The following is a 69,856-nucleotide window of genomic DNA, read 5'->3' as shown; positions in this document are numbered from 1 at the left end:
CTCCTCCGAGCCCTGCCAGCATTGCACTGACTTCCACGCAGGCCCAGAACTGTGAAGGCTCGTTGGCATGCACGGATGTTGTGTGCCGAGCTCCTGGAAATGCAGACTCCTCAACTCTGGCAAGTGCCCTGAGTAGATTCTGGAGGGGCCAGGAGTGTATTTTCACAAGCTCTCACCGTGGTTAGGTGCTGTGGCTGAAGAGCCTGAGATGTGCTGTTTTAACCACCTGGATCTTGACCCCCTTACTGCAGTGAACTTTGTCCTGGCCCAACCACCTCTTTCACCTGCCACATGGAGGACTTTGCCACCTCCTCCAATGGCTCCACCTCCAGCATCTGCCTTAAAAATGCCTCTCATGCAGCGACCTGCCATCCTGCGGGTTCTCCCCTTGCTTACTGCCATGATCCCCACCTCATGGCCACATCCAGCCCCTGAGCCTTCGGTTTTTCCAGTTCAGCAAGAAGAGATCCTGGACCCCTCTGTGGGACCCCTACTCCTTTCTTAGGGGGGCATACCAGGCTTCTTGAAGCTTTGCTTCCTGAAGGGTGGTCCTGTGTTGTCTCCATCAGATCCAGCTGAAGAGCTTTGTTGGAAAGCCAGTCCTTAGTCAGTGTAGCCTCATGCCTGTAAGACCAGCGCTTTGGGGGCCGAGGTGGGAGGATCACTTGAGCTCAGGAGTTTGAGACCAGCCCTGGCATCATAGGGAGATCCCTATCTCTAGAAAAATAATAAAAAATAGTAGCCGGGCATGGTGGTGTGCCTCCGCAGTCCCACCTACTCAGGAGGCTGAGGCAGGAGGATCCCTTGAGCCCAATGCAAGGCTACAGTGAGCTATGATTGCACCACTGCACTCCAGCCTGGGTGACACAGCAAGACCCAATCTCAAAAAAAAAAAGGAAAGGCAGTCCTGTCACCTCCCAGACCAGACCACCTGTCCTATCTTGGTGGGGCCTGGGGCTGCTGTGTGCAGCAATGTTGGGTGTTCCTGCTCGGGCTGTCCCAGAAGCCTGACCTGAAAGAGCAGCCCGGGCTGGAGGGACGGCCCAGTATGAGCCTGGCCGATGCCGGCTGGAGAGGAGAGAGGCATTTCCAGGTCAGAGGGAGGCTCCTCTCGTCTTCCACATGGCCAGTTCCAGGCTCGTGTGGGCCGGTGGGGCTCCCAGCTCGTTTAGCTGTCTGGTGAGGAAAGCACAGCCCATAAGGAGAGGGTGCCCAGCTTGAACCTGCACCCAGGGTCAGCCAGTCAACATCTGAAGATAACCGGCTCCACGGGTGCCCACAAGCTCTCCAAAGTCCCAACGCCAGTCTGCCTTCACGGATGTCTGAAGCGCTTTATCACTGGTGAGCTCAGTGCTGTCGAGAGCTCTGTGGCCCCTGCTCTGCCTGAATAAGGGAGGAGCAGCAACCCCGCCCTGGAGACGCTGAAAGCCCTTGGGTCTGCGCCTGCCCCCACCACAAGGGAGCCGTCCCCTGAAGCCATGAGCTTGATGCTGGGCTGTCCGGGGAGTAAAGCTTCCGGTCTCGCCTCAAGCTCAGTGCCTGCAGAGTAAGGGAAGGGTGGGCGTTCTAGAACTTTCTGGAAGGGAGGAAGGAGGGCAGTCTGACTGGCTCCCTGCTCGTTGAGTTGTTTGTGGTTAGGGAAGTTGCCTGTGGGCTGATGAGGAAACTTGTTGTGGCCCTGCCGTGGGGCACCATGCCCAGCTCCTCCCGCCTCCAGAGATGAGCACCCTCTGAAGAGCCCGGAGGGGCTGACGCCAGCCCGCTGTGTCTGCCTCCTCTCCACAGAAGTCATTTCCTGTTTTTCCCTTAAGTTAGCTTGAGCGACTTCTGGTTCTTGACACTGAGGTGTGTTTCTGATGGAAACGCCACCGGCTTGTACTCCTGGTCCCCCATGCCAGGCAGGCTTTCCTGGGTGCAGCCATCCACCCTGCACTGTGGCATCTTCTGGCCCCTCCTCCTCCTCAGCACCCACCCACGCTGGCTTTCCTGAGAAGCCAGAAGCTGCCGGCAGGATTCCTTAGGCCTGAATGGTCGGGGGGGGGGGGGGGGGAAGGGGGGAGGGGGGTGGGGGGTTAGGGGGAGGGGGGTGGGGGGGAGGGGGGTGGGGGGGGGGGAGGGGGGAGGGGGGTGGGGGGAGGGGGGAGGGGGGTGGGGGGAGGGGGGAGGGGGGAGGGGGAGTGGGCCGGGAGCCGCAGCACAGCAGCCACTTTCCGCCACACCATGTCTTTCTCAACAGTCCACACTGGCCCCTACAACTGCATTTGTATCTCAGCCTCTCTCGGAGACAGAAAAAAGAGGAGGGTGCTAAAAGGACACAAAAAGTGGCAAAATGGTCGTGCTTTTAAAAAATCATTTTAACAGCTTCATCGAAATATAATTCACATGCCACAAAATCCATCCATTTAAAGGGCATAATTGAACAGTTTTGAGTATATTCACAGGGTTGTGCAACGTTCTTACGATCTAATTTTAGAACATTTTTGTCCCCCTACAAAGAAACCCGGACCTCCTAAGTCTCTCCCTCGTCCCTGCAGCCTCACCAACAGCAGTCAACGTTCTGTCTCTGTGGCCTGTTTCAACTCACCAGCACATGCACTTACCACACAGGGTCTTCACGCCTGGCCTCTGCCACCCAGCGTTGTCCCCAAGGCCCACCAGCTTCATAGCGTGCATCAGCGCCTCACTCTTTTGTGTGGCTGAGGAATATTCTATCACCTGCATCTTGTTACTCACTTACGGGGGGTGGACATTTGGGTGGTTTCCGCCTTTTGAGCATTACTGAGGCTGCAGTAGAATGGGTGCATTTGCGAGTCGTTTCTCTCGGTATATGCCTGGAGTGGGGCGGCTGGGCCCTGTGGAACCTGCTTCACTTTTGAGGACCCACCCACCTTTCTCCCAGCACTGCAGCCTTTCACAGCCCCACCAGCCGCGTGCGGGGCCACAATCCCCACACGCCTCTCTGACTTATGTTTGTCTCTGATTCTAGCCATGCTGGTGAGGTGCAGTGGGGTGGGGTGCAGTGGGGTGGGGTGCGGTGGGGTGGGGTGCGGTGGGGTGCGGTGAGGTGGGGTGCCGTGGGGTGGGGTGCGGTGGGGTGGGGTGCGGTGGGGTGGGGTGGGCCGTGGGGTGGGGTGCCGTGGGGTGGGGTGCCGTGGGGTGGGGTGCGGTGGGGTGGGGTGCAGTGGGGTGGGGTGCAGTGGGAGCACATTGTGGTTTTGGCCTGTGTTTTCCTGATGACCACTTGTAATGAGAAAAACCGAGAATCAATCACATTTAAAACCTTACCCCAAAGTAGGAGTTGCTGAGAGACCAAAGAATGACTGGGCGGAGTCCAGCTTGGTGAGTCGGCGAGTTTATCAGAACTCACATATGGGGCACTCGTGGGCAGCAGGACAGCTCCAGAGATGGGCGTGCTTCTGTCCCTAAGCTGCTTTTGAGCTAATTTCTTGCCTCTGCGCCGTGTGTGTGATGGGCCTGCTCTCTGCGGCGGTTCTCACATCCCCTCTGGGGTGTTTGGGTTTTCGGGGACACCTGCTCCTCGCTAGGCACCGTGGCCTGGACTCACCGCCTGGCCTTTGGGGTTCAGGCCGCGGACATCCGCCCTGAAGTAACCTGGCGGGACTGTCACTCCGCAGTGGTGATGCTGGGTGGCTGCGTTTTATTCATCCACACATTTAGACACCAGCGCTTCCAGGTGTGGTCACTGGGCTGGGCCCTGGGGATGCTGGGGTAACCCAGACACAGCCCTGCTCCCACAGCGCTGCACAGGGGCATAGACACCGCAACAAGACCGGTAACCCTAAAACACTGTCCGGGGAGGGGAGGTCACCCACAAGGTGACTCATGAGCCACAACTCAGGTGTGAAAGAGGCCAGGGAAGGCCGGGCGTGGTGGCCTGGGCCTGCGGTCCCAGCGCTTTGGGAGGCCGAGGCGGAAGGATCACTTGAGCCCAGGAATTCGAGACCAGCCTGGGCAACACAGTAAGACCCGGTCTTTACAAAAAATAAAAAAGATTAGCCGGATCCGGTGGCGCGCGCCCGTGGTCCCAGCTACTGGGCAGGCCGAGGCAGGAGGATCGCTTGGGCCCGAGAAGTCGAGGCTGTGGGGAGCCCTGGTCGCCACTGCACTCCAGCCTGGGCCACAGAGCGAACCCCGTCTCTGAAAAACGCAGCAGGGGTGACCGAGGCCCATGCATCGCCCGTGCGGAGCATTTTGGGGGTGCCCGTGGCGCCCACGGGCCCTCCTGAGTAACGCGGCTGGGTCCAGGCCGTCCCGGGGGCTCGGCTCAGCTCGGTTCGGCTCGGGAAGGCGCGGAGCCTGGGGGCGCGGACGAGTCCTCCAAGGCGGCCCCTCGAGTCCCTGCAGGTGCAGCGCCCGCCTCTCCGCTCCGCCTCCGCCTCCGCCTCCGCCTCCGCCCTGGAACGCAGCGCGCTCCGCCCGAGGCCTCCCGGCGGCCCACACAGCAATCGCGGAGCTTAGCTGCCGCCACCTCGCGCCGGGTCCGCGCGGCCCACGGAACCCCCCTGAAGCTCCCGGCCCACGATCCACATGGACGCGCGGGGCCCTGAAGCCCCCGGCGGGCGCGCGCTGCGGGATGCGGTGAGCCCCTCCCCACTCCTGCTCCTCCCTGGCTGGGGGCGCCCCTGCTGTTCTGGGGGGTTTTGAGGTCCTGGTAGGGGAGCCTGCGGTGCTGGGGGTGCCCTGCGGTCTTCTTGGGGACCTGAGGTCCTGGGCAGCCTGCGGTCCGGACCAGTCCTGTGGTCCTGAGGAGTCCTGAGTGCCTGGGAGGCCCGTGGTCCTGCGGGGGGAGCTGAAGACGTGGGGGACCCTGCGGTCTTGGGGGGGCCTGAGGTCCTGGGGGGAGCCCTGCAGTTCTGAGGGACCCTGCGGTCCTCGGGGTCCCTGAGGCCCTGGGGGGAGCCCTGCAGTTCTGGGGGGCATTGAGGTCGGGGTGGGCGGGGAAACAGCTGGGCCAAAGGGTGCCCGAAGGCCCCTTCAGAGGCGACCCACGAGTGTCGCCCTGCCCAGGGCTCCGGCCTCTTCCCGGAAATCCTCCCGCCCCCCGGGCTTTCCTACTTGCCAAGGGAGTTCCAGGCCCACAAGAAGACTGGCTATGAGGAAGAGAGCTGGAATCTGAAGGAATGTGTTGGGCGTTGTGCAAACCCTAACGTAAATTTCCTGACAAAGGTAGAAAGCCCTGGCATGGTTCAGAGGTGGGGCCTCTTCCTATGTCCACGGGATTCTAGATTCACACCATGGTACGTGGGGCTCCCTGGGATCTTGAACCCCCAGCTGGGAGAATTTTGTGCTTCTCAGCCTCACTGTTCTCATCTCACCCTGGACACAGTCGCAGGGTGTGAGGAGTAGATGACACCATGAATGGTGTGGGACACAGTCTGTAAACTACAAAGCAGTATATAAACAGGAAACGCTTTAAGTAGCAATGGTGATATTTCTGTATAACCTGGCAAGTAATTTTAGAAGAATTCTTGAGGAGCGCAGGGTCAGGAGATTTTCACCTGCGTCCTCCTCTGCATGCTTTATGGTCTGACTCTGGGCCAAGGTGTGATCCTCCTGCATTCATGGTGTGTGGTGTGAGGAGGGGGATGGGTCCCTGCCCTGTCTGCACCTGGCCCTCTCATGATTTCGGCGCTACTTGTTGAAAAGACTTTCCGGCCGGGCGCGGTGGCTCACGCCTGTAATCCCAGCACTTTGGGAGGCCGAGACGGGCGGATCATGAGGTCAGGAAATCGAGACCATCCTGGTTAACATGGTGAAACCCCGTCTCTACTAAAAATACAAAAAATTAGCCGGGCGTGGCGGCGTGCACCTGTAATCCCAGCTACTCGGGAGGCTGAGGCAGGAGAATGGCGGGAACCCGGGAGGTGGAGCTTGCAGTGAGCCGAGATCCGGCCACTGCACTCCAGCCTGGGCAAGGAGTGAGACTCCGTCTCAAAAAAAAAGACTTTCCCTCTGAATCCAAAGACCTTGGCACCTTTGTCTGAAGTCAACAGATTTATGGAAGGGTTTATCCCATGATATTTAAAATGTCATACGTGGGCTGGGTGTGGTGGCTCATGCCTGTGATCCCGGCACTTTGGGAGGTCAAGGTAGGCAGATCACCTGAGGTCATGAGTTCAAGAACAGCCTGGCCAACATGGTGAAACTCCATCTCTACGAAAAGTACAAAAATCAGCTGGGCATGGTGGCACACGCTTGTAATCCCAGCTACTAGGGAGGCTGAAGTGGGAGAATCACTTGAATCCAGGAGGCAGAGGTTGTAGTGAGCTGAGATTGCACCATTGCACTCCAATCTGGGAAACAAAGCAAGACCTCGTCTCAAAAAAAAAAAAGTCATATGCCAATAGTAAATATTTATTCAATTGTCTTATGGTTTATTTTTCAGGCAGAAAATCTATTTCAGGAACTTCAGGAACATTTTCAAGCTCTGACTGCAACATTAAACCTCAGAAATATCCTTTTCTACCTTTAACAAATGCCTTGACTCTTTCGGACTGGTAGACTGTCATGGAATATCTTTTTGTTGTCTGCTAGTAGTAGGTAATAGTTTACTTATAGGATTTCCCAGTATTTACTTCTGTGCTTTTATGGTGGCTTCCTGATGTGTTAATTACCCCTCACCTGTAGCCAAAGCTCTACCTCCGGCCCCGGTGGCTCACGCCTGCAATCCCAGCACTTGGGGAGGCCGAGGCGGGCGGATCACGAGGTCAGGAGATCGAGACCATCCTGGCCAACATGGTGAAACCCCCGTCTGTACTAAAAATACAAAAACATTAGCCGGGCGTGGTGGCGGCGCCTGTAGTCCTAGCTACTCGGGAGGCTGAGGCAGGAGAATGGCGGGAACCCGGGAGGCAGAGCTTGCAGTGAGCCGAGATCACGCCACTGCGCTCCAGCCTGGGCGACAGAGTGAGAGTCCCTCCAAAAAAAAAGCTTTCCCTCCTGCTTGACTGGCAACACAGGATGTCTTGTGCGGCAAGTATAAAGGACAGGAACCCAAACATGCAACACTTCCCAGTGGGGCTTCCATCAGTCCCCAACCAGACAGTGCACCCTAGACCACAGGCCCTCAGACGGAATCAGACCCCACAGGAGGGTAACACTGAAGGCTCCAGGCAGGATCCGAGATACGGCTCACCCAAGCTTAGTTTCGTTTAGTTTAACTTCATCAACTCACTGTTTTGTCTTAGAAACATGAAATCAAACAGAATGAGAATAGAATGTTTTTTTGGAGTTGGAGCAAATCTAGATAAGGGTAACAACTGCCCCAAGACTCGCCCAATTTGAGCTCATGCTACACAGTTAAATGTATTCCTTAAATATTGTGTGCTTGCGACTTTTGATTTTGTAAATGGGTTCCCACAGAACAAAAATGAGTCTTAAACATAAAATTAAACCATATGAATGTTAGTTTTTTCAAGAGTTAATTTCAGCTGGGTGGTAGTCTATAGTCCCAGCTACTCAAGAGGCTGAGGTGGAAGGATCGCTTGAGCCCAGGAGTTCAGGGCTGCAGTGAGCTGTGATCACACCACTGCACTCCAGCCTAGGGACAGGGCAAGACCCTAGGAACAAACAAAAAGAGTTAATTTCCATTATATTTATTTTTACACACCCAGAGTTTGACTAAAACATACCGATCTCCTGTCCCCAAATCCATGTCCAAGCAAGGCGAGCCACGTTTTCTAAGCTCACGGTTTAAAGGTTAAAGGGACACACTGAGGAACACTCAGGGAAAGAAGCTGATTTGCAGACACTAGGCCTGTCGTTAATTCCCTCGTTTTAAAAGTTGCATCTGCCATGGCTTTGCCATGAGCACGGTGACGGCAGGTGCCATGGGAGGCGGGGTCTCTGAGGACATCCTGGCTGTGCCTCCACCACTCTACACAGAGCTCCTTAACACTGCACTGGAAGAAATGGGAAATCGCATTGAGGACTTACAGAAGAATGTCAGTGACTTAATGGTGCAAGCTGGCATTGAAAATTCTATTAAACAACAAATGGTAAGGTTATTAGGAAACTATGTCAACCTTTTGCGTATCTTTTGATTGCTTTCATCTTGAAACATACAATCCCATATTTGTTCACCATGGGAATTGCTGCCTCTGTGCTGCATGAAAACTGCCAGGAATAAATTTCCAAATGCTCTTTTCTTTTTTTGAGGTGGAGTCTTGCTCTGTCGCCCAGGCTGGAGTGCAATGGCATGACTTTGGCTCACTGCAACCTCCACCTCCCGGGTTCAAGCCATTCTCCTGCCTCAGCCTCCCAGGTAGCTGGACTACAGACATGCGCCACCACACCCAGCTAATTTTTGTATTTTTAGTACAGACGGGGTTTCACTATGTTGGCCAGGCTGATCTCAAACTCCCAACCTCGGGTGATTACCCGCCTTGGCCTCCCAGTGCTGGGATTACAGGTGTGAGCCACCATGCCAGGCCACACCCAGCTAATTTTTGTATTTTTAGTAGAACGGAGTTTTACCACGTTGGCCAGGCTGGTCTTGAACTCCTGATCTCAGGTGATCCACCCGCCTCGGCCTCCCAAAGTGCCTCCTCTGCAGGGCATCTCAGGGCACTCAGTGCAACCCGAACCTATGAGAGCACTGCAGACATTCTCACAGCTTCTGAGGCTGAATGGAAACATGCCACAGAAGGCGGCTAGGATCAGAGGCATGTTTAAAACCATCAGTAAAAACGACATAGAAAAAACGACTCAGAATAGCACCCACGTAGAACAGGTCCTCCCACCTGTGCCCACGCGGATCTTCCCCAGGGACCCTCTGAACCTCCAGGTCAGAAAGCTGGTGAGCCATGACTTCACCCTGCATTGTAATTTTTGGGTGTGGTCTGTTCAGGCGGGCAGAGATGGCAGTGCTCTGATTCTGCTGGTGGACTGAAGTCCTCATTCCTTCTCTGAGCTCAGAGCAGAGGCAGTCTTCCCCCAGACACCTAACCGAGTTTCCTGCAGACACACTGGCATCTTAGCCTTCAGACGTTTATTCTGAAAGTCTTAAAGCAGTGTGTCCGCGGCCCCATACTCTGCAGCCTTCTGCCCCTTGCTTTTTTGTTCAGTACTGAGGTTCATGTCGACACGTGTGGCTCTAGGCCAGTCGCTAACTGCTGCTAATAGTCCTCTTATGATTTACTTTGTATTTGACTAGTATTGTTTCCAAACAATGCTGCACTACTCGTCTACTTCTTTGTGTACACACTGCCAGTTTCTCTAGGGGACTTGGTTATTCTGTACCTAGGGGCTTGTCGCCTACATTAGCTGCCACAAGTAATTTCTGGACTTCGCCTAGAAGCCATCCTGGGAAGATGGGACATAGAATTCACTAGGTACCCAGAGAGGCACGAGTTAATCCAACTTGATTAAAGCACCACAGTGCCACAGAGGAGGCAGTTAATCCAACCTGACTAAAGCATCACAGTGCCACAGACAAAGCAAAGCTTGGCAGCCATGCAGGCCTAGGTTTCAAATTCTTAGCCTCTGTTGCTGGCTGTAACCTGGGGAAATCTAAGCTTTGGTCTTCTTCTCTGCAAAATATCTACCTGGTAGGTGGTTGTAAGGATTTAAGAAAACTGCTTGCAAAGCACTTAGGTCAGGGCAAGGCAGACAGTAGGTACATAATGAGACAAACTTGAAATACAGAGTCCAAATCATGATTTCAACTGCACTGTAGCCACAAAGCACCAATGAGAATGTTATTAAAATCAAGGGTGAACATACTTACTACACCTGATAGGAGTTACGGACTGAACATTTATGTCTCCCTAAACAGCTGAAGACCTAACTGCAGCATGACTGTGTTTGGAGATGGGGCCTCTACAGAAGTCATTAAGGTTACAGGGGTCCTGAGGGTGGGGCCCTCATCCAACAGGATTCGTCTTTCTGAGAAGACACGCCAGGGGCTCACCTGCTCTCCCCCTGTGCCTGCACCAGAGAAGGCGGCCATCGGCAAGCCAAGGAGAGCCCTCCCCAGAAATCACACGGACCGGCACCCTGATCTGGGACTTCCAGAAAACAGAACTGTGAAAAGACGAGTTTCTGTTGTTTAAACCAACCAATCTGAAGTCTTGTTACGGCAGTCCTGGGCAGACTAATACAATATGCAACACATTTACAATAAATACACAATAAACACACAATAAACTTACAAATGTGGGATGTAATTGTTTTATCTTTTTCTAGTAACAGCCAATAAAACTGTTATCAACAAGAGACATAACTCACACATCATCCACCAATTACGCCATTGACAGAACTGTACCATTACCACCATCTTAGGGCATTTTTTCTGCCTGCTCTGCTGATGTAAGTACGTTTTCGTTATGTCAAAACTGAAACTGCCCATTAGCTGTCCCCTCCTATTTCCCCCTCCCTCCCAGTCTTAAGCAACCACTCAACTGTCTCTATGGATTTGCCTATTCTAGAAATTCCATATAAATGGAATTGCACAATATATAGTAACTGGCTTTTCACTTAACCGAATGATTTCAACGTTCACCCACGTTGTAGCATGTGTCAGTACTTCATTCTGTTTATGACCAAATAATATTCCGTTCTACGGATGGACATTTTGTTTAACCATCCATCTGTTGAGGGACACTTGGTTTCCACATTTTGGCTTCTGTGTACGAGTTTCTGTGTGGACACGCGCGTTCAATTCTCCTGGGTATGAAACTGCTGGGTCAAACAGTAACACCATGTTTATCTTTTCTTTTTTTTGAGACAGGGTCTTGCTCAGTTGCCCAGACTGGAGTGCAGTGGCACAACCATGGCTCACTGCAGCCTTGACCTCCTGGGTTTAAGTGATCCTCCTGCCTCAGCCTCCCAAGTAGCTAGGACCACAGGCAGGTACCACCATGCCCAGCTAATTTTTTGTAGTTTTTGTAGAGACAGGATCTCACCAGGTTGCCCAGGCTGGTCGTGAACTCCTGGGCTCAAGCAATCTGTCTGCCTCAGCCTTCCAAAGTGCTGGGATTACAGGCTTGAGACACCTGCACCCAGTCTGTTTAACTTTTTGACAACCGACCTGCCTGTGTTACCACTTTCCCACCAGCAGTGTGAGGGCTCCAATTTCTCCACATCCTTGCAAACGCTTATTGTGATCTACTTTTTGTATCTAGTCCAACTTGTGGGTGTGAAGTGGCGTCTCACTGTGGTTTTGGCTTGCACTTCCTTAACAGGCAGTGATGCTGTCTTTCTGTGTGCTTCCTGGCCGTCTGTTTCACCTGCTCTGGAGAAATATCCGGAGTGTAATACTGAGTGTCTGTTACATGCCAGGTACTCGAGGTCACATACATGTTCTCCCTAGCCCCTCACTCTAATATGGTGTTAACACTCTCCTACTTTATACATGGAAAAATCAGCACGTGGGAGATTAAACTAGAGATATGCATTTGAATTTTAAATCCATTTAAAAAGCACACCCTCATTTGTAGTGTATGGAAAAAATGTGCTTCATTCTGTAAGTAACCTCCTGTTTTCACAACAGCAATCAACCTCCTGACAGCAGTGAGCTCTGTGCACCACTCCTGTGCCCCGCAGGCACCATGTGCTTCCGTGTTCACATCTGTGTGCAGGGCACACACTATTATCCGCCTTTATCAAGGAGAAAATGGAAGCTCAGAGGAGGTGCCCAAGGTCACCTGGTGGGGCAGAGCCTGGGTCTGAGGTCAGAGGGCCCAGGGTGTGCTCAGGTGCCCCCATCCCCGCCCTTCCTCACTTCCACTTCAGAGCGTGAGTGTGCTGAGAAGGGACATGAAGCTCCCAACCAACCATCCACACTGCTAGGAGAGAGGGCAAGAGAAACCTGAGACTGGAACAAGGACATTTTCTCTTTTCTTTTGTGAGACGGGGTCTTGCTCTGTTGCCCAGGCTGGAGTGCAGTGGCGTGATCTCGGCTCACTGCAACCTCCACTTCCCGGGTTCAAACAATTCTCCTGCCTCAGTCTTCCAAGTAGCTGGGATTGCAGGCGTGAGCCACCGTGCCCGGCCAATAAGGCAATTTTCTAACTATATGAACTGAAGAACCATGGCTTCTATAGAATACGTTTACATCAAATACAATCTTGCGAAGAATAAAAGTAGCTCTTCTATTCCTTGCAGGGAAGGCTCTAAACAGTATTTTATTGTACTGTTCTTATAAGCACAGTAACAGTAAGCCTTTGGGTTCTGCCATGGACTGAACTGTGGAACCCAAAATTTATATATTGAAGTCCTAACCCTCAGCACCTCAGACTGTGACTTTTGTAGACATAAGATCCTTGCAAATGTAATCAGTTAAGATAAGGCCACGCTGGAGCAGGGTGGGCCCCAATCCAACACAGATGGTGTCACTACGAAAAGGGGAAATTTTGGAGACCAGCACCCACACAGGGAGGACACGGTGAAGGCAGAGATGGGCAGTATCCACACACCAAGGAACTGACAAGACCACCAACAGCCCCCAGAACCAGGGGGAGGCCTGAGCAGATTCCCCTCACGGCCCCAGTAGTAACCCACCCTGCCACGCCCGATCTCGGACCCAGCCCTGCAAAGCTGCGACGCCCGATCTCGGACCCAGCCCTGCAAAGCTGCGACGCCCGATCTCGGACCCAGCCCTGCAAAGCTGCGACGCCCGATCTCGGACCCAGCCCTGCAAAGCTGCGACGCCCGATCTCGGACCCAGCCCTGCAAAGCTGTGACGCCCGATCTCGGACCCAGCCCTGCAAAGCTGCGACGCCCGATCTCGGACCCAGCCCTGCAAAGCTGTGACGCCCGATCTCGGACCCAGCCCTGCAAAGCTGTGAGAGCTTCTCTGTTAAGGCCCAGCTCCGGGCACGCTGTCACCGCAGCCCCAGCAAACTAATCAAGTATGCAAAATGCACAACCTCATAGGATAAACACCTTCGTTTTACTCCAAGGATAAGAATTAACTTTGACTAGGAAAAATCAGTCATCTATTCATCAAGTTTCCTGAGAACAAACAAGTAGGCCTGCTCCTCTCACCACGTGCTTGTTTATTTTGGTGAGTGAAGACCATGTAATCAATTCCATCTCAGAGGTCCTCCAGCCCTGGAGCTTCCTGTATTTTCCAAAGCTATAAATAGCTTAAAACATTTCCGCACAAAAAGGGCTCCAGGACATTTATCCGCGCAGACTGAGGTGCCTCAGTAGCGGTACTTGGTGGAGTAGTCCTTGGGGGACACCACCAGGCCGCGGCCTTTGCGGGCCCCACGGTACACAGTCTCTATGATGTCGACCATCTCCTGCTTGTCCTCCATGGCCCAGTTAATCTTGTTGTTGTTGCCAGTCCCCAAGTCAATCATGATGTGCTTGTTCCTGCAAAGAGAAACAAGGGCATCCATTCTCATAAAAATCCCTTTAAAAAGAATTCCTTGAAAACAATGCTGTATTTTTCCCACTGTTACAAGTTCTTGTTAACATCACTGAAGAACGTGTAAAATCGAGTGTCTGCCATGATGCAGGAGAACACAGGAAGCACCTAAAAGTGCTTTTTAAAAATGCTATGCATCGTCCACCATGCTTTTCCCTGCATTTTTCTGTATTTATTTAGGACAAATATTCTAAGGGGAAATTAAAAGGTCAAAGGAGGGCAGGCGCAGTGGCTCACGCCTGTAATCCCTAAATTTTGGGAGGCTGAGGCAGGAGGATCACTTGAGGCCCGGAGTCTGAGACCAACATGGCTAACAAAACGAGACCCCCATCTAATTTGTGCTGATTTACCTGATAAAAGCAATGTGTAAGTTTTTCATGGTGCTTTTCTGAGCACTGACATAAATTGTATTAAAAGCCCTTCAACTATGAAATGAAGATGACATTTTGCATGTTTACGGTGAGGGAAGCAGATGATTCTTACCTTTCAAGAGCCTAGTTCTTTTTCTTATGAATACTTATGTGCACTTTACAAGGTAATGATATTAGCCCTTTGTTGTACTGGCATAAATTTATCCTGGTTTGTTGAAGTTTCTTTCTGAGATGGGGTCTCACTGTCGTCTAGGTTAGGGCACGGCAGCAAAATCAACCTTCCGGCCCAAATCATCCTTCCACCTCAGTCCTCTACGTAACAGGGACCACAGGCATGAGCCACCACACCCAGCTAATTTCTAGTTTTTTGTAGAGATGGGGTATCCCTATGTTGCCCAAGCTGGTCTCAAATTCACGGCCTCAAGTGATCCTCCCACCTTGGCCTCCCAAAGTGCTGGGATTTCAGGTGTGAGCCACTGCGCCTGACCTGATTATTTTTCTTAGAGATGAGGTCTATGTGGCTAAGGCCGGACTCGAACCCCGGCCTGCAGAGTGGCTGGGCAGCAGGCATGCCCCACCTGAAGACTGTTTTTTAACGTTCACTTCCACAAGATCATGCATTTGGCTTCCACCTACTATTCCATGGAAAGCGTTCCCAGTGACGTCTCTGGTTCAGGAAAGGCAAATCTGATCAGGGTCTGGAGCCCACCTCTGGCCGCCCTCTCATTCTCCATGCTGCAGGACGGCGCTCCACGCAGCATGCACCAAGATCCTTCTACACTGACTAGGGGCTGCCCGTAGCACCCTCCCTGTAGCCCTATCTGACTTGGGTGTACTTCTTCAGCATTTACATCTCATAAACACCTGCCTCCTTTCACTTCTTCAGTACTCCCTGCTCATTTACTCAGCTGTTTCTTCTATCAGACAAAGTCCTATGAGAGTGGGAATCCTGTCGTATCTGACATTAGGCCCCACCACTAGACCACAAACCTGGTGGGGGCTCAAGATACATGTTTAGTGCATAAGGTAACTAAAGTACCGTCTGTCTTAATATTCTGAATCACAGAAACCACAGAAGGAAGTTTCATCTCCTTTTCTGAGCACAGCATCAGTCCTAAGAATATCAAACTACACTAAGTAGGCTACAGCCTCCATCCAAGGCTGTTCCCTGCAGCCTCCTTGCCCCTCACAGCATCTCCAGCCCCAGGCTGGCCTCCGCTGCACGCTGTGGGGGACAGAGACCTAAGACGGCCCTCCCTGTTCTCACCTGAAGAATTTTGAGGGACAAAATAGAAAAGGCCTCTATTGCCTCAAACAGGCTGTTAACAGAAATATGGACTTTAAGAATGCCTGGTGTGGGCTCGGAAGGAAGTGAGGAGTGCGTTACTGGGAAACGGAGAAAAGGGGACCCGTTACAGAGTGGCCGAGGAACAGGGACACGGGGTCCGCAGTTATGGGAGATCAGAGCTCAAAAGCAACACACTTGGGATATTTAGCTGCGGAAACTTCCAAGCAAAGTCTCGGAGGTGCTGCCTTCAAGAGAGGAAACAGGCAAATTCGTGTAAGAACTGTTAACAAAAGGAATAAATTCTTGAGCCTCTCCGGATGGCCAAAGGTGCTGAAATTCAGAAATGGCTGCTGAACGCACAGTAGAGGAAAGGATGAGGGTCGGCCACGCAACCTCTGCTGAAACCTATGAAAGATCAAAGTTCACAAGAAATGCAGGTGCACCTCACAGACCTTCTCAACCAAACAGGAGGCGCCTAGGAAGCCTAAGGGCATGTCCAGGGGGGCGTAACCCGATGCCCAGAACCGCGACAGTGCCTCCCACCTTGGCAGCCTGAGGCGGGAGGATGGCTTGAAGCCAGGAGTTCAAGGATGCTGTGATGGCACCACTGCCCTCCCCCCGGGTGACAGAGTGAGACTCCATCTCAATAAATCAATAAAACAAGGTGATTATCCTGGATTATTTGGGCAAGTCTAATCTAATCACAGTCCTCTAAAACCAGAGCATTTTCCCCAGGCAGAACTTTTCAGGAAATCAGAGAACTTGTGTGAAAATACCTCAACGTGCGGCGTGCCGGTGCTGGCTTTGAGGGTGATGAGGTCTCTAGCAGCAGAGTGGCCTCAGGTAACAGAAGCAAGGAAGCAGATCTCAGACTCTCCACCACGAAGAGCTGGATTCGGCCCACAACCCAAACAAGCCCCTCAGACACTCCAGATAAGCACCTGGCCCATGGTTCAGACCTTGGGAGACGCTGAGCAGGAATCCAGCGGGCCCTGCCTGGATGTCTGACTTACAGAGCTGTGAGCTCTGAAAAGGGGGGTGATTTAAGCTGCTCAATGTGTGCTAATTTGTTACAAAGACTATGAAACTAATACATACCCTGTACAACCCACCTGACCTTCCTGATCAAGCAGGAGGCTCCACTTTTGGAGAACGGTTAATGCTCATGTAGCTAATTCACCAACCTCTATGGTAACTAAACAAGCAAAAACAGCATCAGATGGGGATTTTCTTCCCCATTAAATTTCCATAATGAAATTTTTGAGCTGATAAAATAATCTTGTATTTATAAGCAAAATAATTCAGTTCAGGTGTTCCTCTTAGATATAAAAAAGGACACTAAAGTCGATAGCATATTTAATAAATTAGGTTTTTTTGTTTTTTTCTTTTGAGACGGAGTTTTGCTCGTTGCCTAGGCGGAGTGCAATGGCGCGATCTCGGCTCACTGCAACCTCCACCTCCCACATTCAAGCGATTCTCCTGCCTCAGCCTTCCAGTAGCTGAAATTACAGGCATGCGCCACCACGCCTGGCTAATTTTGTATTTTTAGTAGAGACGAGGTTTCACCATCTTAGCCTGGTTGGTCTTGACTCCTGACCTTGTGATCCACCCACCTCGGCCTCCCAAAGTGCTGGGATTGTAGGCGTGAGCCACTGCGCCTGGCCTAAATTCGTGATTTTACAACACATTTTTGATGAACAGATTAGTTCAAGGTATCTAAAATGTCAGTAAGAATGTCTTTCATTGAATTACACTTCACCTAGTTTCCCACCGAAGTTATTTCAAAAGGATAATTTGTTATTGAGTAAATGCTAAAACTAGAATTGTTACTTTGAAAATTATTTAAAAGATTCACACTGATTGCCTGGTGATACAGATGATATTGGGATATGACTGCAGAACCAACTTCCTTCAAAATAAAATAAAGAGATCTTGGTTACATTAAACTTCCAAACTGACAATATTCAATTTCAATAACGACTTTAAGATAACATACCTGAAGAAAAACATGACAGTACATGGATCGTATAACTCATACATTTTGTTGAAGTCAGGTACTTCTGTAATATCCACAAGATAAATAACTGCAAAATTTTTAACCTAAAAGGAGATTAAAAAAAAAAAACTGAAATAACAGAACACTTTGGCTTTCACTTTATAAAAGCACATTTATAAAAACAAAACCAAGAATTTGTGTGGATCAGGGCAACTTTTGTTTTGTTTTTTTGAGACAGGGTCTCACTCTGTCGTCCACAGAGCGCAGTGGTGCAATCATAGCCGGGACCTTGGCCACCGGCTCCTTCCACCTCACGCCACCGTTTCCCAGAACACTTCAGGAACTGGCCACTGGGTCCTTCTGCCTCATGCCACCATTTCCCAGAATTGCCTAGGAATTAAATTTCACTCAGGTAACAAGTTATGAAAGTCCTGCAGAAAATGTCCACAGATACATCATTTATGCTGATCTAGTAAATCGTCTATACGAAACTTTACATAGTTTCATGCATCTCACAGCTGCTCTAAAATATGCCTGTAGAATCCTGCCATCATTTTCCCGCAGTTAGGTTTGAACACTTGCAAATACTAATAGTACCCCAATAAAACACATTTCCTGTTATTTTTTCTTTAATTGCAAGTTTATCAGAGATTTAGAAAAGCCAGAAAAATAAAAAGAAAATAAAATCACCTCCAATCCCAACACCCAGGGGTGACTGCTGTTATCTTTTTTTCGGAGACAGGGTCTGGCTCTGCTGCCCAGGCTGGAGTGCAGTGGCAAGATCCTGGCTCACTGCAACCTCTGCCTCCTGGGCTCAAGCGATCCTCCCATCTCAGCCTCCCAAGTAGCTGGGACTAAAGGCACGTACCATCACACCTGGCTAATTTTTGTATTTTTTGTAGAGACAGGGTTTTGCCATGTTGCCCAGAGTAGTCTTGAACTCCTGGACTCACGTGATACGCCTGCCTTGGCTTCCCAAAGTGCTGCGATTACAGGCGTGAGCCACTATGCCTTGCACTATTTTTACTATATTCTTTCCCCTCTTTCTTATGGATATATTTTAATTTGTTTATACTATTTCTGTTCCGACATAGCAAAATGTGGTCATATTGTGATCGTACAACAATATTTTGTATCCTGCTTTAATTATGAGCTTTCTTTTTTTTTGAGACAGTCTCGATCTGTCACCCAGTCTGAAGTGCAGTGGCACGATCTTGGCTCACTGCAACCTCCACCTCCCGGGTTCAAGCTATTCTCCAGCCTCAGCCTCCCGCGTAGCTGGGATTACAGGTGTGTGCTAGTACATCTGGCTAATTTTTGTATTTTTAGTAGAATGAGGTTTCACCATATTGCCCAGGCTGATCTCAAACTCCTGACAGGTGATCTACCCACCTCAGCCTCTCAAAGTGCTGGAATTACAGGTGTGAGCCACCCCGCCGGCCAATTATGAGCATTCTTTTCCATACATTACCTACTTTCCAAAAACGGAACACTTTTGTGGCTGCATGATTCATCAAATGGCTATGCCATTACTTTACCATTTGATATAGTTGGATATTTGTCCCTACCCAAATCTCAGGTTGAAACCTAACTCCCAGGGTTGCAGGTGGGGCCTGGTGGGAGGGGACTGGATCATGGGATGGATTTCTCATCAATGGTTGAACGTCATCCTCTTGGTGATGTCCTCGGGGTAATGAGCTGAGGTTGTTTAAGTGCGTGACATTCCGCCCCAGCTTTCACCGTGCGACGTACCTGTTCCCCTTTGCCTTCTGCCATGATTGGAAGGTCCTGAGGCCTCCCGAGAAGCAAATGCCGGTACCATACTTACTGTACAGCCTGCAGAACTGTGAGCCAATTAAACCTCTTTTCTCATAAGTTACCCGGTCTCATGTATTTCTTTATAGCAATGCGAGAAGAGCCTCCTACACCATTCTTCTGTTACTCTCTGATTTTTCATTAATATCAATTATTCACCTGTGAATATTTTCCCCCTTAAATTTGTATACATACTTCATTATTTCCTAAGGACAAATTCCTAAAATTCTGGAACAAAGGATATGACATTTTAAAGGCTCTTTATAAATACTAACTCAATGCCCTTTAGAAGCTTGTAGTCACTTATATGTGTTATGAGTTAAACTACGTCCCCAAAACAGTTGAAGTCCTAAACCCAGTACTGACAGCATGGCTAATTTGGAAACGGTACTGCGATGAGGTCATACTGGAGTAGGTGGGCCCCTAATCTGGTGTGACTGGTGTCCTTACAGGAAAATGGCACCATGAAGACACAGGGACAGGAGGCCCTGGGGGCACCGAGGACTGCAGAGGCGTCTACAAGCCTAGGAGCTGCAAGAGGCTGCTGACAGCACCAGAAACTGCGAGAAATACGAGGACTCTCCTTGGCGGGTTTCAGAGAGAGCCTAGCATGGAAAACACCTTGATTCTGGGCTCTGGTGCACAGACTGTGAGACAAGCTTGATTCTGGGCTCTGGTGCACAGACTGTGAGACAAGCTCGATTCTAGGCTCTGGTGCACAGACTGTGAGACAAGCTTGATTCTGGGCTCTGGTGCACGGACTGTGAGACAAGCTCGATTCTGGGCTCTGGTGCACGGACTGTGAGACCAGCTCCCGTTGTTTTAAGCCTCTCGGCTTGCAGCATCCTGTCACGGCAGTCGTGGGAAACCAATGGGATATGCACAGCATTTCCTCATACAAAACTAATTCTGACAACCTGACTGTAACTTGCAGGTGAAATAATGATATGCGGGATTTGCATGAAACATGCAGCCTAGAAAAGTGAAGGGTTAGAAAACACAAGACCAGCAAAATACCAGCAATTGTTGAAGTCAAACAATAGGAACAGAAGGTTCACTATATTCTCTACTTTAGGAAATATTTTTAAAAAACTAAGATGGAAATGTAAACCATGGAGCAGGGTGGGGAGACGGGGAGTGAGAAAGCCCACGCTTCACACAGACTCCACCGCCCTTCAGCTTTGGTGAAGAAAACCGTATGGGAACTCCGGCACACGGCCCACTGCAGGAGCGTGCGCTTCGCCGACCATGTGCTTTCAAAATGCCAAAGCGACGCCTGCATTAGACATGGGCCCCTCTGAGTACAGTTACTCTGACAACGCCCATTTCTGAAACTCTGGTTTCCTGCAGTGCCCAGGTGAGAATGTGTTGGTCAGGTTGCCAGAAACCGGCTTTATTTTCATGGTAAACTAATAAACTGTCTTTTGGTTTGACTTAAAATACTTCCCTACAGAAGCTAAAATAAATACACCAACAAAATAAATGGTCACAGGCATTAGGAAAGTCAAAATAATATATTTCATTTTTATCCCTTCAATGCCTTGCTCAGGGATACTGTAAATACCACTAACATTACATTAACTTATGGAATCACCATGCAAATAATAAATTACTTTAAATATCATTTGGACAGGGTTGTAAATTGTGTACTTTAAAAAAAAGAAAAGTCACAACAAATTTTTATCATCTCTTTTCTTGCACATAAAAAATAGTAAATATTGTAACCATCTGTGGTTTTTAATAATTTGTAGGCATTTAATAAGCAGAGCACAGGGCCGGGTGTGGTGGTTCACGCCTGTAATCCCAGCACTTTGGGAGGCTGAGGCGGGTGGATCACTTGAGGTCAGGAGTTTGAGACCAACCTGGCCACCACGGTGCAACTCTGTCTCTACTAAAAATACAAAAATTAGCTGGGTGTGGCAGTGCACGCCTGTAATCCCAGCTACTTGGGAGGCTGAGACAGGGAATCACTTGACTCCAGGATGTGGAGACTGCAGTGAGCTGAGATTATGCCACTGCACTCCAGCCTGAAGGACAGAGCGGGACTCTTTCTCAAAATAACAACAACAACAACAGTAATAATCAGAAGGCAACTGAGTAAATGTAACTTTAAAGCTTTAAAGTTACAAATGTGACTCTCCTTTTGCCTTCAGGCTCCAGCCCACTGCATCTAATCCCGAGAATTCTAACAGAAGCAAACTGCCACATAAAGCTCATGTGCCATGAGAATTTGAATATCCTCTGATGTCACCACAGACCAGTTTCATGAACATTCACTTGAGAATCCACTATGTATGAGGCACTTCTCACTCATGGATTCTAATTCTTTCAACACCTCTAAATAGATGTCACTGATGGTTTAGGCGATGGAATTCAGGCTCAGAAAGGTCACGTGAGTGATGCCCAACCGCATGGGGAAGGGGCACAGCTAAGATGCACCCTGTCTGGCTCCAAAGCCTGAACTCCGGATGACAGATCCTCCACCAAGCCATGACAGAATTAGCCTACCCACAGGAGACGGGGCAGTGGTGTGGTTATGGGGTGGCAGGAAAAATATGTCCTTAGAGAATTCCATGTGTAAAGAGAAAGACACAAGAACAGCAGCCAGGTCTCAGATCCAGGACCAGGGCAAGGCAGCAGAGGTGCAGGGCAGTGGGGACAGATGCGCAGGTGGACTGGCCCACAGAGGACCTTTTCTGCTTGGGATTCTGGGCCATGTATTTACTTCTAAGAAAGCAGGGATTGAAAGGTTCAGTTTTGTACACACTGAGTTTGAGAAAACTAAGGGACACCCAGAGAAAAAGGCCCTCCAGGAAGTGACTGGCCTGAAGCTGTACAAAGGAGTCTGGGCTGGAGAGAGCTACCTTACCGCCGCCACCTACATCCAGCAGTGACCCCAGCCAGGGTGGTAGGTGCCAGGAAAGGCTTGGTAGTGAGCGCAGATGCCCACTGTAGAGTTGGGGGCAGGAAAGGGATGCCAAGGAGGCAGCCTCAGAAACCAAGGCAGGAGACTCCCGGAAGCTGTGCCAAGTGCCCCAGAGAGGTTGCCAGAGGGGACGGGATGGGACGGGGACACTGAAGGGGCTGAAGGACTGAGGAACAGAGGTCTTCAGTGTGGACAACTTTCAAGAGGCGTGGCTATGGAGAGGGAGGGAAGTTGCTGTGGCACTCGGGAGTTGAGACAGGAGAGGCTGGAAGGGGCAGGTAGAGCGGAGCTCCCCAGCCCCCTCACCCCCCTCTTTTCTTGGTGAAATGGCATCTGTGGGGTGACTGGAGGAGCACGAGCTGAGGGCAGACATCAGCAAACATCCAGCAGCACCTGCGGGTGGCGACATTTCCACGGCAGTCAAGCACTTGGAGGAGCTGGGTGAGTGCAGCCACACCGTTCTGCCAAGTCATCCTGTGACTTCCTCAACAAAGGCAGCTTTTTCTTTTCTTTTTTAGACGGGGCTCACTTCGTCAACCAGGCTGGAGTGCAGTGGCATGATCTTGGCTCACTGCAACCTCTGTGTCCCAGCCTCAAGAGATCCTCCCACCTCAGCCTCCTGAGTAGCTGGGATTACAGGCGCCCACCACCACATCCGGTTAAGTTTTGTATTTTTAGTAGAGATGGGTTTCGCCATGTTGGCCAAGCTGGTCTCAAACTCCTGACCTCAGATGATCCGCCTGCCTCGGCCTCCCAAACTGCTGGGATGACAGGTGTGGGCCCCCGCGCTGGCCTCAAATTATTTTTAAATTCTTTGATCCCCTACAATTGTAAGGATCTTTTCCAACTCTCTTGCCTACACACCTCATAAGCTTTTTCTTCAGGCAAGTCAGCAATTCAAGTGCTCAGCAGTTCTTCCACATGCCTCTAAGTCCACCTGCCAAGTTACAATGAAATAACTCTATAAAACACATGGCTAAAGGCTGGCACATGATAGCAACCACTGTTCTACACTTTTGCATGGAGTCCCTGAACCAGCTAACAAAAATACCTAAAATTCTGGAAAAAGTGTTCTGGGTAGTTGTTAGCACAACAAATTTTTGAAGTGTTGATTTTTACATTTTTAGGTAATTCATGTCAAAGCCATAAAAAAACTAACTTGACTTTCTAAAATTAATGTTTGCCTTAATCAGCTCTCACAAAAACTCTTGCAAACTTAGTAATGTGAGAAAGTAATCATAGTAGTAACAGTGGCATTACTGCCTATGTGACAGGAGTGCCCTAGAAACCTTTAGTAATCCCACTACAACCCTATGAGTTAGGCACGAGTATCCCCTTTACACAGGTAAGATGACACGCAGAGCCAAGTTCGTAACGCTCATGCAGTTATGAAGTGCCAAGAGCCTAGAGTCTGCACCCTCAACCACCGCTCATTACTACCCCTCATACTTTGTTGCTAGCTACAAGGCTGTTTTTTATCCAGAGACAAAAATCCAGAGGAAACACCAAAAATGTCCATTCTGTTTGTTTCTACAAGATTCCTCATCTAGCTGAGTGTTGACTCTCACTGGTTCAATGGGCGTTCTGTGATTCTTAATGTGATACTTAAGATAGACCCCCTAATATGGCTCCTATGAAGTTCCATAAATATATATCTGCCTTATACACAATTTATTTGAATACACTATCATGGGTCAGGCATGGTGGCTCACACTTGTAATCCCAGAATTTTGGGAGGCTGAGATGACTGGCTTACTTGAGGCCAGTAGTTTGAGACCAGCCTGGCCAAAATGGCAAAACCCCATCTCTACTAAAAATACAAAAATTAGCAGGGTATGGTGGTGGTACAGGCTTGTAGCCCCAGCTACTCGGGAGGCTGAGGTTGCAGTGAGCCAAGATCGTGCCACTGCACTCCAGCCTGGACAACACAAGAAGACTCTTGTTTCAAAAAAAAAAAAGTACTATCATGAGTCAATAATATTACTGAGGAATTTTTTTGTTTTTAGAGATGGGGTCTCGCTCTGTCACCCAGGGTGGAGTGCAATGGCACGATGATAGCTTACCACAGCCTTGACCTCCTGCGCTCATCTCCCGTCTGAGCTTCCTGAGTAGCTGGGGTTACAGGCACGTGCCACAGTGCCCAGCTCACTGATGCTACTTTAAACTCTATCTGCGTGGGCTTTCTAACACAAAACTTAAATATCCCATTCAGTCTTCTCACCCATCATGGGATTTAGGTGACAGTGAACCCCAAAGCACTGCTGTGACAGTGTCCCTACAAAATGGAAAGACAGCTCAAAGGTACACAAAATTGTCTGGCTTCAAAACTGCATAAAATCAGCTGCTAAATAGAAAACTCTTTTTTTTTTTGAGGCAGGGTCTCACTGTGTCACCCAGGCTGGCACGCAGTGGCGCGATCATAGCTTGTCACAGCCTTGAACTCCTGGACTCATACCCTTCCGTCTTAGCCTACCGAGTAGCTGAGACCACAGGCGCAGGCCACCACACTCAGCTGATGTTTGCACTTTTTGTACAGACAAGGTTTCACCATGTTGCCCAGGCTGTTCTCAAACTCCTGGGCTCAAGGGAACCACCCACCTCGGCCTCCCAAAGTACTGGCACCACAGGCGTGAGACATAGTGCCCAGCTGAAAACTTTCTTTATTATTATCACTTTATCAAATGAATTGCCCCACACTTATTAGCAAACTCTAGGCACCTGTGAAATATTTAAGTGTAGCTCTGTTTCCAGACTAACTTTCTTCCTGAAGTTTACAGCTCAACTCTAACCCAGCATGAGGTCAAGTGGGCCCTGTGGAAGCAGCAGATCAATACAACACATCTAGAAAAAATCGTATCAAGTCCAGCCCGAACATTTGCAACTGTTACTCACTTTAAAACAGCTGGGATATACAGACAGGACTCATAACAAGATAAGGAAGATTCTCCATTATCTGCCATTTCTGCACAGGGAAATTTTTAAATAGTTACATTGTTCTTTATACTAAAACCTTACATTTCAAAACTTTCTGTTGAGCTTCCCCAAAAAGGGCTTCCAGAATTAGAAAGTCATATTTTGCCCATATACTAAGAAGAAAATAAAACATGAATAGTCTTTTAATGCATTTCAGGTTTGCACTTATTTTTGGAGACAGGGTCTCACTCCTGTTGCCCAGGCTGGAGTTCAGTGGTATAATCATGGCTCACTGCAGCCTTGACTTCCCGGGCTCAGGTGATTCTCCCACCTCAGCCTCCCAAGTAGCTGGGACTACAGGCATGTGCCACCACGTCTGGCATTTGTACTTTTAGTAGAGAAGGGGTTTCACCATATTGTCCAGGCTGGTTTCGAATTCCTGGGCTCAAGTGATCTGCCTACACTAGCCTCCCAACTAAAGTGCTGGGATTACAGACATGAACCACCGTCCCTGGCCTAGGTTTGCGCTTTTAATGATTATACTATAATATCTGCATTAAAAGTTTATTAATAAAGCAATCCGAATTTTTGGACAAAAACAAAAATCAAACTATTTTAAAAGACCAAAAAAAAAAAATACCCCAAAGTGAGCCCATTTCAACTGTCCTTAAGTGTGTGTCCACTAGTGATACAGTGATTCATTCTGTAATAACACAGAAATTTGACATAAAGGAATTGGAAAAAAAGAGCACATCTGGCAAAGACCCTAAAGACTTACATTAACACATAAAATCTGTTTCCTAGCTAAGAGCATCTTGGTGAGCTCTGCCTGGATGTGATGAGACAAAGGCCCTCACATCGCCAGCCATCCTAGCCTCGAGCTGCCGGCAGCAGGATCTGAACACCAGCTGATGTTTATGCCACCACCTGCAAGGTAGAACAGTGAAAGATTCTAGAACTCGTAACTCAAAGTCAGTGATTTACAAGCAGTGATTTACTTATCGGGAAACTGCTCTTCATCAGTTCTTCGCTGGATTTCCAGTATCTGCCCTTGTCCACTACAAGCCAAGCAATGAAAAGCTGAAGTGCTGGCACTGCCTCACTCATCATCTCTAACCCCTGGCTGGCAGAAGTCCCAGTGTGAGAGAACTGCTTCTCTCCTGATTCACTGGGCAGCTCCTCAAGTCCTCAGTGTCCTGGTGTCCAAGAGGAAGAGGCTGGGAGACGGCTGGTAATAAAGCACTCCGCCTCTGTCCCTGACCCCCATGGAAGGGTTTCTGAGTGTGTGGTTCAAGGTCAGGTCACATCAGAATTCCCTGAGGGGCTTCTTTAAAAAGTCATTGTTGGACTTCACCCCATACCCATAGACTCAGAATCACAGATGCATTTTAGTAAGCACTCCAAGAGACTCCTGTAATAACTAAAATATAACAACAGTTCCTAACATCATGCCTCTCCTACTAAATAAGAAATAGCAAGAATTAATAAATGGCAGGCCAGATAGTCTTTCCTTTTCCTCAATATAAAATGTCTTTATATCTGTTACTGTTTACTCAAAGGAGTTATTTTAACCCAGCCTACTTTTTAGCATCTGTGAAAGAAAAGATAGCTTCAATGTTACTTTTAAAATGAATAACCGCTCAAATTACTTACGGAAAATTAATATGGCAAATATTTTATTAACACCCTAGTATTTGTGCCCTTTGCCCTATTGCTACAGCTGCAAAACCTAAATAAATGTCATCCTAAAATTGCTATGAGGAACGAAAGAAAAAGAATGAACCCTGGTTATAAAATAGCGTCCTACAACTTTTATTGTCTGTCAGCAAGTAAGTGCCAAGACCACTCAATGTACTAATATTAGAAATTCAGAAAACTAGTTCTAACAAAGCATATTTCTATTTTCTCCTGATGTTTTCTGCATCTTAATCACTCTAAGCTATAAATCACATGACTTACAAAAGCGTGGTGGAAGAAAACACCACCAATAGAAAAACAGGATTTCTTATGCTATTAACATGAAAGTTCTGCTTTACACATACAACAAACAAATAAGGTACCAAAAAAAGGCATCCTTTTAAATTAAGGATCCGCGCTCTCAAAACCTGCAAGTGTATTTTGTTCACTGCACTGTAAGTTTGGGAAAAACGCCTTAACAACAGAAATAATGAATTCCTTTGAGGGAAGGGGGATCATAAACCCCTTAAAATGTGAACAACTACAGGAGCTCCCTGCAGAAAAAGGCGCGAAACGCCGGCACAGCCCCCGAGAGCGCTCGCCCGCAGCGCGGGAAGGAATCGCCTGGACGACGGCGCCGCGGCCCCTCCTCGGGGAACGGCTCGCGCCCCCAGGCGAGGCCGGCGGGGCAGAGGCGCGGGGCCGCTGCGGAAGCACAGCCAGCAGGGCGGGAGGGTCCGGCGCGCTACCTTCTCCGCGATGCTGTACAGGACCTCGTCCATCTTCATGCAGGTGGGGTCCCAGTCGTGGCCGAAGCGGATGACGACCACGCGGTCCTCCTCCGAGAGGATGGCCTGGTCCACCTGCCAGCCATTGTGCAGGTGCGGGAGCATGTACGACATGGCGACCCGCGCGCTCGCCGCTGCCCGAGGCCGGGAGCCAGGGAGGGCCCAGCGAGGTGGTGGGCTCAGCCGGCCGCTCACTCCTCGGCCCCCGCCGCCCCCGGGCCCACAGACGAAACCAGGTCCCACCGGCACCCGCAAGCTCCGCTGGGACTGCCGCCGGGCGGAACCTCTGGGCGCGCACGCACCGACGCCGTGCGTGCTGACGTCATGCGTACGGGCTGGCGCCGTGCGTGCTGACGTCATGCGCGCACAGGCGCCGCGCTAGCTTGTCATTGGCCGCCGGGAGCGGCGGCGACCTGGCCACAGTGGAGCGCGGTTGGTGCCCTCCTAGCAGGCGTCGGAGTCGGGGTTCCTCCCCAGCGTCCAGGTGGCCTGGTGGTCCTGAGAAGCCCTGGGCTCGCCGTGCCCTGCCCCGACGCACCCGCCCCGAGGCCCCCGCCGCCGCCCGGGCTGTCCTCCAGCCACGGATGGGGACGTCTTCAGAAAGGCCCGGCACGCCCGGCACTGTGGCTCGTTTTTTTCCTTTCTGGTGTCTGTTTCCGGTCATCGTATGTGCTGTGTGTTAGCGAGACAGTTCGTGTGTGTCATTTGTGAAACTTGATCATAAAAATGTGTCATTGTTGCCATACCCAAGCACAGCAGAGTCGAGCAGCGGGGTAGGGGGGAAGCACGGGGCAGGCCGTCCTTGAGGAGTGTCACCATCAGGCCGGCTGCTGAGCTGCCTGTTGTAACCCGAAACCAGATTTTTTATTTGTCTTTTTATAAAGAAAAAAAAAATTTTTTTTTTTGAGACGTTGTCTCGTTCTGTCGCCCAGGCTGGAGTGCAGTGGCGTGATCTCAGCCCACTGCAGCCTCCGCCTCCCGGGTTCAAGCGCTTCTGCCTCAGCCTCCCCGTAAGCTGGGACTACAGGTGCCAGCCCGGCTAGTGTTTTTTTATACTTAGTAGAGACGGGGTTTAACCATGTTGGCCAGGCTGGTTTCGAACTCCTGACCTCAAGTGATCCGCCCGCTTCGGCCTCCCAAAGCGCTGAAATTACTGGAGGAAGCCACGGCGCCAGACCTGAAGCCAGTTTTATTCCATAGTTTCAGCATAACTTGCACCTCCAGGACTGATCAGGCTCCCCTAGCTTCGCTCCCCAGTCAGAGCTCCCCAGACCCTTACTAATGCCTATGAACTTTCTCCAAGAGAAATAAGTTAATATTTCTCTTTTTAAAATAAAACCTCTAATCTCTGTTCTTCTGAGAGAGCACTTTGGGTTCATGTTAGAGACTCCCCCTGGTTTGCAAACTGACATTGACAGTAAAACTCTTGTCTACCATCTAGCCATCCTGGTGGTCCTTTGGATGACAAATTTACAAATCATGCCCGAGCGCGGTGGCTCAGGCCTGTAATCCCGGCACTTTGGGAAGCAGAGGCCAGTGGATCGCTTCTGCGATCGGGAGTTCAAGACCAGTCTGACCAACATGGTGAAACCCCGTCTCTACTAAAAATACAAAAAATCACCCAGGCATGGTGCCGCGCTCCTATAATCCCAGCTACTCGGGAGGCTGAGGCAGGAGAATCGCTTGAACCGGGGGGATGGAGGTTGCAGTGAGCTGAGATCGCACCACTTCACTCCAGCCTGGGTGACAGAGTGAGACTCCATCTCAAAAACAATGACAACAAAAAATCACTGTGCAGATGCTGTGGTGTCTCTCAGATGGGCTGTGGCATGGTGAGAACTGCAGTCTGAGGAGCCTGCTGGCCTGGGGATTGAAATGGGTTCCATGCTTGGTTTCCTCTGTGACACAGCACCATAAGGTGCTTTGATAATATACACTCACAAGTGCAGCTCACTGCCAGATTAAACTTTTTACATAATACAGAATATTTCCCAATTATATACGAAATGCTTTCTTGTAATGAAACAAGAATTTCAGGTTGGTAGGATATTAGAGATCATCTAAATCTCTTTCATTTTATAATTAAGTAAAGCAGAGAGGCACAGAATATAAGCATATGGTTAACAGTGAGGGTTTTAGTTACATAACGGTATGTTCAGGATCATCTGTGCCTTGCCATAAGTTATCTCAATAAACTTCAGTTTCCTCATCCATGAGATGGGATGAAAACACAAAATATCCTGTACTTCACTGGCACAAGGTACACGCCAGAGAAATCTGAGCCCTTATTAAGGTCAGGCTATTGACTTCTAAAAAATTCCTTACCGTCATATTGGAAGTCACTCATGTCAGATATAAACACAGTTGCTTAACACATCACAAGCATTTTATTCACAGGAGAGTTGTTCCAAGCTAAGGCATAAGACGCAAATGTCCCCAAATACTTTATTGAAACTCACTTTTTATTGTTATTTATAACAAGATTTATCACCTTAATTTTTAAGGACAGTAAGTATATTCATACTTAATGCAACCATCACCACTCTCCATCTCCAGATAAATCTTTTCTTCAATAAAAGTTTTTGTTGAGATCTAATCCATGTACTATAAAATTCACCAATTTAAGGTGAGGTGGTTTTTCAGTGTTGTGGAACCAATACCACAATCTAATTTTAGGAGAATGTTATCATCCCGAAAAGAAACCCTATACCCATAAACAGTCATTTCCCACTTCCATTCCCTCAGCCCCTGGCAACCACGAATCTGTTTCTGCCTCTATAGGTTTACCTATTCTACACGTTTCATATAGATGGAAACACAAAACATGGAGTCATTTGTGACTGCTTTCATTGAACAATGTTCTCAAGGTCCATATTATAGCAGACATCAGCAGCTAGTTCTTTTTTATTGCTGATGAATATCTCATTAGATAAATAAAACAAAAAAATTAAAAACTATTCCATTATATGGATATACTACATTTTATCCATCAGTTGATTGACATTTGGGTTTTTTTTGCAATTTTTGACTATTATGAGTGATGCTGCTATGAATATTCATGTACAAGCTTTTGTGTGGACTTCAGTTTTCATGTGGTAACTGTTTAACATTTTTAAGTATTGCCAAATTGTTTTCCAAAGTGGCTACACCATTTTACATTCTCACCAGCAATGTATGAGGGTTTCAGTTTTTCCACATTCTTGCCCTTACTTGTTATTTATGTACCTCGTGAACCCCGAAAATCTGAGACAGGTCTCAATTTAGAAAGTTTATTTTTCCAAGGTTGAGGATGCACCCGTGACACTGCCCCAGGAGGTCCTGATAACATGCACCCGAGGTGGTTGCAGCACAGCTTCGTTTTATACATTTTAGGGAGACATGAGACATCAATCAACATATGTAAGAAGAACATTGGTTCAGTCTGGAAAGGCGGGACAACTTGAAGCAAGGGCAGGAAGACTCAAAGCGGGAAGGGGGCCTCCAGGTCACACACAGGTGAGAGATGAACAGCTGCATTCTGTGAGTTTCTGATCAGCCTTTCCAAAGGAGGCAGTCAGCTATGCATCTGTCTCAGTGAGCAGAGGGATGACTTTGATGAGAATGGGAGGCAGGTTGAAGGGATCCCAGACACCTTCCTCTCACAACCTTGTATTATGGTCATCCTGGTAGGTATAAAATGATATTGTGGTTTTGATTTGCATTTTCCTAATGGTTAGTGATTGTTCCTCAGTGGCCAGGCCTATACAAATCTGCTCCAAAGTCAGAGGAAGCTGAGAGGCCAAAGAGAGAGGCTGGCAAATCTAGTTCTTTAGAGAGAAACATTTAATAGGGACTTATGAACAGAAGCCACATCTGTGTCTCTGGCAGTGGTGAGACAAGATGGTGGATTCCCAACCATCACCCCCAGGCCTAGGGCCGCCCCAGACCCAGGGCTCCCCCAGACCCAGGGCTTACATACTGTGAAAGGAAAGTAAATCTTGCCACCCCAAACTCACTAAGCCAAAGGGAAAAGTTAAGCTGGGAACTGGGTCAGGCAAACCTGCCTCCCCTTTTGGTTCCTAAATAAGAGGGCTACAAGACGAAAACCTACACACCTCCCCCATATTTTGCCCACAAGGAAATTCCTGGTGAGCTCCAAGATTTCTACCCTAAGGTGTTTCTGTTAACATTTCGCCATGGTAATGTAAATCGATAGCTTATCTTTACAGGTGCAGTCATCCCCTGCCTACCGGATTCAAATGCATATCTGATTGTTCCCCTGCCCTTTTGTTATGTTTTGTCTATGTTACCCTATGTAATAATGCAGATTCCTCTGCTCCATTTGTCTGTCATCTTATGTTAAAAAAAAAAAAGGCAGATTCACTGAAGAAAAGAAAATGGCTATTTTCCCCTACCCTCCTCTTATTTGAAATTTGTGTACTTCTCAGTATCCCACCCTTTCCCCTTTAAATTTGGAGCCCTCGAAATCATCTTTGGAGAAAGGTATAGACCCGTCTCCCAGGCACGAGTCCTTACCTTTGGCAAATAAGCCTCCTAAAATGATTGAGACTGGTCTCATCATTTTTCTTGATTGACATCTGGTAACCACTAAGGGAACCTGAGTGAAGGTGGCCCAGCCTGTAGCAGCTCTCCTATTGGTGCTTGGCACTGGTCTGGGCACCTTGTAGCCCAAACCAATAGGACGATTTGCTGAAGTCTGGGACCTCTTTTCTCCAGGGATCCCTGATCTTCCAGTGTTTTCCAGTTGGGAGTCAGAGGTTTATTTGCTGTTCAAAAAAAAAAAAAACAACTCCTTTTTTCCTGGGAGTTTCCACTCGCTTCCATCAAGGAAGGCAGCCTGTCTGCTTCTGCATCTGTGGAGAGCACTGTTCAACTTGGGCTCCTATCACTAGGTAAGGAACTGGTTTGGGATTTTGTCTTGCAAATTCTTTTTAAATGAGTAAAGTTAGCATTAACAACCTGCTGCTGTTAATTTCTGCTCACACTTGAGTGCTCAGAGATCACGTAAGTTGTGTGATCACTGTTAGTTTTGCTTAGCTGCTTTGTTGTTTCCGTCTTGTTGGGTTGTGTGTGTTTCAATCCTTTACCGCGATGGATTTGACCAATTCCAAACCCTCTAGCTTATGAGTGTGGAATTTTCTAAGGAAATAAGAGCACTTTACTCCCCTCAGCCCTTCAGGGCATTCTCAGGGGACTGAGAATCATGTGAGGGTGTCTGGGAGGAAAGCTCCTTAGGATGTGCAGCAGCTTTGAGCCGGTTCCCCTCAGGAGAACATACTTAAGGTCTAATCGCATCTGGTTCCCCTCAGGAGAACATACTTAAGGTCTAATCGCATCTGGTTCCCCTCAGGAGAACATACTTAAGGTCTAATCGCATCTGGTTCCCCTCAGAAGAACCTACTTAAGGTCTAATCTCATCTGGTTTCCCTCAGAAGAATGTATTTAAGGTCTAATCTCATCTGGTTCCCTCAGAAGAATGTACTTAAGGTCTAATCGCATCTGGTTCCCTCAGAAGAATGTATTTAAGGTCTAATCTCATCTGGTTCCCCTCAGGAGAACGTACTTAAGGTCTAATCTCATCTGGTTCCCTCAGAAGAACGTACTTAAGGTCTAATCTTATCTGGTTCCCTCAGAAGAACGTACTTAAGGTCTAATCTCATCTGGTTCCCTCAGAAGAAAGTACTTAAGGTCTAATCTCATCTGCTTCCCTCAGAAGAATGTATTTAAGGTCTAATCTCATCTGGTTCCCCTCAGGAGAACGTACTTAAGGTCTAATCGCATCTGGTTCCCTCAGAAGAAAGTACTTAAGGTTTAATCTTATCTGGTTCCCTCAGAAGAACGTACTTAAGGTCTAATCTTATCTGGTTCCCTCAGAAGAAAGTACTTAAGGTCTAATCTTATCTGGTTCCCTCAGAAGAACGTACTTAAGGTCTAATCTCATCTGGTTTCCCCTCAGAAGAAAGTACTTAAGGTCTAATCTCATCTGGTTCCCTCAGAAGAAAGTACTTAAGGTCTAATCTTATCTGGTTCCCTCAGAAGAACGTACTTAAGGTCTAATCTCATCTGGTTTCCCCTCAGAAGAACATACTTAAGGTCTAATCTCATCTGGTGGGTGCATATAAGGAGCTGACCCCTCCCACACCTGGAGCCCCTGACACACTTTACCAGGTAGCCGTGACAAGGGTGAACTGAACAGATTCAACGAATAATGGCCCTGAAAAGCCAGGTCCCCAAGCAACACACTTTGGGTCTCACACACTTCCCAACTTGATTGAATCTGAAGGGGAACCTTAAATTATAGGGAATGAGGCCTCTAAATTAGCTAAAACCCCAGCAGCTGAGGAACATGAAGTTCCACCTTTAGAAACTCTGGCAGGGTACACGCAAAATACTTATGGCAAATCGTCATGCAAATATTTAACCAAGTGGACCACTATAACCAAAGTAGATTCCAAGTTACAAAGGCCTAAATGGGGATCTTTTGAAATGCCCAATTTAGTGTGCCCGCAAACCAGAATGGAAAACGTGGGCACAAAAACTAAGAAACCAGAATGGGAGAGCTACTTTCATGGTACCTAGAGAGTACCAAATCTCTCTATGCATACCTAAAGGATCTCTCCCCCCACTTGCTACTCTCTAGGTACCATGAAAGTAGCTACAGGAAGCCAACAAATAACTTAAACTGCCAATTAAGAACTCTTAATTGTAAAGTAGCTACAGGAAGGCAACGAATAACTTAAACTGCCAATTAAGAACTCTCTATAATCTTTTCTCTCTCTTAAAGAAATCCTCCAAATCCCTTCCCCCTTAGTGTCTCCCCTACCTCCACCTACACCCCCACTCTACCCTTACCCCTCTGAACTTCCTGGATCAGACCTCTCCCCTCCTTTTCCTTCAGGTTCCAATCTACCATATTCTCCTCCTTGCCTGCCAAAAGCAGTAGAGACTCTTAACTTCCAAGACCCTACTTCCTGCCGATTCTCTGGTAACCCCAGTGGCAGCCTCTCATCTGGAAGATGTGGAAAAGGGGGACACCATAGGGACTTCTCTCATGAGCAACCTGTTTCGGGAACAACCGTTAACAGTTAGGGGAACCCCTGTGATTGTCTATGAACCCTGGTCAACGGCTGAGTTGCGAAGCACAAAGAATTTCCTGCCTCCCGTAAGATCCAATTGGGTTTGCTCAAGAGTTTGAGCTCATTATCAGAACCTATGACCCAAGTCATTCAGACCTTTATCAGCTGGTCCACATACTGGTCTCAGAAGCTAAAGCTAAGTGGCTGGAAAAACACAGTGGTCAGACATTGTAGCAGACCCGACCCCTAAAGGGCCAGGAAGACCAAATGAACCAGCCTCCCAAAATCCTGAAGACAGGTGCAAAGATGCTCAGGAACTAACTACTGTTCTGTTAAATATCATTCCTTCAGTGTCCCAAAGGGTTGCGGATTGGAATAAAATCCAACAATGCTGCCAGAACCCAAATGAATCAGTTTTAGATTATTTCACACGTTTTGATAAAACTTTTAGACAATATTGTGGGATGTCAGCTGATAGCTATGAAAACAATAAAAATGCTACATTATTAAATGCAAATTTCTTAGACTAGGTGATGATTTAGCCACCCTTATAAAATGCAACATGATAAATTGGGCCACAGCCAGAACTAATGAACTAGTTAACTTAGCTGACCAATTATCCTGCACTGTGATAAAAAGGAAAAACTAAAGATGGCCCAAGTTATGCATTACAGTTAAAGCAATTAATTTTTCAAACATCTCAGGCCCAGAAAGATTTTAAGCTCTTAGGTCTGAGGACTCTTCCCTCCCAGTCTGTTACTACTGTAAAAGACCAGGACACCTTAACAGGGATTGCATTAGGCTGAAATGAAAGAAAAGGCAAGAAAATGCAACTCAGGAAGACTAGGGATGCTCCCAGGAAGTACAGGGGTTTCACTGCTCCAAATATTCTACCCTGGCAAATTGGGAGAGATTAATATGTTTATCTTTATTATAGATATTATGTTTTACATTATATATATTATAAAAAACATTTATCATTATTAATATAATGGTAAACCATGAGCTTACAACTGCCTGAATTGACACAGGCAGTGGCTATATCTATTATAAATCCCACCTAATTTAGAAACCTCGTACCTCAGAGTAAGGAAAGAATGAACATGGTGGTGTGTCTATAAAACTATCTCATGTTTTAAGTCTAAACCTAAACCTTCCCGTTTCTTTGGGTTCAGATCCCCCGCCCTGGGCTCCAAGTGTGACACGCTCAATTGGTCCCTTGTGTTTCTAATGTGCCTGCAGCCCCTGTCAGTCTTTTGGGCTGTGATCTCCTCAACATCCATAATGCTCTTATCTCTTTTTCATCAAAAGGTGAACTTTTTCTAGAATTGGAGCCAGGAACTAACAATATCAAATTAAAAAACATCCTGACAGCCAGACACAGTCGCTCATGCCTGTAACCCCAGCACTTTGGGAGGCCGACGCAGGTGGCTCACATGAGGTTAGGAGATCAGCCAGGCCAACATGGTGAAACCTCGTCTTTAGTGAAAATACAAAAATTAGCTGGGTGTGGTAGCGCATGCCTGTAATCCCAGCTACTTGGGAGGCTGAGGCAGGAAAATCACTTGAACTCAGGAGGCGGAGGTTGCAGTAAGCCAAAGTTGTGCCATTGAACTTCAGCCTGGCTGACAGCTCCATCTCGAAAAGAAAAAACAAGTCCTGACAATGCACCACGATTTAGTACTAGTAATATTAAGACACCATCTTGTGACTGGCAAAGGGAAATGAGACAGAGAAGGAAATACTAGAAGAGAAGAGAGAACATTGGAATACAGAGCAGAAAACAGTAAAACTTTTAGCTTTCCCAGTCTTCCTGTTAACTCCAGAAGTGAAGCATTTGCTTAAGGATGTCCCTTCCCACTTACAGTCTCAGTCAAATACAGATATAGGGAAAATATTCTCAGCCACTCCAATAAAGGTAGCGATAAACCCAAAGAAACCCCTCCCCAACCTTAAACAGTATCCTCTGACGGGAAGTTACAGATGGAATCGCCCCTACCATACAAGATTAACTGAGAAGAAGACTCACTATTCCCTGCACAAGCCCCTGCAACAGCCCTATATTCCCTGTAAAAACAAAAATAAACAAGCCAGAGGGGATGGACATTTGTACAGGACTTGGGGACAGTAGGTAATATCGTAATACCCAGACACCCAATAATCCCCAACCCACAAGTCCTATCAGCTATACCCACTACCAGCCAGTATTTCTCAGTGGCAGATCTCTGCCGTGCCTTCTTTAATACTCGTATAGATCCAGACAGCTGGTATTGGTTTACCTTTACTTGGAAAGAAGCACAATATATGTGGACTGTAATGAATCAAGGGTATACAGAAAGTCCCACTTACTTTTTCCAAATATTAAAAGCTGATTTAGAGGATTTAATTTTTCCCCAGGGCTCAACACTCATTCAGTATGTAGACGACCTTCTCCTTTGTTCAGACACACCATCTTCCTCCCATGAAGATAGTCTATATTTACTCAAACAGCCACCAAGGGACACAAAGTGTCCAAAGACAAACTTCAGCTATGCTTGCTGCAAGTTAAGTATTTGGGGGCATATTATCTCAGTCAAAGGACTGAGAATTAACCCTGACAGAGTGAGAGGAATTTTAGCTTTCCCAATGCCTGTCACAAACAACTTAGAGGATTCTGGGTCCTGCCTGGCTATTGTAGAAACTGGATACCAGTGGCTGGATGCAGTGGCTCACGCCTGTAATCCCAGCACTTTGGGAGGCTGAGGTGAGCGGATCACGAGGTCAGGAGATTAAAACCATCTTGGCTAACACAGTGAAACCCCGTCTCTACTAAAAATACAAACAAACTAGCCAGGCATGGTGGTGGGCGCCTGTAGTCCCAGCTACTCAGGAGGCTGAGGCAGGAGAATGGTGTGGACCCAGGAGGTGGAGCTTGCAGTGAACTGGGATTGCACCACTGTACTCCAGCCTGAGCGACAGAGCAAGACTCCATCTCAAAAACAAACAAACAAAAACTGGATACCAAATTTCTTCCTTATGGCTCAATCTCTGTATGCATACCTAAAAAATGAACAACCTGATCCTGTCTTCTGGAGTCCTGAGGGACAATCAGCTGTACAACAAATAAAGGAAATTCTAACTAATGCCCCAGCCTTAGGGCACCCAAACTACAAAATGCCTTTCTCCCTTTTCACACACGAAACTGGAGGTACTGCCTCCAGGGTACTGATCCAGAAGCATGGTGATCATCAGAGACCTCTAGGCTATTATAGCCAACACCTGGACCCGGTGGCGCGAGGGTTGCCTCCTTGTGTGAGAGCAATAGCAACCATGGCCCTTCCGTAGTCTGTTGCAGAAATAATTATGGGATCCCCCCTTACCATTTCTGCGCCACATTCTCTTGAGACCCTTCTAAACTCTCATCATACTCAACGTGTCTGTCAACCCGTTAGCTTCTTATCAAATTTTGCTTGTACCATCTTCCAGTATTACTACTTCCCAGTATAATAATCTTAATCCGGCCACTCTCTTGCCAGGCCCCTCCCACAAGACCCCTCGTGACTGTGTTCTGATGACTGACTGACTTCTCACCTCCAGGATAGACCTACAAGAGATGCCACTGGATAATGCTAAACTAGAATGGTATACAGATGGCTCTTATTTAAGAGGAGAGGATGGAAATTTTGGAGCAGGATATGCTGTGGTTTCCTCACATGAGGTCAGGAGTTCAAGACCAGCCTGGCCGACATGGTGAAACCCCATCTCTACTAAAAATACAAAAATTGGCCGGGTGTGGTGGCGGGTGCCTGTAATCCCAGCTACTTGGGAGGCTGAGGCAGGAGAATTGCTTGTACCTGGGAGGTGGAGGTTGCAGTGAGCTGAGATTGTGCCACTGCACTCCAGCCTGGGTGACAAGAGTGAGACTCCATCTCAAAAAAAAAAAAACCTATTCAAAAACCAAAATAGTTGGCAACCATAAAAATCCCACATCACTGTAAATTAAACAACAGGAGAAGGTCAGGGTAACCAACTGGCTGACACCACAGCTAAAAGAGCAGCATTTGAACCAGCCCCAATCCAGGAAATGCCCATAAAACCCAAAATGCTTAAAAACATGATAAGGTTTGGCTGTGTCCCACCCACATCTTATCTGAAATTGTAGCTCCCATAATTCTCACATGTTGTGGGAGGGACCCAGTGGGAGATAACTGAATCATGGGGGCAGAGTCTCCCACACTGTTCTCGTGGTAGTGAGTCAGTCTCATGAGATCTGATGACTTTATAAGGGAAACCCCTTTTGCTTGGCTCTCATTCTCTCGTCTGCTGTCATGTAAGATGTGCCTTTCCCCTTGCACCATGGTTGTGAGGTCTCCCCAGTCATGTGAAACTGTGAGTCCATTAAACCTCTTTTTCTTGATAAATTACCCAGTCTTGGGTATGTCTTTATCAGTAGTGTGAAAACGGAGTAATACAGTAAATTGGTACCAGTAGAGTGAGGTGTTGTTGTAAATATACCCAAAAATGTGGAAGTAACTTTGGAACTGAGTAACAGGTAGAGGTTGGAACAGTTTGGAGGGTTCAGAAGAAGACAGGAAAATGTGGGAAAGTTTGGAACTCCCTAGAGATTGTTGAATGGATTTGACCAAAATGCTGATAATGACGTGGACAATGAAATCCAGGCTGAGGTGGTCTCAGATGGAGATAAGGAACTTGTTGGGAACTAGAATAAAGGTGACTCTTGCTATGTTTCAGCAAAGAGACTGCTGGCATTTTGCCCTTGCCCTAGACATCTGTGAAACTTCGAACTTGAGGGAGATGATTTAGGTATCTGGCAGGAAATTTCTAAGCAAAGAAAAGCATTCAAGAGGTGGCTTGGGTGCTGTTAAAAGGATTAAGTTTTTGAAGAAAAACAGGGTGTAAAAGTTCAGAAAATTTGTAGTCTGATGATGAGATAGAAAAGGAAAACCCAGCTGGGTGCGGTAACTCACACCTGTAATCCCAGCACTTTGGGAGGCCAAGGTGGACGGATCATGAGGTCAGGAGATCGAGACCATGGTGAAACCTTGTCTCTACTAAGAAATACAAAAAATTAGCCGGGCACAGTGGCAGGCGCCTGTAGTCCCAACTACTTGGGAGGCTGAGGCAGGAGAATGGCGTGAACCTGGGAGGCGGAGCTTCCAGTGAGCCAAGATCGCACCACTGCATTCCAGCCTGGGTGACAGAGCAAGACTCCGTCTCATGAAAAAAAAAAAGGGAAAACCCATTTTCTGTGGAGAAATTCAAGCCAGTTGCAGAAATTTGCATAAGTCATAAGGAGTCAAATTTTTTGTTTGTTTGAGATGGAGTCTCCCTCTGTCACCCAGGCTGGAATGCAGTGGCCATGATCTCAGCTCACCGCGACCTCCCCTCCTGGGTTCAAGCGATTCTCCTGCCTCAGCCTCCTGAGTGGCTGGGATTACAGATGCCCGACTCCACTCCCAGCTGATTTTTATATTTTTAGTAGAGACAGGGTTTCACCATGTTGGCCATGATGGACTCGAACTCCTGACCTCAAGTGATCTGCCTGCCTCGGCCTCCCAAAGTGCTGGAATTACAGGCGTGAGCAAGGAGCCAAACGTTAGTCACCAAGACAATGAGAAAATGTCTCTAGGGTATGTCAGAGACATTCGTGGCCCCTCCCATCACAGGCCTGGAGGCCTAGTAGGAAAAAAGTTTTTTCTTTTTTGTGCCTGGCCCAGGGCCCCCCTGCTGTGTGCAGTCTAGGTAAGGACTTGGTGCCCTGTGTCCCAGCCACTCCAGCCGTGGCTAAAAGGGGCCAAGGTACAGCTTGGGTTGTGGCTTCAAAGAATGAAAGCCCTAAGCCTTGGCAGCTTCCATGTGATGTGGAGCCTCTGGGTGCACAGAGGTCAAGAATTGAGGTTTGGGAACCTCTGCCTAGATTTCAGAGGATGTATGGAAATGCCTGGATGTCCAGGCAGGAGTTTGCTGCAGGGATAGGGCCCTTATGGAGAACCTCTGCTAGGGCAGTGCAGAAGAAAAATGTGAGGTTTAAGCCCCCACACAGAGTCCTCACTAGGGCACTGCCTAGTGGAGTTGTGAGAAAAGGGCCACTGTCCTCCAGACCCCAGACTGGTAGATCCATCAACAGCTTGCTCTATGGCCCTGGAAGAGCCACAGACACTCAACTCTGGCCTATGAAAGCAGCCAAGAGTGGGGTATACCCTGCAAAGCCACAGGGCAGAGCCCAAGGTCATGGAAGTCCACTTTTGTATCAGTGTGACCTGGATGTGAGACATGGTGTCAAAGGAGATCATTTTGGAACTTCAAGGTTTAATGACTGCCCCACTGGATTTCAGACTTGCATGGGCTTTTAGTCCCTTCGTTTTGGCTAATTTCTCTAATTTCGAATGGCTGTATTTACCCAATCACTATACCCCCATTGTATCTAGGAAGTAACTAACTTACTTTTGATTTTACAGACTCATAGGCAGAAGGGACTTGCTGTGTCGCAGCTGAGACTTTGGACTGTGGACTTTTGAGTTAATGCTAAAAGGACTCTGGGGGACTGCTGGGAAGGCATGATTGCTTTTGAAATATGAGGACATGAGGTTTGGGAGGGGCCAGGGATGGAATGGTATTGTTTGGCTGTGTCCCCTCCCAAATCTCATCTTGAATTATAGCTCTCATAATTTCCATGTGTTTTGGGAGGGATCTGGAGATAACTGAATCATGGGGGCAGTTTTTCCCCATACTTTTCTCCTGGTAGTGAATAAATCTCACAAGATCTGATGCCCTAGCAGAGGTTCTCCATGAGGACCCTGCCCCTGTGGCAAACTTTTTTCTGGGCATCCACGCATTTCCATACATCTTTTGAAATCTAGGCAGAGGTTCCCAGACTTCAGTTCTTGACTTCTGTGTGCTCATTGGCTCAACACCACATGGAAACTGCCAAGGTTTGTGGCTTCTGGCCTCTGAAGTCACAGCCCAAGCTGTATGTTGGCCCCTTTCTGCCACAGCTGGAGTGGCTGGGACACAGGGCACCAAGTCCCTAGGCCTGCACACAGCAAGGAGACCCTGGGCCCAGCCCTCAAAACCATTTTTTCCTCCTAGGCTTCTGGGTCTGTGATGGGAGGGGCCACCATGAAGACCTATGACATGCCCTGGAGACATTTTCCCCATTGTCTTGAGGACTAACATTTGGCTCCTTGTTACTTATGCAGATTTCTGTAGCCAGCTTGAATATCTCCTCAAAAAAATGGATTTTTTCTTTTCTACTTCATTGTCAGGCTGCAAATTTTCTGAACTTTTGTACTGTTTCCCTTTTAAAACAAAATGCTTTTAACAGCACCTGTCACTTTTTGAATGCTTTGCTGCTTAGAAATTTCTTCCACCAGATACCCTAAATCATCTCTCTTGAGTTAAAAGTTCCACAATTCTCTAGGGCAGGGGCAAAATGCCACCAGTCTCTTTGCTAAAACATAACAAGAGTCACCTTTGCTCCAGTTCCCTACAAATTCCTCATCTTCATCTGAAATCACCTCTGCCTGAATTTTATTCTCCCTTCTGCCTTCAGAATTACCCAGGGCTCCTGGGTAGTAACTGGCAGTCAGAACCACTGGAGCCAGGGAATTGATCCCTGGGACCCATTAGTCTACTTGGGAGACTGGTTCTGGACCCAGTGACCTATGTCTCTGGGAACAGTTTGACGTCCAGTGGTTTCCACCACAGGCTGGACAGGCTTGAGGTGGCTGCTTCTTGATGTCTGGGCAATCCCTTTTGAAGTACCTTGGTTTGCCACATTGGTAGCAATTAGCAGATGCACCTTGAGGGTTCTGGATTTTATAGGCCTGTAATGCAGCCACTAAAACCTGTTTTTGTCTTATAGTTCCTCTCCTTCTCCTGGGCCTCCTCCAGGGTTTTATTGTAAAAGACTGAAATAGCCACTTTGAAGAGGTTCTTTAGAAGAGGTTCTATTTGAACCTGTGGCCAGTTTTTGCAACTTTCTTTTGATATTAGGGGCTGCCTGAGTAATAAATTTGTTTTTTAACATTAACTGTCTGTTAATAGAATCAGGAGGTAGGGAGGTGTTTTGTAAGCCTTTTCGTATGCACATCAGAAAGCATTTCCCCCCCCCCTGCTCATTTATAGAATTGTTGGGATTCCAATTGGAATTTTCAAGGGGTACTGCCTCCCTCCCTATTGGGAATGGAGGTTTTGCTATCTGCTCACCCTTCTTTCTTTTAGACTTCTTCCTTTAAGACTTTTAGACTAGTTATAGATGTGGTTATCTCCAAATGTTTCTGCTGCCTGTAAGACTGCTTTTCCCCCCTCCAACAGTTGGGTTTTGGCTTAAAAGTAGCATAGCATCTTTTTAAGTTAGATTAAACACTTGGATTAAATTTTGGAAAGCCTCTATATATTAATTAGGGTTATTAGAGAACCTCCCCAGGTTCCCCTTTATTTGTTTAAGGTCCTGCAATGAGCAGGAAACTTGAACCCTAGTAGCACCATTGGCCATTTCCTGCAGGGGCAACAGCAAAGGTGGGAGTTTCTTGAGGGGCACTACCAGAGGAGCGAATGATCCGGCTATTGTGGGGCACGTAGGGCACCCAGAAGTTGTGTTTGAGGGTTCTCCAAGGGTTTGTTTTCTTGACTCTGGGGAACCATCCTTTGCAGGCTTGCCTGACGTGGCTGCCAAGAGGGTAGGGTTAACTGTACAATGCTTATAAAGATTTAGGTTATCTTGCAAGGCAAAGAAAACTTTTACACTGGGAACCTTGGACCATTTGCCCTTTTGCCTACAGGAAAGTTTTAGTTGTTGATAGTATAGAAACCAAGACTTTCCTCAGGCCAGGTTTGTTTGTTCCCAAGAAGGTAACAAGGCCACGCCCTGTGTAATAGAATATACACCACTTTCTCTTTAGAGTCTTAGGGTTAAAGGAGTTCCAGTGATTTAGAATGCACTCAAGGGGAGTACAGAATGCAGATGGTTTGGTACCCATCTAGAAAGAGTGGGAGACAAGGCATTCCTTAGTCCCCTTCCTCCCTTTGGCGTGACCAAGGGTGGAAGGAAATAGAGAAAAGGCGTTGCCCTTTTGCCTGTCTCCTCTTTCCTCCTCTCCTCTGGGTCCTGGCAACCATTATAGGTGCCACCCCATGGATACAAGTGTGACCTTTACTCATGGATCCGGAGGAGGTAGTAGGCAGGACTAGTCACACTTACCTGTGCAAGACCCTAGCTTTCTGCCCTGTTGGATTCTTAGACCCACTCAGCCCAAAGCCTCCCAAGGTATCCAATAGGCCTGGGAGAGATTATGTAGTAGTTGGACTTGGGCAAGACTCTTTAATGGAGAAAGTGTTTTAATGCCCTATTTGGCTTCCCTTGCTATGGCCCCAGTGAAAAACTGGAATCCCACAGAATGGGACTGATTAACTTCAAATGCAGAATTCTTTTTTGTTTAAATCCCAACGTCGTTGAATGCAGAACAGGCACCTTAAAAGAACATGAGAACTGAATGGCTGCCCTTCCTTTGATGGGGATGGTATTGAAGCTAAAACTTGTTTTATTAGGATAGCTTCCTCCTGGCAGTTGAAAGTGGAGTTTTTTTGTTTACAAACAGGACATATTGCTTGATCACTGACAGAGGGATGTAAAAGGAAAAATAATTAGGAAACCAGAAGTGTGGCGAACAGGGCTGACAGGGCTACCCACGGCGGAAAATCCTATTCCACTAGGTGGCGCCGTAGGATTGCAAATGTTAGGTAAAAACTCTTGACTCCAAATTCTTTTCAGGCAAAGTTAGAGAGGTTTGGGGTTTGATAGGATGTCTCCATAGCATGCTTCCCACCCCCCCACCCCCCATGCAACCAGCATAAGAAAATTACCTTGTCTTATAAAGGAACTGTTTAAAGTTATTGAACAATGCTGAACTTTTATATGAGGAAAAAAAGAACCAAATGGAGAAGAGGATATTCACTCAGGTTGAAATATCCTCCCATATGTTACCATGAATATTTATTATTGAGGGATAGAAGAGACCTTACTAGGTAAAAATTCAGACTAAAATATTGAATTCCCTGCTTCTAGGAAGTTACAAAAACAGTACCTTTTTGAATTACATTCCTAAGACACTAACTTTACCCAGCAAGATCTCAGCATTCTGTGCTTCTCAATATCCCACCCTTTCCCCTTTAAATTTGGAGCCCTCAAAGTCATCTTTGGAGAAAGGCATAGGCCTGTCTCCTGGGCACATCCTTAACTTTGGCAAATAAATCTAAAATGATTGAGATTTGTCTTGTTACTTTTTTTGATTGACATCTGGTAACCACAAAGGGACCTGAGTGAAAGTGGCCGGGCCTGGGGCAGTTTTGCCTTTCAGTACTTGGTACTGGCTCGGGCACCTTGTAGCCCGAACCAACAGGACAATCTGCTGAAGTCTGGGACCTCTTTCCTCCAGGGATCCCTGATCTTCCAATGTTTCTCAGTTGGGGGGAGGGGGTCTGAGGTTTATTTGCTGTTAAAAAAAAAAATTCCCTTTTTGTGGGAGTTTCTCCACTGGCTTCCATCATGGAAGATGAGTTCATCTGCTTCTGCATTGGCAGAGAGCACTCTCCAGCTTGGGCCCCATCCCTGGGTGAGAAACTGGTTTGGAATTCTGTCTTGCAAATTTAAATGACGAAAATTAGCACTAACAACCAGCTGGTGCTAACTTCCAACTTATACCTGGAGTGCTCAGAAACTGTATATTTTATGGATCATTGTTAGTTTTGCTTAACTATTTTTGTTGCTTGTCTCTGCTTTGTGTGTGCGTGTATGTGTATCTGTTTCGGTTCTTTCCCGATCAGATCTGACCAACTCTGAATCCTCTGGCTCATGAGTGTGGAATCTTCCATGCTGAAGAAATAGAGCACCTTGCTCCCCTCAGCCTCTCAGGGCATTCTCAAGCAACTGAGAATCACCTGAGGGTGTCCGGGAGAAACACTCCCTAAGACGTGCAGCAGCTCCAAATAGGTTTCCTCTTTCAGAAGAGTATATTTAGGGTCTCATCTCAGCCAGCAGGTGCATATAAGGAACCGACCCCTCCTGCAACTTGAGCCCCTGACACACCTGTGCCAGGTAGCCGTGACAGGGGTAGACCAAACCGGTTCAGGAGGTAACAGCCTGGAAAAGCTAGGTCTGCAAGCAGCACATTTTGGGGCGGACACATGTCCTGACTTCATCAAATCTGTAGAGGAGCTCTAAATTATGGGGAACAAGTCCTCTAAGACCCCAGCAGCTGCAGAACACAAAATCCCCACTTTAGAAACTCTGGCCGGCTATATGCAAAATACGGCAAATTATCATGCAAATATTTAAATAAGTGGACCGCTATAACTAAAGCAGATTCTAAGTTCAATGACCTAAATGGGGATCTTTTGAGATGCCCGAATTAGTGTAACTGAGAACTAGGGTGGAAAATGCAGGCACAACAAATAAGCAACCAGAATGGGAGAGTTCTTTTCAGTGGTATCTGGAGAGTAGCAAAAGGAGTGAAGACCACCTCATCTCCCTATAGGAGGCAAACAAGCAACTTAGAAATGCTAATCAAGAACCCGCTAATCTTTTCCCCTCTCTTAAAGAAATCCTTGAAATCCCTTATTCCTAGCTGGCAACTCCACCTACACTTCCACTCTACCCTGACCTCTCTGAACTTCCCCAGACCAGATCTGTCCCACTTTTCTCCTGCATGTTTAACACTCGCCCAACAAGGCAGTCAGGACTCGGACTTCAAGGGCCCCAGCTGCTGCTGATTCCCCGACAGCCCCAGTGGCAGCGTCTCACCTGGAAGATGTGGAAAAGGGGACCCTGCAGGGACTTCTCTCATGATCGCCCCATTCTGGGAACAACTGGTGACAGGTAGGGGAGCCCCAGCGATTGTCTACCAACCTTGGTCAAAGGCTGAATTATGAGGCATAAAGAATTTCCTGACCCCCAGAAAGATCCAATCAGGTTTGCCCAAGAGTTTGAGCTCATTATTAGAACCCAGGACCCAGGTCATTCAGACCTTTATCAGCTGGTCCACATTGGTCTCAGAAGCTACAGTGAAAGAACAGCTAGAAAAAGCACAAGGGTCAGACCCTGTAAGAGATTTGAACCCTGAATGCCCAGTATAGACACAACAACCAGCCCCCACCAAATCCAGAAGACAGGCGTAAAGATGCATAGGAAGGAGCAATGACTGTTAAATAGTATTCCTTCAGTGTTCCAAAGGGTTGTAGATTGGAAAAAAATCCAGCAATGCTGCCAGAACCCAAATGCATTTGTTTTACATTGTTTCACGTTTTGATAAAACTTTTAGACAATATTGTGGGATGTCAGCTGATTTTTTTGAAAACAATAAAAATGATACATTATTAAATGCAAATTTATTAAACAGACTAGATGATGATTTAGCCATGCTTGTAAAATGCCACATGATAAATTGGGCCATAGCTAGAACTAATGAACTAGTTAACTTACCTGACCAATTATCCCACACTATGATAAAAAAGGAAAAACAGAAGATTGCTAGATTTATGCATGTACAGCTAAGGCAATTAACTTCTAAACCTATCAGCCCCAGAAAGATTTTTAAGCTCTCTAGATCTGAGAACCCTTCCCTCCCAGTCTGTTGCTGCTGTAAAAGTCCAGGACCCCTTAAAAGGGATTGCCTTAGGCTGACATGAAAGAAAAGGCAGGAAAATGCAACTCAGGAAGACTAGGGGTGCTCCGAGGAAGTACAGGAGTTTTATATCTCCAAATATTCTACCCTGACAAAAAAAAAAAATTGGGGGAGATTAATATAATAACCATGAGCTGACAACTGCCTTTATTGACAGCATGGCTATATCTCTGATAAATCCCAGCTTATTTAGAAACCCCATTCCTCGGAGTAATAAAAAAGTTAACATGGTGGGTATGTCTAGTAAAACAATCTTATGTTTTAAGTACAAACCTATACCTTCCCGTTTCATTGGGTTCCGCTCCCCCACCACAGGCTCTAAGTGTGACATGCTCAGTAGGACCCACATGTTTCTTATACGCCCTACGTCCCTTGTCAATCTTTTGGGCCATGATCTCCTCAACACCCATAATGCCTTTTTCATCATATATCTTTTTCATCAAAAGGTGAACTCTTTTTAAGAATTGGAGCCAGAGGACCAAAAATACCACATTAAAAAAAAGTCCTGACAGTGTACCACCACAATTTACTACCAGTAATGTTAACACATCATCTTGTGACCAGGAAAATGAAGTAGAGAGAGAAGAAGAAATATTAAGGGAGAAGAGAAGACACTGGAATAAAGAGTAGGAAATGACAAAACTCCTCTTAGCTTCCCCAATTTTCCTGTTAACACCAGAAGCAGAACCCTTGCTTAACGATGTCCCTTCCACTTACAGTCTCAGTCAAATACAGATATAGAGGAAATATTCTCAGCTACTCCAATTAAGGTAGAGATAAACCCGAGAAACCAAGAAACCCCTACTCAACCTCCAACAGTATCCTCTACGATACTGTAGAGGAAGCCATAGACGGAATCGCCGCTATAAGATTGTCTGAAAAGGGGACTCACTATTCCCTGCACGAGCCCTATATTCCCTGTAAAGAAACCAAGTGGGAGAGGATGAGATTTGTACAGGACTTGAGGGCAATCAATAATATCATAATACCCAGACACCCAGTAGTCCCAACCCACATGTCCTATCAGCTATACCTACTACCAGCTAGTATTTCTCAGTTGCAGATCTCTGCCGTGCCTTCTTTAGTATTCCTATAGATCCAGACAGCCAGTATTGGTTTACCTTTACTTGGAAAGAAGGGCAATATATGTGGACTGTAATGCCTCAAGGGTATACAGAAAGTCCCACTTACTTTTCTCAAATATTAAAAGCTGATTTAGAGCTGGGCATGGTGGCTCATGCCTGTAATCCCAGCACTTTGGGAGGCTGAGGCGGGAGGATCACCTGAGGTTGGGAGTTCGAGACCAGCCTGACCAACATGGAGAAACCCCGTCTCTACAAAAAATACAAAATTAGCCGGGTGTAGTGGCACATGCCTGTAATCCCAGCTACTAGGGAGGCTGAGGCAGGAGATTCGCTTGAAGCTGAGAGGTGGAGGTTGCTGTGAGCCGAGATTGTGCCATTGCACTCCAACCTGGGCAACAAGAGCAAAACTCCGTCTCAAAAAAAAAAAAAAAAAAAAAGCTGATTTAGAGGATTTAATTTTTCCCCAGGGCTCAACACTCATTCAGTATGTAGACGACCTTCTCCTTTGTTCAGACACACCATCTTCCTCCCATGAAGATAGTCTATATTTACTCAAACAGCCACCAAGGGACACAAAGTGTCCAAAGACAAACTTCAGCTATGCTTGCTGCAAGTTAAGTATTTGGGGGCATATTATCTCAGTCAAAGGACTGAGAATTAACCCTGACAGAGTGAGAGGAATTTTAGCTTTCCCAATGCTTGTCACTAATAAACAATTTAGAGCATTTTGGGTCCTGGCTGGCTATTGTAGAAACTGGATACGAAATTCTTTATGACTCAAACTCTGTAGGCATACTTAAAAAATAAACAACCTGATCCTGTCTTCTGGAGTCCTGAGGGACAATCAGCTGTACAACAAATAAAGGAAATTCTAACTAATGCCCCAGCCTTAGGGCACCCAAACTACAAAATGCCTTTCTCCCTTTTCACACACGAAACTGGAGGTACTGCCTCCAGGGTACTGATCCAGAAGCATGGTGATCATCAGAGACCTCTAGGCTATTATAGCCAACACCTGGACCCGGTGGCGCGAGGGTTGCCTCCTTGTGTGAGAGCAATAGCAACCATGGCCCTTCCGTAGTCTGTTGCAGAAATAATTATGGGATCCCCCCTTACCATTTCTGCGCCACATTCTCTTGAGACCCTTCTAAACTCTCATCATACTCAACGTGTCTGTCAACCCGTTAGCTTCTTATCAAATTTTGCTTGTACCATCTTCCAGTATTACTACTTCCCAGTATAATAATCTTAATCCGGCCACTCTCTTGCCAGGCCCCTCCCACAAGACCCCTCGTGACTGTGTTCTGATGACTGACTGACTTCTCACCTCCAGGATAGACCTACAAGAGATGCCACTGGATAATGCTAAACTAGAATGGTATACAGATGGCTCTTATTTAAGAGGAGAGGATGGAAATTTTGGAGCAGGATATGCTGTGGTTTCCTTACTAGAGGTAATTAAAGCTGGTCCTCTTCCCCAAGCCAGATCATCTCAAGTGGCCGAGTTGATTGCCCTGACCCAAGCTTGTCAACTGGCAAAATACAAGGCTGCAAACATTTACACTGACAGCTGCTATGCTTTTGAAGTTTGCTTGACTTTGGGATGCTATGGAAAGACAGAGGATATTTAGCCTCCTCAGACCAACCCATAAAAAATGTACAGTAAGTATCAGAGCTGTTAGAAGCTATTCTAAAACCCAAATGTTTGGCAATTATAAAAATCCCAATCACTCAAAATTAGACACCACAGAACGGGTAACAATCGGCTGATGCCACAGCTAAACGAGCAGCCCCCGAGCCACCAGCCCCGATCCAGGAAATGGCCATAAAACCCGAAACACTTAGAAACATGGTGAAAGAAACCCAGAGCATAGCTCCTATAAAAGAGAAATCTGCGTGGAAACGGTCAGGGGATACTTTTCTCCCGAAACTGAAATATGGTATGGACCTAATAACCCATTATTCCAGTGGGGTGCCAGGTGCCCCTTATGGAATATGTCCATAATCTCACCCATTGTAATCCAGATAAAATGATATCCCGCTATAAACAGTATTACTGGAAACCGCCCTTCACTGTGGTAGAGACAGCGTCACTGGAAACCGCCCTTCACTGTGGTAGAGACGGCGTCACTGGAAACCGCCCTTCACTGTGGTAGAGACGGCGTCACTGGAAACCGCCCTTCACTGTGGTAGAGACGGCGTCACTGGAAACCGCCCTTCACTGTGGTAGAGACGGCGTCACTGGAAACCGCCCTTCACTGTGGTAGAGACGGCGTCACTGGAAACCGCCCTTCACTGTGGTAGAGACGGCGTCACTGGAAACCGCCCTTCACTGTGGTAGAGACGGCGTCACTGGAAACCGCCCTTCACTGTGGTAGAGACGGCGTCACTGGAAACCGCCCTTCACTGTGGTAGAGACGGCGTCTCTGGAAACCGCCCTTCACTGTGGTAGAGACGGCGTCTCTGGAAACCGCCCTTCACTGTGGTAGAGACGGCGTCTCTGGAAACCGCCCTTCACTGTGGTAGAGACGGCGTCACTGGAAACCGCCCTTCACTGTGGTAGAGACGGCGTCACTGGAAACCGCCCTTCACTGTGGTAGAGACGGCGTCACTGGAAACCGCCCTTCACTGTGGTAGAGACGGCGTCACTGGAAACCGCCCTTCACTGTGGTAGAGACGGCGTCACTGGAAACCGCCCTTCACTGTGGTAGAGACGGCGTCACTGGAAACCGCCCTTCACTGTGGTAGAGACGGCGTCACTGGAAACCGCCCTTCACTGTGGTAGAGACGGCGTCACTGGAAACCGCCCTTCACTGTGGTAGAGACGGCGTCACTGGAAACCGCCCTTCACTGTGGTAGAGACGGCGTCACTGGAAACCGCCCTTCACTGTGGTAGAGACGGCGTCTCTGGAAACCGCCCTTCACTGTGGTAGAGACGGCGTCTCTGGAAACCGCCCTTCACTGTGGTAGAGACGGCGTCACTGGAAACCGCCCTTCACTGTGGTAGAGACGGCGTCACTGGAAACCGCCCTTCACTGTGGTAGAGACGGCGTCACTGGAAACCGCCCTTCACTGTGGTAGAGACGGCGTCACTGGAAACCGCCCTTCACTGTGTAGAGACGGCGTCACTGGAAACCGCCCTTCACTGTGGTAGAGACGGCGTCACTGGAAACCGCCCTTCACTGTGGTAGAGACGGCGTCACTGGAAACCGCCCTTCACTGTGGTAGAGACGGCGTCACTGGAAACCGCCCTTCACTGTGGTAGAGACGGCGTCACTGGAAACCGCCCTTCACTGTGGTAGAGACGGCGTCACTGGAAACCGCCCTTCACTGTGGTAGAGACGGCGTCACTGGAAACCGCCCTTCACTGGTAGAGACGGCGTCACTGGAAACCGCCCTTCACAGTGGTAGAGACGGCGTCACTGGAAACCGCCCTTCACTGTGGTAGAGACGGCGTCACTGGAAACCGCCCTTCACTGTGGTAGAGACGGCGTCACTGGAAACCGCCCTTCACTGTGGTAGAGACGGCGTCACTGGCCTGAAACCGCCCTTCACTGTGGTAGAGACGGCGTCACTGGAAACCGCCCTTCACTGTGGTAGAGACGGCGTCACTGGAAACCGCCCTTCACTGTGGTAGAGACGGCGTCACTGGAAACCGCCCTTCACTGTGGTAGAGACGGCGTCACTGGAAACCGCCCTTCACTGTGGTAGAGACGGCGTCACTGGAAACCGCCCTTCACTGTGGTAGAGACGGCGTCACTGGAAACCGCCCTTCACTGTGGTAGAGACGGCGTCACTGGAAACCGCCCTTCACTGTGGTAGAGACGGCGTCACTGGAAACCGCCCTTCACTGTGGTAGAGACGGCGTCACTGGAAACCGCCCTTCACTGTGGTAGAGACGGCGTCACTGGAAACCGCCCTTCACTGTGGTAGAGACGGCGTCACTGGAAACCGCCCTTCACAGTGGTAGAGACGGCGTCACTGGAAACCGCCCTTCACTGTGGTAGAGACGGCGTCACTGGAAACCGCCCTTCACTGTGGTAGAGACGGCGTCACTGGAAACCGCCCTTCACTGTGGTAGAGACGGCGTCACTGGAAACCGCCCTTCACTGTGGTAGAGACGGCGTCACTGGAAACCGCCCTTCACTGTGGTAGAGACGGCGTCACTGGAAACCGCCCTTCACTGTGGTAGAGACGGCGTCACTGGAAACCGCCCTTCACTGTGGTAGAGACGGCGTCACTGGAAACCGCCCTTCACTGTGGTAGAGACGGCGTCACTGGAAACCGCCCTTCACTGTGGTAGAGACGGCGTCACTGGAAACCGCCCTTCACTGTGGTAGAGACGGCGTCACTGGAAACCGCCCTTCACTGTGGTAGAGACGGCGTCACTGGAAACCGCCCTTCACTGTGGTAGAGACGGCGTCACTGGAAACCGCCCTTCACTGTGGTAGAGACGGCGTCACTGGAAACCGCCCTTCACTGTGGTAGAGACGGCGTCACTGGAAACCGCCCTTCACTGGGGCACAAAAGTTTTACTCCTGATGTGTTATTTGTCCCAAATATAAAAGAAAGCCGTCCAGGGTCATTTTCCTCTTCCAGCTGGACCTTTTGAGGTATGGCAGCTTGATTTTATTTGGCTGCTATCACCTCAAGATTACAAGTATGTTTTAGTAATGCTCTGCGTGTTTTCCCATTGGGTTAAAAAGCTTTCTCTGCAGGCAAGCAACAGCCATAGCAGTTGGAAAATCCTACGAGAAAAAACTATTCCACTGTGGCAAGTCCCTTGTGAACGTCACAGCAATAGGGGAACTCACTTTACTGGCCAGGTTATTCAAAATATTTGTAAAATTTGGCCCATATTTTAACATTTCCATTGTGCCTACCATCCCCAATCCTCAGGCCTAGTGGAGAGGCACAACTGGCTAAATTCGCCTCCAGGCATTTCACCTCCCCTGGACAAAAGCACTCCCCTTAGTGCTGCTTAAACTCCAATCCACCCCTTTTGGAAAACACCTGTGTCCTTAAGAAATAATAATGGAGGCCCACATGTATGGGAACAAACATGACCCAACTTTTCTCAAGGGAGATATATTGCAATATTGTGAGGGACTTATCGTCTTAAAGAAAAGCCAAGATTTGGTAAAGAATTCCTTTCACAGTGTGCTCCATGAAGATACGGTGCCTGGTCACAATCTGCAACCCAGAGATTTTGTCTATTGGAAAAGCCATCTAACAAAGAATTCCCTTCAACCCCAGTGGAAGAGCCCATATCAAGTACTATTGACAAATCTATGTCCCATAAAATTAGAGGGTGTAGACTCATGGATTCACATCTCTCATCTTAAGGCCCAACCTCCTGAGTGGACTGTAACTCCCACCAAAGACCTTTGCCTCCATTTCACTAAACATTGACCTTCAACCCAGGATGAGAAGCAGACAGCAGCTGTTGTGGACTGCTTAAACCCAAGACACAGGACCAGGCCTGTACACAAAGAAATGCCTATGTTTACTGTACAATAACCATTGCAATTATTGCCCTAGATATACTGTCATCTGCCGTCTAATGAAGAACAGGGCACTTGCCTTGTCTGATATAACACCCTTTAGTAACTAAGATGAATTTCAAAACCTTGCTATTAATCATGTATCCCTTCACCTTCTTGCCACTGCCACCCATGAAACAAACCTGTTTCTATAATGGGCTCAGGATTATGCAGACAGATTACATAACACCTGCTGGATATGTGGACTCATGCCTCTTTCCAGTGGCTCCAGCCTCCCACGGTGAGTATCCTCCTTCCAAGGTCAGGACTGGATAGAATACCAAAGATTTATTACATCACAAACACAGTCTGGTATTCCTTGTGCGGGCATAACAAAAGACAATATATATAGTCGGCCCATTAAAAACACTCTTGGCCAGGCACAGTGGCTCATGCCTGTAATCCCAACATTTTAGGAGGCCGAGGCGGGTGGATCATTTGAGATCAGGAGTTTCAGACCAGGCCTGGCCAACGTGGTGAAACCCCGACTCTACTAAAAATACAAAAATTAGCCAGGTGTGGTGGCGCGTGCCTGTAATCCCAGCTACTTGGCAGGCTGAGGCGGGATAATTGCTTGAACCTGGGAGTTAGAGGTTGCAGTGAGCCAAGATCACGCCACTGCACTCCAGCCTGGGCGATGGAGTGAGACTCCATGTCAAAATAAATGAATAAATAAAAACACCCTTAAAAACAAGGGACATGGGAAAAGTTTTTCAATGCAAAGGACCAGCTCATTAGCTCTCACTTTAGCATTTCCCCAACTAAAAGTGGTAACCATGCCCCAAACGATGACCTTTTCAAAATGGAATAATGCAAACTTGGGATGGATTTATCTGGTTCACCCCTTCGTTCGGCCAAACCAGCCAAAATGCTCCTTTGTGCTGGGAGCAAAGAAATCCCACCCAAGACCTGTGGCCAAACAGTAGGAAGAGATATGTGGTGGACAGCTGGAGAATGTTGTGACTGCATTATCATATTATGAGACACTGCCTAGCCTGCCACCGACTGGGTGCAGCGACCAAGTATTTACTGGCTAGCTCCAAATGGGACATATTGGCTATGTGGCACTAACTTATGGCCGTGGTCACCTCCAGGGTGGTTGAGACGATGCTCCCTAGGTTATGCTTGGGCACAAGGATGAGTCATGCAGACCCTGCTAAAAACAGCAAACCTTTTTCATTTACAATCTCATTGGACACATTCAGTATTCCAATGGTATGATCATTTAACTTCCATCTTTGTACAACAGATCGCTATTGAAGATGTTATATGGGATACATAAGCCTTAACAAATTGCACCCAAAAAGCCCTAAACAATGGGGTCATGCTTATGAGGAAAGCTGTGCTGCAAAATCATATGGCTTTAGATACATTAACAGCACAAGGGGGCGCATGCGCCATCATAATAACAGAACGTTGTGTGTATATTCCAGATACCGAAGAACATAACCTGGCTTATGACTGATATGAAAACCCAGATAATCAACCTGTCAGATCCAAAACCCTCACTGATTGGTTGAGCAGTTGGTTTGGATTCTGGGGAACCTGGTACTTATAATTTCTGATCTGTCCTGTTTTTGCTTATAATGTTGTTACGGTATATGTTTGCAAATCAGCCCACGTGTAGCTGAAAGGGCTAGGGTAAGGATTGCCCAGAGAACTGCTGTAGTTGAGGAGGTAGTAATATAGCCTGACCCAGCTTCCAGTTTTACCCTCCTTTTGTTGCTGTAAGTCTGGCCTAGGTCCCTATACATTTTTCTTTTTTTCCTCTTTCTTTTTTCCTTTTCTCCCTGTTTTTTATCTTCGTGGGACGTGACCTCCTAGGAATGAGCATTCCTAGTGATGTAGGACCTGAGCGTCTAGGAATAAACCCTCCTAGCAACGACAAACCAGCAGGTGGGAAAAAAGAAGGAAGCAGCAACCTGAGGCCAGGAACCCAATTCCTTTTTAAAATGCTTTTCTCCAAAAGATTTTAAAGAAAAAAAGGGGGGAAATGTGAAAGGAAATTAAATTTTGGGACCCCAAACTCATTTAGCGAAAGGGAAAAGTCAAGCTGGGAACTGGCTCACACAAACCTACCTGCCTCCCCCTTTTGGTTCCTAAATAAGATGGCTACAAGATGAAAGGCTACATGCCTCCCCCATATTTTGCCCACAAGGAGATTCCTGGTGAGCTGTTCAAATTTCACCATGGCGGCCGGGCGCCGTGGCTCACGCCTGTAATCCCAGCACTTTGGCAGGCCAAGGGGGGCGGATCACTTGAGGTCAGGAGTTTGAGACCAGCTTGGCCAACATGGGGAAACCCTGTCTCTACTAAAAACACAAAAATTAGCAGGGTATGGTGGCGCTCACCTGGAATCCCAGCTACTCAGGAGGCTGAGGCAGGAGAACTGTTTGAACCCGGAAGGTGGAGGTTGCAGTGAGCGGACATCACGCCCTCCAGCCTGGGCGACAGAGGGAGACTCCGTTTCAAAAAAATAAAAACAAAAATAAAACGTAACCATGGCAATGCAAATTGATAGCTTATTTTTACAGGTGCAGTCACCCCAGCCCATCTGATTGTTCCCCTACCCCACTTTGTCTGCGTTATCTTACGTAAAATGCAGATTCCCCACATTTTTCCTCTGCCCCCTTTCGTGAAAAATCTATGCTTCTCAATACTCCGCCCTTTCCCCTTTAAATCTGAAGCCCTCAAAATCATCTTTGGAGAAAGGCATAGACTTGTCTCCTGGGTGCGTCCTTAACTTTGGCAAATAAATCTCCTAAAATGATTAGAGACTTGTCTCGTCGTTTTCTTCGATTGACAATATATACACACATACACATACAATAGATACGTACACACACGTATATACGCGCACACACATACACGTACATACATATACACATACGCACACATACACATGCACACCTCCACACGCGCCCACACATACACACAGACGTGTCTCACACCACAGCAGCCGCCTCGGGACGTCACAGCCCACACATCCCCAACGCTGCGGTCGCGCTCACTTCTCTGTCCACACCCGGGGGGAGCAGCTTCCCCGCTAGGCCACGCTGACTCCGGGGAAGCGGACGGGGCAAAACCACTTCTGGGGAGGACGCCCAATCTGGGGTTTTTCTCTGGGTGCCCGGGAGGAGGCGGCGCAGGAGCAAAGACCTGGAGGGCCCAGTGGCGGAAACAGAGGGACACCTCGCAGCCTCCCGCCGACAGCGGCCCTGCCCAGGTCTCCACGCTTCGATGCCTTCGTTGCTTTGTGCAGCGAACCCGACTACGTCAGTTCCCAGCATTTAAACAAAACGCGTTCCCTAGCTCCGCAGTGCCAGGCAACCGAGCGGTTCCCGCGGTTCCCGCGCTTCCCCGCGGCGCACACCCTCCGCACCGCCCATGTGGCCTCCCCACGCCCTGCTCCCGCCGGCCCCGCCTCGCGCCCCGCCCCCTTTGCCGCCCCGCCCCCTGTCTCCGGTCTAGCACTTGTCGCCCCGCCCCACGCCGTCCCCCGCCCGCATACTGCCCACCTGGGGTTGTCTTCACCGCCCCCACACGCCGCACGCCTCGCTCCGGTAATCGCCCACGTCACGCTGTCCTTCTCGCTTCAGCCTTCGCCCTGCCCACCCACCGCCCACCTCCCGTCCGTCTTCGCCCCGCCCATTCACCGCCCACCTCGCGTCCGTCTTCGCCCCGCCCATTCACCGCCCACCTCGCGTCCGTCTTCGCCCCGCCCACCTGCTGCCCGCCTCCGGTCTTCGCCCCGCTCACCTACCGTCCGCCTCCGGCCTTCGCCCCTCCGCCGTCGTAGCCCCGCCCGCCATGTACCCAGTCTTCGCCCCGCCCCGGGTCGTGGCCCCGCCCACACGCCGTCTACTTCGCGTCTGTCCTCACCCTGCCCTGCACCATCGCCCCGCCCACATGCCGCCTGCCCGGCGTATGTCGTCCTTGCGCTCCGCGCCGTCGCCCCGCCCACACGCCGCCAGCCTCGCGTCTGTCGTCGCTCCGCGCCTGCGCCCGTTGACTCCCTGGTTGCGCCGGGTCGTCGCGCCGCGCCATGTGGGCTGCCGCGGGCGGGCTGTGGGGCTCCCGCGCTGGTCTCCGGGGCCTGCTCCGTAGCCGCGATACTGCGCTCCTTCCGGGCTGCGCGCGGGAAGTGCACGGCTCTGCTGTCTCCTGCAAGAACTGGCTCAAGAAATTTGCCTCGAAAACCAAGTAATGCGGCGGGGGGCGGTGTCATCGGGCGCGGTGTTCCCTGGGGGGCGGTGTCCCCGGGTTGCGGTGTCCGCCCACCCGCGTTCTTGCGCCCACGCGGCTTCGGTCGCCAGTTCCTGACTCCTGGGGTTTGCAGCAGTTCAGCTCTCACTGTCAACATTCGCAGTTTTTCTGTTCGTGGACGTGTGTCGGGTTAAAAAAGCAAAGTGACAATGTGTGTTTATTTTGATTCTTGTCACCGGACGTATTTTTCAGGAGATTAGTTTCAGGAAATGAGGAAAAATGAAAAAATATAAGAATTTCGTTGCTAATGTTGACTTTCTGTGTGGAGTTAATTTGAAGACTAAAGCTTGTCATGATAATTAGTATTTTTAAATGATGAAAAATAAGTACAATAAAATATAATGATTTTTCACGCTGCTTTTAGTTCTTCTAAGTATGGTAGATGGGTGTATGTTTTCTATTTTAATACACTACTTTTAAGACAGTTTTAGACCCTGCAGAAAAATTGCAAACGTAGTGCCGAGATCCTGTGTCCTGGCACCCAGCTCCCCCTGTATTAACGTCGGACTTTAGCTTCTCCAGTTAAAGAGCCGATATTGATAGGTTGTTGCTAACTGAAGCCCGTACTTTATTCACTTTTCCTCGGTTCTGCCTGCCGTCCCTTCCTGTCCCAGGTCCCCACCCAAGGTCCACGTTACATTGAATTGTCTTGTTTCCTTAGGCTGGAGTAGTGTCCCAGACTGTCCCTGTTTTTGATGGCTGTGCCAGTTTGGAGGGGTACTGGTCAGGTGCTTTGCAGGATGCCCCTCTGTTGGAATGTGCCTGTTTTTTTAATGCTTAGATGTGGATTATGGATTTTGGGGAGGAAGACTAGAGGTAAAGGCCATTCTCATCGCACCGTATCCAGGGTCCACGTTGGCCGTGATCCCCTGCGTGAGGTGCTTGCCAGGTTTCTTTACTGTAAAGTTACTATTTTTGCCCCCTTTCCTTACTGTACTCTAGGAGAAAGTTGCTGTGTGCAGCCCACGCCTAAGGAGTGGGGAATTTTGTCCTCAGTGATTTGCATTCTGTACAGAGGATGTGTCTCTTCACCCCGTTTATTAGTTCATTCATATCCCCAAGAACTCATGGGTTATAATCCTGTGTTACTTAGTTTTGTTCAAATGTTTCCAGCTCTGGCCCTTAGCAACTCTCTAAGCTCCTATGTCCTGTTACCATACCCTTGTCATTATGGCATTTTGCTGGGGTTTTGTGTGTGTTAAACACTTTCCTGCTTTCTGGCACTACAAGATGCTCCAGGCTCATCTTGTGTGTTTCCTACTGCAGCCCTGAAATCAGCCATTTCTCCAAGGAGCCCTCGTTCCTTTTATTGGAGAGAGAGATTAGAAACCATGGGTGCTGGGTGTGTTCGTTGCTTCTGGGGTGTCTGTCTTTAGGCCATCTCATCTGACGAAAGGATGTATGTGTTCCTGTTCACCCTCGTGTAAATATGCACCTGTAAACATTTCTGTGTATAACCATCTGTCTCCAACTCCAGAGCGTACTGTGTGGATCATTCTAGCTTCCCCTCCTTGCTTATCTGTAAGTCCCACTCCAGTAGTGAGCGTGGCTCCCACCATTCATTTGCTTAATTGTTCAGTCTCAGTCTATGCCTGTGACAGCATCCGAATCCTTTACCTGAACTTTCATGGGAAACATCTTTATCAATTAGAGTGTAGTGTTTCTGTGCAGTTTGGTAGGTGTCTTTCTCTCAAACCTTGGGACTAGAAGTAGAATTTAGGTAAAAATATGAGGTTGAATTAAAACCATCTTCAGCCTCTTCCCCACAACCCATGTTGTTATCAATTAAATACTGAAATTTTTTAAGATGGCCGGTAACGTAACGTCTAAGTTTAGCCCCTTACAAACAGTGATAGTATCATAACCTCTTAAATTCGCTTATGTAACTTTTTGACTTTGGCATCACTAACATAATGCTTATTTTCTCCCCAAAGAAAAAGGTTTTGGTATGACGGTCCTGCCTTGGGCTCTCACTTGGTGAGTATAAGCCATGAGCCACTTTATAATCTTGATGGGAGTGAGGGTTTAAAAGTTGGGAAAATTCTTTTTTTTTTCTTCTTGGCTGTGTCACCCAGGCTGGAGTGCAATGGCTGGATCTCAGCTCACTGCAAGCTCCGCCTCCCGGGTTCACGCCATTCTCCTGCCTCAGCCTCCTGAGTAGCTGGGACCACGGGCGCCCGCCACCTCGCCCAGCTAGTTTTTTGCATTTTTTAGTAGAGACGGGGTTTCACTGTGTTAGCCAGGATGGTCTCGATCTCCTGACCTCGTGATCCGCCCGTCTCGGCCTCCCAAAGTGCTGGGACTACAGGCTTGAGCCACCGCGCCTGGCCAAAAGTTGGGAAAATTCTTATCTGGAGGTCTTTCCGTTTCTGTATTGGAGGGGACAGTGTCTATGTGGACGCGACTGGATGCCATTGGCAACATGGAGTTTTTACCTCTTCCAAAAAAAAAATGTACCGACATTAATGTTCTCTGGAAAGTCATATCTTTTATCAAATTATAATATGGTAATATCCATTTAGTTTTTAGTGTGTGTGTACCATAAAAGTTTATGCAATATATGACTCCCATTCTGAAAAATAAATACATCACTTATACTAAAAATTACTGAATTATTCCCTTTGGCAGGGTGAACTTTATGGTATGTGAATTATATCTCAACAAAAACTTTTTTTGAGAAAATATTTACTTGCAGTACTTTTAATCTTGGAGGGTTACCAGGTAAAAACTAAAAGGATCCCGGTTTATCAAACTGTATCTTAATGAAAGCTGAGGCAGCTAAGAGTGATAGCTGCTTATCCAGCTGAGAGGCTGCCCGTCCAGCCCTCCCCAGCCCTGCTGTGTTAGTTGGTGAGTTTGGAGTTGTAATGCTGCCCTTGGGGCGTGCTCTTCTTCTTGATGGAGACTTACAAACCATCCAAGTTGGAATTCCTCGTGAGGACCACCTCAAAGAAAACCAGGAAGGAAGACCACGTGCGCGTGAGGGCCCTGAACGGTCTCCTCTATAAGGCACTGACAGACCTGCTGTGCACCCCCGAAGTGAGTCAGGAGCTGTATGACCTTAACGTGGAGCTCTCCAAGGTAGGCTACGTGGCCAAAGAGAAGAAATGGGTTGAGACAGCAGGCCTGGCACTCACTTTACCTGGCCCAGTCTTGCCTGACAATTAAAAAAAGACGCTTTAGGCTGGGCGCGGTGGCTCACGCCTGTAATCCCAGCACTTTGGGAGGCTGAGGCGGGTGGATCATGAGGTCAGGAGATCGAGACCATCCTGGCTAACACGGTAAAACCCCATCTCTACTAAGAATACAAAAATTAGCCGGGTGTGGTGGCGGGTGCCTGTAGTCCCAGTTACTCGGGAGGCTGAGGCTTGAACCCGGGATGCGGAGGTTGCTGTGAGCCGAGATTGTGCCACTGCACTCCAGCCTGGGCGACAGAGCGACACTCCGTCTCAAAAAAAAAAAAGCCACTTTAGCACTTACAAAGTCTTAGTTCTGGGTTGCAGAAATGATACTCAGTCTGGTCATTGGAGCCCTGAAGACAGATGGTGGGTGTCTGCTGTGCAGAGGCAGATGTCTCACTGGAAGGTGGGAGTCCTGTGACCAAACAGCACCTGGCATGTTGTCAGTAGAAGGTCTAAGCCTGCCTTGGGAGGAGGATGCATCTGCCTGTACCTCAATACAGAGGTACAGGAGATGACTTCCTCTGGCCCACTCTGAGTTGTGAGGAGAAATGGCAGCATCAAGCATTTTTGATTAGCGTCTCAGGGCAAGTGGCTGTGAGGCAAGCGTGGGGTCAGGATTCTGGTTTGTTTCTGCAAACCAAGTGGTTTGGTTTGCAGGACCTGGTGAAGAGGGGCGAGAGGTTTTGGGTTCTGGGGCCCTGCTTCACCTGGGGGCGTGTGAGGCAGCAGGTGGTGGCCTCCAGCAACCTGCCAGAGCCCTGACTTGGGTGGGAGGGGCGTCCGCAGCTGTGGTTTTCATCTCCTGGATGTTGTTTGTCTTGAAAACCCATGTAAACTAAAGAGTGACCTGTGGGGGGGTGGGGTCTCAGGTTTCCCTGACTCCAGACTTCTCAGTCTGCCGAGTGTACTGGAAGACAACGCTCTCTGCCGAGCAGAACGCACACATGGAGGCTGTCCTGCAGAGAAGTGCTGCGTCCATGAGGTGACGACCTTTGCTTTCTGAATGTACTTGCTTTTTGCTCACACCCTCAGTGTCTCAGCTGTTTCTCTTGTAGGTGGACTTTAACTTTTCATCGAGTATTTTTTCTTTTAAAGAAAATTTTGGAAGCAGTTTCTTGAAGTTCATTGTATAATTTCCTTTCTCATTTAAGCCATAATGTAGGTTAGCATTTCTCGAAGTGTGCCAGGATCCTAGGGATCTGGAGATCCTGTCAGGGAGTTCATTAGGGTAAGACGTTATTTCACCTCTCCTGCTGTGTTGACATTTGCACTGAGGATGCAGGAACCGTGAGGGAAGACTGCTGGTGCCATGCTGCCAGCCAGGGCTGTGGGGCGCCATGCCACAAGCCTAGAGTAAAAGACGACGTCACTTTTACTTAAGAATATCCCAGATGAGACTCGACATGGTGCCTCTCACCTGTAATCCCTGCAGCTCGGGATGCCGAGGTGGGAGGATCCCTTAAGGCCAGGAGTTCAGGACCAGTTTGGGCAAGATGGCGAGACCCCGTTTCTACAAAAAATTAAAAAATTAACCAGGCACAGTGGCAGCACACACATGTAGTCCCACCTACTCGGGAGGCTGAGGTGGGAAGTATCCCCTGGATTCCTGTCACCCCAGGAATTTGTGGTGGCAGGAGGATCACTGGAGCCCAGGAGGTAGAGGTTCCAGTGAGCCGCGATAAAGTACCTGCTTTCCAGCCTGGACAGTGGAGCAAGACCCTGTTTCTCAAAGAAAAATTAAAATCTGAGACAGTTTGTAAAAAATTATTAATTGTATTAAATCTTGATCCTTGAGCATGTCTTTTTAATATTTTTTGTAATAGGAAGTACATGTAAATGACTTGCTGTCTGGAGAGTGCTGAACAGAAAAGCATAGTGACCAGACCATTCAGGTTTGGGTGTCTGTCAGACATTCTTTCAGAAATGAGTGAGTGAACCTACCACTCCAGAGCCAACAACGGACCGTATCTGTTGCCAGTGATAAAATTTAAGCTTTCAAGTGAAAATCAGAATTTTAGGAAACTTGTATTCACCACTGTGAGCCTGACAACGCCTAGGTACTTGAGACTCTTCTGATGAGATGGCAGCCACCGACCTTAACAAACGTGCTGTCGTGTGGTAAACCGCATCAGCGCTTTCAACATCTGCATAACTAGGTGAACTGTTGTTTTCCAAATGACCAGTGCATGAGGTTACAAAACCGTATGCAGAGAGGTCGATTCTCAGTGTGAGCCCGACGGTGAGCTTTAATGTAGCAGAGTGCGACGGGTTCGTTACTGTGGTTTCAGATTCCTCATTGCAGCTGTTTATATATTTATTTATTTGAGATGGAGTCTTGCTGTGTTGCCCAGGCTGGAGGGCAGTGGAGTGATAGTGGCTCACTACAACCTCTGCCTCCTGGGTTCAAGCGATTCTCATGCCTTAGCCTCCTGAGTAGCTGGGATTACAGATGCCCACCACCATGCCCAGCTAATCTTTGTGTTTTTAGTAGAGAAGAGGTTTCAGTATGTTGGCCAGGCTGGAACAACTGACCTTTAATAAAGTACTTTTGTTGAATTTTTGTGACAAAGAAGATCCATACTTTTCTCAGAGCTGTTAAATTCTCTCTTTCCCAACACACATCTGGGAGGCCTGATTTTTTTATTTTTATTTTTTTGCTTTTCTCGAGACAGGATCTCATTCTGTCTCCAGGTTGGAGTGCAGGGTCACAGTCTTGGCTCACTGCAGCCTCAACCTCCCGGGCTCAAGCGATCTTCCTGCCTCAGCCTCCCGTACAGCGGGAAGCACAGGTGCATGCCACCATGCTTGGCTCATTTTGTATTTTTTGTAGAGATAGGGTCTTCCTATGTTGCCTAGGCTGGTCTCCAACTCCTGGGCTTAAGCGATCCTCTGGCCTGAGCTTCCTAAAGTGCTGAGATTACAGGCATGAGCTACTGTGCTGGCTCTTCTTATATTTCAGCAAGAGGAGGGACAGAGTGCAGTAGCAGCAATGAGATCCCAGCTGTCTTCCGTGAAGCTGGCTTTGGAGAATGTGCAAATAGGTAAACAATGCCATGCTTCTCATTGATTTTGTGGGAGGAATATATACTTTTTGTTTTTGTTAAAAATGTCTATGTAAGCATTTAGTGGGTTTTTAAGCGACTTTAAAAGGACATAGCTTTTAGATAACTCAGTTTTAGTTTCTAGTATAGTAAATATTGGTAGGCAGAACCCTAGTATAGTAAATATTTGTAGGTAGAACCCACATAAGCAAACGCTCTTTGGGATCTTCAATAATTTTTAAGACTGTAAAGGATCCTGGGACCAACAATTTTGGGAATTGCTGAGCTGGGTGATAATAAATTATTCAGTTTCCTCCTCAGTTTTAAAAAATGCAGAAATCCAGCTCACTGACCAGCTCTCTCAGAACTGGACTTTCTCCTTTCTGCCTCCCTTCTCATCATGCCCCATGTTTAGGGTGGGGACAGACGTAGACAAGGTGGCCATCTGTGGGCTTTGTTCCAGACACCCTGCCTGGCTTCCCTGCATCATTACCATGCATGATGATGCCCAGGGGGGCTCTGTGAAACTGCCTATCAGAGAACGTTCATTTCATTTCTTACTGTTTAACAAAACCAAGAAAATGGAGATTATTGACGAGTGTTGAGACAGCATTGTTTTCTGATTTTTAGGTATCAGAAAATTCAGTTGAGCTGGATGTCGCTCTTCCCAACTCCTGTGGGTCACTCAAGATTTAGGGTCAAGGTTTTCCATAGCTGTGTACCAAAGATCTGTGGTCACAGCTTTCACTGGTTATATGTGCCGTGCCTACATTGGCCTTAGGTCTGTATTACGTAATGTGCGTGATACAGATATCACTTCTGTGTCTAATACCTGGGAACCTGAGGGTCGTGTCGTGCCAGGGCGTGTCCACTGAGCCTGGGAGGACAGGCTGTTGGTGCACAGACACTGGAGCCCAAGGCCATGGTGATGAGTTCAGATCGGGTGATGTATACAGATCTCACAAGCTGCATTGAGAATGCGTCCCTTTTCTGATGTGGTAGTTGGCTAAAGATGACTCTTCTGGGCTGGCGTTTTCATTTTTGAGTAATACAGTAAATCTCACTCCTGCCTCTCAGTGACATCTTGAATCTTGTGTTCAGCACCGCCACGCCTCTCCCCTGAGCATCGCGGCTCAGCTGTGAGGCTCTGTGCATTCTCTCTCCCAGGCACCTTTTGATGTCCCAGCAGACCCTGAGGAATGTGCCACCTATAGTGTTTGTTCAAGACAAGAAAACTGCAGCTCTCGCTGAGGTAAGGTTTCAAAAAAACTTTAAAAATTTAAAATTTTTATTTTTTTTATTGGAGACAGGGTCTTGCTGTATTGTCCATGGAGGCTAGTCTTGAACTCCTGGCCTGAAGTGATCCTTCTGCCTCGGCCTCCCAAAGTGGTGGGATTTATAGGTGTGAGCCACTGGGGCCAGGTAATAATTAACTTTTTATAACATAAGTGCTTATATGAATAAAATTTTAAATTTAAATTTTAAATCCTGAAAAGATAATGCACAGTTAAAAAAGAGAAGAGGCGGGACGCAGTGGCTCAAGCCTGTAATCTCAGCACTTTGGGAGGCCGAGGCAGGTGGATCACGAGGTCAGGAGTTTGAGACTAGCCTGGCCAGTATGGCGAAACCCCGTCTCTACCAAAAATACAAAAAAATGAGCCGGTCATCGTGACACGTGCCTGTAGTCTCAGCTACTTGGGAGGCTGAGGCAGAAGAATCGGTTGAACTGGGGAGGCGGAGGTTGCAGTGAGTCAAGATTGTACCACTGCACTCCAGCCTGGGTGACAGAGTGAGAGACTCCATGTCAAAAAAAAAAAAAAAAAAAAAAGAAGAAACCACTGAGAAGGGAACAAATGAAAAGTCATGAAAGAAGGGTGCAAATGAAAAGGCTTTCCCTTGCTCCCGTGCCTCTGTTCCCAGCCCAGGTCCCCAGAGGTAATTGCTCTTTCTGGTTTTAATTTTTTAATGCTTATCACTGTAGCTCTAACTAGGGTATAAATTCGACACGGCCATGGTTTCCCTCCCACGCCTGTCTCTCCCTCCCACCTCTCGACATGGATCAGTCCACTCTCGTTTCACACCATCGGGGCTTATGAGACTTAGGTCTGTCCTGTAACTGTAAGTGCTTTTATCATTTGCTTTAGAGATGGGTCAGCTATAAAAATTAAAAACACATAAATATATACTTCCCTGGGTGGTGGTTATCTGGTAGTTAGTAAGGTGTATTATACCTTCAAAACTCAGTCAAAACTCAGCGAATAGCGTTTGCAGTATTATAGGTAACTGTTATTCAGTACAGGGCCAGACAGTATTTGGATCCCCAGAAGAAAAAGATCCAGTTTGACATTTTTGGTTTTTGTTAATCAGTGTATAGGTAACACTAAAAACTTTGTACAAGGAGTAAGCTTGACAGATATGTGGTTTCCCTTGCTAGCAGAAGAAGTGAAGGAGTGAGGTTACAGTCCCTGCTGCAAGGGATCGAGGACAGTGCTGCGAGGGCATCAGCAAGGCGTTCCCTGGGGAGGACGTGCCAGTCTCTCTGAGCTCAGCACCCCAGGCTCCTGTCTCTGGGAGGGAGGTCCCATCAGGTGTTGCGGGTTCACTTCCAGAATAGTCACTGGACAGGGAAGGGTGCATGCTGTGCTTGGAGCAGAATGAGGACACCCCCAGAGGCAGGGGACAGGCAGGCCAGGGTTCGGGTGGAATGCAGTGTCCAGCAGGGCTTGTGGGCCATTGCTATGGTGTGGATGGCATCCCATGAGCCTGGCTGAGGAGCAGTTTTCTCTTGTAGTTTAGGCTCCCGGCTTCGTGACTGTCCCCATCATCTTTTACCTTGTCTTGCTGGGAGGCTTTTGTCCCCCCAAGCACACAAATTCTGTGGCAAAACTGAAGCATTTTGCAAAACTACCTTGGAAACCAGATAATGGTTAGTTATTTAATTCAACTAATGCTTAACTGGTTTCTTCATAAATTTGACTAACATTTACAAGTCTAAAATGTAGTTTTTAAAAAGCCTCACTTTGTTATCAGAGAAAATGTGTTATGTAAAAGAAAGCACAGCTACTGAACAGATCCTCGTATTTGGGAAGAGTCAATAGAAGAAACTGTGCACAGTCTGATCAAAAGCTCTGCAGTGAACAACACTGGTGTTCCATGGAGCCCAGCTGTAAGTATGGGGTGGGGACGTGGCTGACTGGTCTGTGTTCCTCTGCAGCTTGATAAGTTACTGGCAGTCGCAGACTTTGGACCCCGGGATGAAAGAGACGACTTTGTACAAAATGATTTCAGGTGATGCATGTGGACATATGTTTTGATTCCCTGGGGTAGATTCCTGGGTGTGGAATCGCCGTTTTCCACAGCAGCTGCACAGCTCCACATCCCTAGTAGCCTGCATGGACCCCGTGGCACTTGCCCCCAGGGCCAGCAGCCCATATTCATAGACCTGTGCTGTGGCCTGGCCATGTTTACACAGTGGGGGCCTCAGGGGCCACCAGAGGTGTCTGCTATAACTCCTCCAGTGAGGAGAGGGCCTCTTGTCCTCTTCATTCATTCAACACGTTGTTACTGAGTGCCCACTGTATGCCAAGCCCTGGTCTAGCATTTAGGATGCAGCGGTCTTTGGAACCTGCCTTTCACTAGGGGAAGCTGACAGGAAGCAGTAAACATCACAGATGGGTCAGTCGTGTGTGAGGAGGGGAGTAGAGGGAGGTGGGGCTTGGGAGAGCAGGTTGGGGGCACAGAAGTTTGGCCTGTGCATGTGCACACACATATACATCTTTTCCAAACCTGTAATGCCTGACAGAGCCTGCGGGTACTGGGGTGTTTGTGGAGGGCCCCGTTGCAAGCATGCAGCTGCTAGAGCAGGCCTTGCCTGTGGGCCTTAGACAGCAGCGTCAACATCGCCTGGGCACCAGCCAGAGTTAGGTTTAACCAGCCTGCCAGGTGCATCCGAGCTGGAAGCAAAGCTCCATGCTGTAGCAGGCCTGGCTTGATTGGGTCAGCAAGGGGCAGTGTGGGGGTGGCCGGTCAGGGAGCTGAGCCCAGGGTTTGGAGACTTTCCAGAGTGGAGCCTTGGAGGATACAGGGGCGTGACATTTCCTTGGTTAGGTGCTGTTCACCAAGAATAGATTCTTCATGAAGGCTAATGAGTGGCAGATCTGATAGACCTCACCTGTAATTCTGCTAGTTTAACTGGCCCGAGGCCCTGGCCATGCTTAGAGAAAACAGTTGGAAATGCATTTTTTTTTTTTTTCTTGAGACAGAGTCTCAGTCTGTTGCCCAGGCTGGAGTGCAGTGGCGTGATCTTGGCTCAGTGCAACCTCTGCCTCTTGGGTTCAGGCGATTCTCCTGCCTCAGCCTCCGAATAGCTGGGACTACAGGTGCCTGCTACCACGCCCAGCTAATTTTTGTATTTTTAGTGGAGACGGGTTTCACTATGTTGGCCAGGCAGGTCTTGAACTCCTGACCTCGTGATCCGCCCACCTCAGCCTCCCAAAGTGCTGGGATTACAGATGTGAGCCACCGTGCCCGGCGTAAATGCATTTATTGCATACAGGATGGTGCCCCTAGACTGTGCTGGCCAAATGCTTCTGACGCTGGAGAACGCTGAAACCACAGCCCACCTTCCTTCACTCCTGTCTCCAGTTACCCTCAGACAGACGTTGGGAGGGTTCTCAGGCGAGTAGATGTAGGAAGTGTGATGTGCTGTTGTGTTGTGGCGATGACACTGTGGATTGGGGGCTCGGTTTGTGCTTGGTGTGAAGGCTCCTCTTCTCCCTTCCCAGGGACGCCGATGCCCCGCAACCCTGCGGTACCACAGAGCCGGCCATGAGCTCCAGCGTGTGTGGTATCAATCATGAGGCGCTCAGCAAGCAGATTATGGAGTACAAAAGGAGGAAGGATAAAGGGCTCAGGGGGCTTGTGTGGCAGGGGCAGGTGGCTGAGCTGACACCGCAGATGAAAAAGGGAAGGAAGAGAGCCAAGCCCCGCCTGGAGCAGGACAGCTCCCTCAAGAGTTACCTGTCGGGCGAGGAGGTGGAAGATGACCCGGACCTGGTTGGTGCCCCGGAGTACGAATGCTACGCCCTGGACACCGAGGAGTTGGAGGCAGAGAGAGGAGGTGGCACAACAGAGGATGGCCACGGCTGCAGTGCAAGCAGGGAGTAGATGGAGAGTCGTCAGCCCTGCCCGTCCCGCGTTCGCAGGGAAAAGCATTGGCATGTGACGCAGCATGTGGCTTTGTTGAGGCAGTTGATGGAGTTAAAACCATCTGCTCGGCCGGGCGCGGTGGCTCAAGCCTGTAATCCCAGCACTTTGGGAGGCCGAGGCGGGCGGATCACGAGGTCAGGAGATCGAGACCATCCTGGTTAACACGGTGAAACCCCGTCTCTACTAAAAATACGAAAAACTAGCCGGGCGAGGTGGCGGCGCCTGTAGTCCCAGCTACTCAGGAGGCTGAGGCAGGAGAATGGCATAAACCCGGGAGGCGGAGCCGGAGTGAGCTGAGATCCGGCCACTGCACTCCAGCCTGGGCAACAGAGCGAGACTCCGTCTCAAAAAAAAAAAAACAAAACCATCTGCTCTTCTGTTACGTCGATGTTTTCTAGCTTTTCCGTGTATCTAAACACAGTTTGCTACAGAAGTCACTGTTGTTTTTTTTCCATACACTGTGTGTAATGTAAAAAATAAATGGCCATCTTACCACAGATTCTCACAAAAAGAAAATGGTAAAATAGTGTCTCTGAGATGCTGGCATGGCCACCTCCACCTGCGGAGCCCTGCTAGGTGCCAGTGAGTGCTTGGCCCGAGGGGTC

General features: G+C 48.3%; 3 protein-coding genes and 1 long non-coding RNA gene across 7 annotated transcripts; 2 read left to right on the top strand and 2 right to left on the bottom strand.

The window, feature by feature from the left end:
* The first annotated feature begins 4,029 nt into the window (after window positions 1–4,029).
* On the top strand, window positions 4,030–10,177 carry HSBP1L1 (heat shock factor binding protein 1 like 1). 2 transcript variants are annotated; one of them, XM_030925846.1, is made up of 4 exons: window positions 4,403–4,599; window positions 6,407–6,473; window positions 7,924–8,018; window positions 9,797–10,177. In XM_030925846.1, the coding sequence occupies exons 1-4, from the start codon at window positions 4,549–4,551 to the stop codon at window positions 9,806–9,808; spliced, it is 225 nt and encodes a 74-aa protein (XP_030781706.1). In that variant the 5' UTR covers window positions 4,403–4,548; the 3' UTR covers window positions 9,809–10,177. The 2 variants fall into 2 exon arrangements, with proteins under 2 accessions (XP_030781705.1, XP_030781706.1); XM_030925845.1 differs by lacking the exons at window positions 6,407–6,473; window positions 7,924–8,018 and having other exon boundaries at window positions 4,030–4,599.
* A 2,714-nt stretch (window positions 10,178–12,891) lies between these two features.
* Window positions 12,892–27,481, bottom strand: TXNL4A (thioredoxin like 4A). Of its 2 annotated transcripts, XM_030925844.1 has the most exons (4): window positions 27,132–27,471; window positions 25,484–25,632; window positions 17,052–17,155; window positions 12,892–13,341 (listed from the first exon to the last, which is right to left on the bottom strand). In XM_030925844.1, the coding sequence occupies exons 2-4, from the start codon at window positions 25,517–25,519 to the stop codon at window positions 13,170–13,172; spliced, it is 312 nt and encodes a 103-aa protein (XP_030781704.1). In that variant the 5' UTR covers window positions 25,520–25,632; window positions 27,132–27,471; the 3' UTR covers window positions 12,892–13,169. The 2 variants fall into 2 exon arrangements, with proteins under 2 accessions (XP_030781704.1, XP_010360317.1); XM_010362015.2 differs by lacking the exon at window positions 25,484–25,632 and having other exon boundaries at window positions 27,132–27,481.
* Window positions 27,482–30,201: 2,720 nt separating this feature from the next.
* LOC115895478 lies at window positions 30,202–56,063 on the bottom strand. Its single transcript, XR_004055665.1, has 3 exons — window positions 55,906–56,063; window positions 53,698–53,822; window positions 30,202–30,832 (listed from the first exon to the last, which is right to left on the bottom strand). It is a non-coding gene; the product is annotated as an uncharacterized LOC115895478 (long non-coding RNA).
* A 1,398-nt stretch (window positions 56,064–57,461) lies between these two features.
* RBFA (ribosome binding factor A) lies at window positions 57,462–69,439 on the top strand. Of its 2 annotated transcripts, none has more exons than XM_010362014.2 (7): window positions 57,462–57,757; window positions 59,755–59,797; window positions 60,725–60,901; window positions 61,872–61,984; window positions 65,211–65,295; window positions 67,258–67,331; window positions 68,828–69,439. In XM_010362014.2, exons 1-7 carry the CDS (start codon window positions 57,600–57,602, stop codon window positions 69,207–69,209), a joined length of 1,032 nt encoding a protein of 343 aa, XP_010360316.2. In that variant the 5' UTR covers window positions 57,462–57,599; the 3' UTR covers window positions 69,210–69,439. The 2 variants fall into 2 exon arrangements, with proteins under 2 accessions (XP_010360316.2, XP_030781996.1); XM_030926136.1 differs by having other exon boundaries at window positions 57,494–57,757; window positions 60,719–60,901.
* Window positions 69,440–69,856: the final 417 nt, after the last annotated feature.

This window comes from Rhinopithecus roxellana, chromosome 21, assembly GCF_007565055.1.
Source record: "Rhinopithecus roxellana isolate Shanxi Qingling chromosome 21, ASM756505v1, whole genome shotgun sequence".
Classification (NCBI taxonomy): domain Eukaryota; kingdom Metazoa; phylum Chordata; class Mammalia; order Primates; family Cercopithecidae; genus Rhinopithecus; species Rhinopithecus roxellana.
Note: the sequence above shows the minus strand (reverse complement) of the source record. Positions and strands in the feature narration are given on the sequence as shown.

Coding starts and splice junctions, on each gene's coding strand:
- RBFA (XM_030926136.1), top strand. CDS start 57,600: ATGTGGGCTGCCGCGGGCGGGCTGTGGGGCTCCCGCGCTGGTCTCCGG. Junction 61,985..65,210: donor AGAAGTGCTGCGTCCATGAG/GTGACGACCTTT, acceptor TCTCTCTCCCAG/GCACCTTTTGATGTCCCAGC. Junction 65,296..67,257: donor AAACTGCAGCTCTCGCTGAG/GTAAGGTTTCAA, acceptor GTTCCTCTGCAG/CTTGATAAGTTACTGGCAGT.
- TXNL4A (XM_010362015.2), bottom strand. CDS start 27,284: ATGTCGTACATGCTCCCGCACCTGCACAATGGCTGGCAGGTGGACCAG. Junction 17,156..27,131: donor TGTACAGCATCGCGGAGAAG/GTAGCGCGCCGG, acceptor ATCTCCTTTTAG/GTTAAAAATTTTGCAGTTAT. Junction 13,342..17,051: donor ACTGTCATGTTTTTCTTCAG/GTATGTTATCTT, acceptor TTCTCTTTGCAG/GAACAAGCACATCATGATTG.
- HSBP1L1 (XM_030925845.1), top strand. CDS start 4,190: ATGCATCGCCCGTGCGGAGCATTTTGGGGGTGCCCGTGGCGCCCACGG.